Raw genomic sequence first — 51557 nt, forward strand, 5'->3', positions numbered from 1 at the left:
AGGAGAAAACACTGGCAACAAGCAGGAGAAATGTGTGTTGACACAACTTGTATCACACACAAAGGGCACATTTCCCTTCTAATACAGACATATGCACATGTGGACACATATTTCCCACAGATCAATTTGAAGGGAATAATCCCGCTGGGGAAATTCATAGTGAATGTGAATAGCTATTTCTAGAAAGGCAGCAGAGATGTCTGTTAAACAGATGAGAACTTGTAAAGGCTGTCCGGAAGGAACAGAAATGCAGAAGCAAACACTGCTCAGGATGGGCCCGGGAGGCAGCCCAGAGAGCAGAGCCCAGGCCCGCCTGCCGGGGTCCCAGGTCCCAGGACAGCAACCCCCACCCCATCCCACCCCGCAGAGATGTGTGGCCCAGAATTCAAGAGGAAAAAAAAAAGTGCTCAGTATGAGAGCTCTTTATTAGTTTTGTTTTAGAGTCGCACCAAAGAGTGCTCGGGGTTATTCCCAACGCTGCTTTGGAGACTGTGTTTCTGAGGACTGAACCCGAGATCCCAGCAGGCACAGCATGTGCTCCAGCCCTTTGAGCCTCTCTGGCCTCTAGAATTGAATTGTCTTCCTTCCCCTCTCCCTCCCTCTCTCCCTTCCTCCCTCCCTCCCTCCCTCCCTCTCTTCCTTCCTCCCTTCCCCGTTCCCTTCCTCTCCCTCCCTCTCTTCCTTCCTCCCTCCCTCCCTCCCTCCCTCTCTTCCTTCCTCCCTTCCCCGTTCCCTTCCTCTCCCTCCCTCTCTCTCTTCCTCCCTCCCTCCCTCTCTCTCTTCCTCCCTCCCTCCCTCTCTCTCTTCCTCCCTCCCTCCCTCCCTCCCTCCCTCCCTCCCTCCCTCCCTTCCTTCCTTCCTTCCTTCCTTCCTTCCTTCCTTCCTTCCTTCCTTCCTTCCTTCCTTCCTTCCTTCCTTCCTTCCTTCCTACCTTCCTCTTCTTTTCTTCCCCTTCCTTCCTCTTCTTTCCTTCCTCTTCCTTCCTTCCCCTTCCTTCCTACCTTCCTTCCTTCTTTCCCCTTCCTTCCTTCCTTCCTTCCTTCCTTCCTTCCTTCCTTCCTTCCTTCCTTCCTTCCTTCCTTCCTCCCTTCTTCTTTCCCTCCCTCCTTTTCTTCTTCCCTTCCTTTCTTCCTCCTTTCCTTCCTTCCTTTCTTCCTTTCTTCCTGTGTTTTGAATCATACCCAGCAGTGCTCAGGGACTATTTCTAGTTTGGTGCTCAGGACACACTCCCAGTGATCAATATGATGATAAATCACTCTCTAGAGCTCAAGGGGCCACACAGTATGAGGGAACAAAATCAGGCCTCCTGCAAGCAAAGCCTGTACTCAGGCAATCTCTCCAGTCCTCCGATCACATTTTCTTTTGCTTTCTTCTCAGAATTTTCAGAACTCAGAGGGTAAGACTTCCTAAGTTTTTGGTAGGAGAAGGTGACAAATCATCATCTTTATCATCTCATCTTCAAAGATCAAGAATCAGATGGTTGCAGATTTCTCACAAACAATATCCTAAGTATGAAGACAGAGGAGTAACACCTCCAAATTTCTGAAGGAAGGAAGGGACAGACATTACAGGGGCTAAGGCACTTGCCTTACATGCAGCTGACCCTGCTCTGATCCCTGGCACTTCATACAGTCCTCCAAGCACTGTCAGGAGCTATCCCTGAGCACATATTTAGGAGTCAGCCCTGAGCACTGCCAGTTATGGCTCAAACCCAACCTCCGTCAATTGCCGAAGGAAACCACCACCTAGCTCTGGATTTTATAGCCACATTTTATTTTATTTTATTTTATTTTTTTGGTTTTTGGGTCACACCTGGTGATGCACAGGGGTTACTCCTGGCTCTGCACTCAGGAGTTACTCCTGGCAGTGCTCAGGGGACCATATGGGATGCTGGGATTAGAACCCGGGTCGGCCGCATGCAAGGCAAACGCCCTACCCGCTGTGCTATTGCTCCAGCCCCAATATAGTCACATTTTACATCAGAAGGGACAGATAAAGTTGTTTTGGAATAAGCAACGTCTCAAAAATTTACCTCTGGGGTTGGAGAGATAGTACAGCAGGGAAGGCACTTATCTGACACATGCCCAGCCTGTTTCCATCCCCGGCATCCCATAGGGTGCCCCGAGCAATACCAGGAGTAAATCCTGAGTGCAGAGCTAGAAGTAACCACTGCGCATCACCAGGTATGACCCAAAAACTTTAAATGAAATAAAATAAATTCACCTCCCTGGAAAACTTCTTCAAGAAATTTCAGGAGAGGCTGGGGAGACGGCTCGGCAGGAGAGCACTTGCCTTGTGTGGGTGAGGCCCTGGGTTGGTATCACAGAAAAGCAAGCGGAAAGAAAACAAAAACGACAGGATGCGCTCCACCAAAATGAAAACAGGACCAAGGAAGAGGAAGACTTGGGATCTGGGGCACAGGTGAGCCAGCTCAGGAGAGAAGCAAGGGGAAGCCGGGCTGACGTCAGCGGGGCCTCAAGGCTGGAAGTCAACCAGTTCTAACCCGACCCTATGACTCAAGGGCCACGGTGCTGAGGGTGGTGTTATCACCAGTGAGCCCACAGCCAGTGTGACGTTTTGCTTTGGTTGCTCACCGGGAGAGGATGACTGGGCAAATGTGACCACAAACTGGTCTGTACTGACCATGATGAACCCTGCTACTACTGGGGCCAATGAGGAAGCCTATCACACGCATACACACACATACGCACACACACACACAAAGAAATGCCCACTTGACCCACCCAGGAGACAATGGGAGTGGGGAGCGTGGAGCTTACCATCATCCTACTGGCCTGTCAGGAGAGGGTCCGTGTGCCAGGCCTGCCCACGACCGCCACTTTTGCTCAATCCTATGGGCTTCCTTTATGCTTCCCCCTGGAATCTTCCAGAAGGAGGTTGTGTGGACTCACAGAAAGCTGACACCAGATGAGGACCAGAATGTGACACAGAGGGACAGAGGGTTCTTGCTGTCTGAGCAATTTTCAAAAACTCAACAGGTAAAACCCAACTAAGGTCTGCAGATAGTAATTGATAATATATCAACTCATACTGACATATACACATACACTATTTTTTTGTGAAAGTGGAGCCCATACCTTGTGATGCCCAGGAGCCGATCTTGGCTCTGTTTTCAGGAGTGAGGTCTGGTGATGCTCTGGGGACCATACGGGATGCTGGGGATCAAATGGGTCGGCTACATGCATGCCTTACTTCCTATGCTGTCTCTAGCCTAGCAACCCAAATTTCTTATATTTTTGTTTGTTTGGGCACAAACAAACTTGGTGGTGATCAGGGCTTATTCATACTGACTCTGTGCTTAGGGATTACTCCTGGCGGGGCACAGGGAGCCATATGGGATGCTGGGGATTGAACCCAAGTTTGCAGTATGCAAGGCAAGCGTTCTACCTGTGGCACTCTCTCTCTCTGGCTACAGATTTCTTGGGTTTGATCAACTTACCATGATTTTATAAAATGATCTCGTTATATTTATATAATATAAGAAGAATTGGGAGGAAGGTGCATTGAAACTACACCAGCTTTGCAAATTTCCTGTACATCTAAAAGGATCCCAAAACAAAAGTATTTTCTTTTTAAAAAAAGAACAACCAGGCCAGGAAGGTAGAACAGCAGGTAGGGAGTTTGCCTTGCGTGCACCTGTCCCAGGTTTGGTCCCCATCACTACCTATGGTCCTCCAAGTGCCCCCAGGAGCACAAGGACCCTTGAGCATCATCAGAATAACAGCTGGGTCTTGCCCAAAATAAATAAATAAAATTCAAACCCCACAACCATTATGGTGTTGGGGAGATCTGCAGGTGATAAACCGGAGAGAAAAGCAAGAAAATAGGGGGCAGGAGACACAGGTGGGATCCCATTTGGACCCCAGAGCCTGCCAGCAGTGATCCCAGAGTGCAGAGCCAGGAGTAACTCCCGAGCATCACCAGCTGTGACCCCAAAACAAACAAAAACAAGAAAAGAGAGAGTCACACAGGCAGGGTCAATTCATAGAGATGAATCTGATTCTCTTTTGGGGGGTGGGAAAAGAGGGGACATAGTTGGTGGTGCTGGGAGGCCCCTCTAGGCTTGGTCCTTGGGGGACCATGTGGTGGCAGGGATCAAACTCGTACCTTAGCAGGAAGAGCGTGTGCTCCAGCTCTTTTGTTTTGTTTTGTTTTTGTTTTTTGGGTCCCACCTGGCTATTCACAGGGGTTACTCCTGGTTCTGCACTCAGGAATTACTCCTGGCAGTGCTCAGGGGACCATATGGGATGCTGGGAATTGAACCCGGGTCGGCCGCGTGCAAGGCAAACGCCCTACCCGCTGTGCTATTGCATTGTGCTCTGGCTCTTTGAGTCTCCTTTCCCTGCCCGGCTATGGTCGGTTTCCTTCCTAGGTGATGCAAGGTCAATTTTTAAAATCTTGTATGCAACATAATATGGCACATCACTAATGACTTATACAATGCTTAGCTGTGGTCTGCCAAGGACCCATGACACAGGTCAGCATGAACACACATGGGATAGGCATTTCATTCTGTGACCTCAGGGAAAATCCTCCAAACAAAGCCAAATCCCTACAGACCATTTTACTCCAATCCTTGGTTTGTGATTTTATTGTTCCTGAGCATCTCTCTCAAGGCGATTGTGGTCCTAGAATATCATCATCATCATCATCATCATCATCATCATCATCATCATCATCATCATCATCATCATCATCATCCTTTTAATCAGTGATTTTCTTGAGCGGTCTCAGTAATGTCTCCATTTGTCCTAGCCCTGAGATTTTAGCAGCCTCTCTTTACTCGTCCTTCCCAATGGTGCCGCATTGGAGGCTCTTTCAGGGTCAGGGGAATGAGACCCATCATTGTTACTGGTTTTGGCATATGAATATGCCACGGGGAGTATAATAACACACATTTAATTTAATTTTTAAAATTTTATTAAGGCTCTGTGATTTACTTTCAAAAAATTGGGAGCCACACCTACCAAGGCTCAGGGCTGACTCCTAGTTCAGTGCTCAGTGCTGACTCGTCGCAGTGCTTGGGGAAATCATATGCGATGCTGGGGACTGATCCTGAATCAGCTGCATGCAAAGCAAGCGCCCTACTCACTGTACTATCTCTCCAGCCCTGATCTCATCTGTTTTTTTTTCAATGATTCATAAGTGTTTATGAAAATGGATGTAATATAGGGAAAAGGTTGAAACAGATGACAATTTGTCTATATTTACTTAACACAGCAGGTAAGGCGTTTGCTTTGCATGTAGCCAACCCGGGTTCGATTCCTCCGTCCTTCTCAGAGAGCCCGGCAAGCTACTGAGAGTATCCTGCCCACGTGGCAGAACCTGGCAAACCACCCATGGCATATTCGATATGCCAAAAACAATAACAAGCACGTCTTACAATGAAGATGTTACTGGTGCCCACTCGAGCAAATCTATGAATGACAGTGTTACAGTGCTACTAATCTTTTCCATATAGTTTCCTCTCCTTTTTTTCCTCTTTTTTTTTTTAAATTGAATCGCTGTGAGATAGTTACAAGCTTTCATGTTTGCGTTACAATCATATAATGTTCAAACTCCCATCCAGTGCACTTTCTCCACCCCCAGTATCCCCAGTATACCCCCCCTTTCCCACCCTCCCCCTGCTTCCCTGGCAGACGATTTCTCCCATCCTCTCTCTCTACTTTTGGGCATTATGGTTTGCAATACAGATACTTGAAAGGCCATTTGGTCCTTTATCTACTTTCAGCACATATCTCCCATCCCAGCCTATTCTTCCAACCATCATTTTCTTAGTGATCCCTTCTCTATTCTAGCTACCTTCTCCCCCTTCCCCCCCCTCATGAGGCAGGCTTCCAACTATGGAGCAATCTTCCTGGTCCTTGTGTCTACTGTCCTTGGGTGTCAGTCTCATGTTATGCTATTTTATACTCCGCAAATGAGTGCAGTCCTGCTATGGCTGTCCCTCTCTCTCTCTGACTCATTTCGCTTAGCACGATCTCATCTGTTCTTACAGCTGATGCCACTGAAACTGAGGCCTGAGATCACCAATGGGACTGTAGTTGTCTCAGCTGGCCAGTGGAACCCAGGGTGAGGGGCTGAGAGTCAGAGAGCCCTGGAACGAACTTCTTCGGGCCCAGTTCTGCTTCCTCCCAGTGTGAACTCAGGCCCGTGAATCATTTCTGAGCCTTCGCTTCCTCTTCCTGAATATGGGGCTCCGCAGAGTGGATTGGCCTCTGCACACTCCCCTGCATGGTTCCCACCCTTGTGGCCATGACAAGGAGGATGACGCCTCAGCTAGGCGGGAGATGGAGGGAGTTTTTTTGGGGGGGTCCCCTGCTCCGTCACAGCGAAATTCCACATCCAGGAGCATGAGTCACCTTTCCTTCCAGCCATCATTCCAGGCTGGTGGCACCTCACAGGAAGTGAGCTGTGCTCTGGACACACCCCTCCCCTCTGGTGGCTCACATGTCCCCTGATGCGTGACATCATGGTGGGGATGAAGTCACGGTACCGAGTTTGGGAGAAGAAGAAATGGGGTTCTGCTCACTACTTCCTCCCAGCTGCTTCTTCCCAGTCTCACCTTCTGTCACCCAGCACGTAGTGGGGCTTCCAGGGGGCGAGGGGGGCAGGTGGGTAAGGTGAGCCCTGGGGAGGAAGGAGGCTGGGAGTCAAGGAGGGGCTCAGAGGGCCAGAGAGAGAGTACGACGGTCAGTTAAGACACGGCTGACCTCTGGTCATTCTCGACATCACGTATGGTCTCCTGAGCCCCTCCAGGAATGATCCCTGAGCACCGCTGGCCGTGACCCCAAGCCCACCCCCAAAGAAAAGGGTGGTCTCAAAGGCCCCACAGTTGTTAGGATTCATTGACCACATGTTTCCTGTGCCCCCACTATGCGCCAAACACGCAATTCCTGCTCTCCTGAAGTGTCAGACCAAAACCATGTCATCTTCCAGCTGGGAGGTGACAAGTTTGTGACAGAGGGGTATGCTGAAGGGCTTAGTGTGAGGGGGACATCACCCTGGGCACAGTTTCTACAGTTTTCTCATAGTTGGGGGTAAAGGAAATCAAGAGAACTTTTTAAAGCCAAGGAAGATTGATATGACATTCACACTTCCAGGCCCTTCAGACGGGGAAGACAAGCTTTCAACAGCAAGAAGGACATGCCTTGTTGTGGTTGTTGTTAATGTTTTCCTCTGATTTTTAATTAATTAATTAATTTTCTTTTTTGCTTCCTGGGTCACACCCAGCGATGCCTGGGGGTCACTCCTGGCTCTGCTCTCAGGAATTACTCCAGGCGGTGCTAGAGAACCATATGGGATGCTGGGAATCGAACTCGGGTTGGCTGTGTGAAAGGCAAATGCCCTACCTGCTGTGCTGTCGCTCTAGCCCCTCCTCTGATTTTTAATTTTTTAATTCTTTTAATTTTTTTTTGTTTTGGAAGCCACACTCCATAAGGCTCAGGGGGGTTATTCCTGGCGCTGTGCTCAGGGGTCACTCCTGGCACACTTGGGGGACCATATAGGGTACTGGGGATAGAACCCAGGTGAGCCATGCACAGGGCAAAAGCCCTCCCTCTGATTTTTAATTTTCAATTTTTTTAATTTAGTCAATAAATTATACTCTAGTCCATTGATGTACCTAAAGCAGCACACGTGTGTTTGGTTTTAACATACTTGCTTGTATTCTCTGAAATACATTCTCCGTCCCTCTCAGAGAGTCCGGTAAGCTACTGAGAGTATCCTGCCCGCACGGCAGAACCTGGCAAGCTACCCGTGGCATATTTGATATGATAAAAACCGTAACAATAACAGGTGTCATTCCCCTGACCCTGAAAGAGCCTCCAGTACGGCACCGTTGGGAAGGAGAGGCTGCTAAAATCTCAGGGCTGGGACGGATAGAGACGCTACTGGCACCTGCTCGAGCAAACCAATGAACAACGGGATGACAGTAATACAGTGATACAGTGAAAATTTAGTCACCATGAAATTACAAAGCTATTCGAGATTGGGTTTTAGGCACACAATGTTTCTTTTTCTTTTTTTTTTCTTACCCCCGCCCCCACCCCCATGCTCATGGGTTACTCCAGGCTCTGAACTCAGGAATTAACTACTGTTGGTTCTTGGGGGACCATAAGGGATGGCGGGGATTGAACCCTGGTCGACCATTGTGCAAGGCTACAATGTTTCAACCTGGATCCTCTCACCCATGCCCACTTCCTTCCACCAATGCCCTGCCCCTATTTACCTCCCATTTGCCTCCCATCCAAATGGGTCAGCTTCCTGTCACTGTGACTGTCATCCCGTTGCTTCTAGGTTTGTTCGAGCGGGCACCAGTAACGTCTCTCATTGTGAGACTTATTGTTACTGTTTTTGGCATATTGTATACGTCACGGGTAGGGTGGTCATGCCCAACTATGCTCAGGGGTCTCTCCTAGCCCTGCAGTCAGGGATCACTCCCGATGGGACTTGGGGGGCCATAGAGGGTGCTGGAGATCAAACCTGGGTGGGCTGTGTGCACGGCAAGTGCCTTTCTCACTACTATCTCTCTAGCCCCGGATAGTTTATCTTTTTTCAAGGGACCATATGGGATGCCGGGGATTGAACCCAGTTTGGCTGTGTGCAAGGCAAATGCCCTACCCGCTGTGCTATCACTCCAGCCGTCCAGATAGTTTATCTTTTTTTTTTCTTTTTGGGTCACTCCTGGCAACACACAGGGGTCACTCCTGGCTCTGCACTCAGGAATTACTTGGGAGAAGAAGAAATGGGGTGCTCAGGAGACCATATGGGATGCTGGGAATCGAACCCAGGTTGGCCGTGTGCAAGGCAAACACCCTACCTGCTGTGCTATCACTTCAGCCCCCCCCCCCATAGTTTATCTTGATAGATAATATTTCCTTCTTATTTGGTGAGGAAAAGGGCCACACCCTGTGGGGAGCTGAGGGTTGCTCAGGGGTCACTCCTAATGGAGCTCTGTGGACCTTGTGGTGCTGGGGATTGAACCCAGGCCTCTGGCTTGCAAAGCTTGTGCTCCCAAACACTGAATCACCTACCTGCCCCATAGATAATGCCCAACTGGGGGGAAATCTCTCCTAAGGGGGTCTGCATCTCTGACTGACACCCGGCATTACTTGCTTGTTTGTTTTAGGTTTGGGGCCATGCCTGGCAGTGCCGGGGGTCTACTTTCAGCTCCTGGGGTCTCGGATCTAATCCCTACTTGGCTACATCCTGGCTGTGTGCATTTAGGAGAGTTACCCCTTCCCTCCTGCCTCAGTTTCCCCTACTCTGAAGTAGGACGAACTTCAGGTGCAGCATGGAGGGGACTGTGGGCGCCAACCCCCCTGAATAGGACCGGCAGCTTGTGAAAATGAAGATCATTCCCCAGGGGAGACCCCTAGGCCTGTGATCCCCATTTATACTGTCTTGGTGGGTGAAGAGGCCCTCTCAGGGGCTGGGAGGAAGGGCTGTCTCTCTATCCCTCACCTCCTCTGCCACCCAGTGCATCGGGACATGAAGATCACACCACGAGGGGAAGAGCCTTGCTGGGCCTCCACTTTCCGATCTGTGAAATGGGCCTACAGATGGTTGGGCCATTGCAGGAACCAGCCCCTATACACAGTTTCTGAGCCCTGCCAAGTGCCCGGAAATCTGTGACTGTTCTGTGTTCACTGTGACCCTCATCTCTAGCTACATGAACTTCAAGTAATTCCCTCAACACTTTTTAAATTTTGTGTTTTGTTTGGGGGCCACACCTGGCTCTGCACTCAGGGATCATTCTTGGCAGGGCTCAGGGGACTCTATGGGGTGCTGGGGGTTGAACTCAAGTTGGCGGCGTGCAAGGCAAGTGCTCTACCTGCCGAACTATTGCTTCCGTCCCACGTTCCCTCAACATTTAAAAAATGTTTTGGGGCTGGAGCAATAGCATAGCGGGTAGGGCATTTGCCTTGCACGTGGTCGACCCACGTTCAATCCCCGGCGTCCCATATGGTCCCCTGAGCACCACCAGGAGTAATTCCTGAGTGCAGAGCCAGGAGTAACCCCTGGGCATCGCCAGGTGTGACCCCCAAAGAAAAGCATAAAAAATGTTTTATTTATTTTTTGTTATTGTTGGCTTAGGGGCCATACCCAGCTGTGCTTAAGGATCACTCCTGTGGGGGGTCTGGGGACCCTCTGGGGTGCTGGAATCTAAACCGAGTCCAGTGTACCCAAGGAGAGCGCCCCACCCACTGTCCAGTTGCTCTGCACCTCCTCCCAACATTTCACTGTGCACCCACACACCCGAAAATTGAAATAATTTCACAAGGAACACGCAAAACCGCACCACCTGGGGCCTGGAGAGATAGCAAAGGCGGGAAGGCACTTGCCTCGCATGCAGCTGACGTGGGCTCAGCCCCCAGCACCGCCCAGCGTCCCCCAGGCACACCCAGGAGTGACCGCTGAGCACAGAGCTGAGAAAAAGCCCAGAGCACTGCTGAGTGAGGCCCCAAATTTGCACCCGCAAAAAAAAAAAAATACCACCTGATTGGACCACTTTTTTTCCCTCAGGGCTGCCCCAGGTCACTCGATAGAACTCCGTGCAGAGCGGCCAGTGCCCACTCCTGACCGCTTATTTCTTGCTTTATCACACACCTATCAATTCTTTCAACCCTCATCCATCTTATTTGTTCATGTGTGTGTGTGTGTGTGTGTGTGTGTGTTTGCTTCTTTTGGGGACCACAATGACAGTGCACAGGGACCAGGTGGGGCTGAGAATACAACACAGATCTCCTCCCCCTACACCATCCCCCACAAAGCCTGTGCTCCAGCCCTTTGAACCGTCTCCCTCCAGACTTCAATTTTATTGAAAATAAGCCAGGCTTGAAATCTGATATCTTGCCCCCATTTTACAGAATGGAAGATGAAGGGCACCACGAGACGGGGGATCCACAGCCACTAGCTACAGAAATTGGGTTTGAACTAGAATCTCCTTCCCCCCTTCCTCCCCCCCCGCAACTCCTAGCCCTGGCCCTTAACCAATTCATGCCATTTCTCCTCACTTCCAAATGGGTGAAGGGTGTTTGGTAATGGAATACCACAGCTGCCCTAAAGAAATGTTAAATGTTTCAAGGAGCCCAGGAAAAATTAGGGCTGGACAATGGCCTAATGATGATCCCCTCCCCCCCCCCAGATCTAAGACCAAACGCCATGAGGAGGGGCACCCATTCTTTCTAGAGGGTGCTTAGGGGTGAATGGATACTGATTGAGGAAATGAAATCCTATGCTAATAATGGCAGCGGCGCCCCACCCTGAATTACAGGCTCTGCATGCTGTATCTTTCCAAGCTCACGTGAGCTGGGTTGCTCTGCCTGGCGGAGAGATTAAGACGTGGAACCCAGGAGACGGGGAGGAATCGCCCAGGGCTCCCCAGCCAAGAAGTGGCAGAACCAGGACTCCGAGACAGGCTTGTCAGAGCCCTGAACCAGGCTGCTCCAGCTCTTTTCCTTTGGGGGTTTTGGGGCCACACCCAGTGATGCTCAGGGGTTACTCCTGGCGCTACACTCAGGAATTACTCCTGGCGTTGCTCGGGGGGACCATATGGGATGCTGGGAATCGTACCCAGGTCTGCCGTTTGCACGATAAGTGTTCTACCCGCTGTGCGATTGCTCTGGCCTCACTGCTCTCACTTTCTACTTTCTGATTTTTTCAGTAAGAAGCTATTCCTTTTCAGTGCTGGAGAGATGGTATAGTGGGTAAGGCGTTTGCTGTGTTTGCGGCTGACCCGGGTTCAGACCCAGGCATTCATACGGTCACCAGAGCCCCATCAAAAGTGATTCCTGGGTGCAGAGCCAGAAATAACTCTGGAGCATCTCCGGCTGTGACCCCAAAACAAAGAAAACAGAACCAAGAGATGTTATTTTATAATAGAAATTGCTTTTTTTAAAAAAACAAAGTTTCTTTTTCTTTTAAATTTTATTTATTTATTTTGCTATTTTGGGTCACACCCAGCGATGCTCAGGGGTTGCTTCTGGCTCTGCACTCAGGAGATACTCCTGGCCATGCTCGGGGGACGATATGGGATGCTGGGAATTGAACCCAGCTCTGCTTCGTGCAAGGCGAATGCCCTACCCGCTGTATTACCGTACCAGCTCTCAAAAAACAGTTTCTTAAGTAGACTCATTCGCTGTAATAATTTTGTGCATTACTTTGACAAAAAAATTTTAAAAAGGTACCTCATGGGGTCAGAGAGAGAGAGAGAGAGAGAGAGAGAGAGAGAGAGAGAGAGAGAGAGAGTACAGGGGTTAAACCTTCCACACAGACAACTTGAGTTCAATCCTGACACCTCGTATAGTCTTCTGAGCTCTGCCAGGAGGGATCCCTAAGCATAGAGCCAGGAATAAGCCCTGAGCACTGCTGAGTGTGGTCCCAAAACAAAATAGGACAAAAGAAAAGAAAAAGAAAACAAGGAAATAGAGCTAGAGAGAAAGTACCCTGGGTAGGGCACTGCCTTGCATGCAGCAGACCTGGGTTCAATTCCTGACACTACACATGGTCACCTCCACTGGGAGTGATCCCTGAGCACAGAGCCAGGAGTAAGCCCTGAGCACCGCTCACTCAACCTCTCCTCAACCTCCTCCAAAAAACCTTACCTCATACCACACACCCAAATCTGTTCCAGATTGATGGCTAACTTTAATATAACACCAAATGATAAAACTTATTTTTTGGTGGGGAGTGGGATGAAACAAAAGAAGCTAAGAGCATGCATGGAAGGGTGGTGATATCTCTGACACATGCCCTGAAAATCATTCCCTGGGGCTGGGAATCTGGCTTTGCAATAGAACACTTGTCTTGCATGTGTGAGGCCCTGGGTTCGATTCCTGGCCCAGCAAACAATCTGTAAGTGAGAGACTGAGAAATTGAACAGCACTAAAGTTAAGACCTCTTGATGATGATTGACAAGCACATTCAAGGCAAAACTCGGGAGACACGTTAATATGGTTGGCCAGCAAATGGCCTGTCTGCTGCCTAGATGAAAAAGCAAGTCAATTGTATTTACTTTTGTGTGTATTTTGAGGCCACATCTAATGGTTTTCAGTGGTCACACCTCCTGGCAGTGTTTAGGGGAACATATGGTGCCGAGGATGACAAGTGGGCTCCTGCCTGCAAGGCAAGGATGTCATTGGCCTTTTCAAGTCATCTCTTCATCCTTTAACAGATGCATTTTTATTTTATTCCGATTTTTAAAATTTTTAAATTTTTTTTGGATCACAGCTGGCAGGACTCCTGGCTCTGTGTTCAGGGACCACTCCTGGTGTTACTCTGAGAGCCACATGTGGTGCCAGGGATTGAATCTGGGCTAGTCACGGGCAAAACAAGCACCTTCCCTACTATATTACCTCTCTGGCCCAACAAATACATTTTTCTGTGTGTGACTTTTTGGGAGTCACACCCAGCAAAGCTCAGAAGTTACTCCTGGTGATGCTTGGGGGTTTAACTCTAGATTCTGCATTCAGGAATTACTCCCGGCGGTGCTCAGTGTCTATATGGGATGCCGGGAATCGAACCCTGGTCGGCCCTGTGTAAGGCAAACACCCTACCTTACCTGATGTACTATTGCTCTGGCTCCAAAAAATGCATTTTTAAAACTGATAACCCTGGATACATGGGAGATAGCTCAAAGGTTTAATAGTTTACAAGTATAATGCCCCCAAATTTGATCCTGACACTGCAAAATCTCCTGAGCACTGCTGGAGGGATCCCTCCTCCCTCCACTCCACCCCCCAAAAACCCAAATAACCTTATAGGAAACTGCAAGATATTTGTTTGTTTATTAGTTTGTTTATTTATTTATTTATTTATTTATTTATTCTTTTTGGGTCACACCCAGCGATGCTCAGGGGTTACTCCTGGCTTTGCACTCAGGAATTACTTCTGGCAGTGCTCAGGGGACCATATGGGATGCTGGGAATCGAACCCGGGTCAGCCAGTGCAAGGCAAACCCCCTACCCGCTGTGCTATCGCTCTGGCCCCTATTTTTAAATTTTTGTTTTTGTTTTGGGGGTCACACCCAGCAGTGCTCAGGGCTGACTCCTGGCTCTGCTCTGGGGATTAATCCCAGGTGGGCTGCATGCAAGACAAGTCACTGCACTATCTCTTCAGCCCCATTTTCTTCTGTCTTTACCCCTCAATTTTATTTAAAAAAGTTTAAACTGGATCTTGGGACCGGAGAGATAGTACAGCAGATAAGGCGCTTGTTTCAATCCCCAGCATCCCACGTGATCCCCCAAGCACCACAAGGAGTGATTCCTGAGAGCAAAGCCAGGAGTAACCCCTCAGCATTGCCGGATGTGACCCAAAAGGTTTAGACTGGATGCCTTGTATGCAGATGGCCCCGGGTTGAATCCCTGGCACTACCCAGGGGTCATTCATGAGCACAAAGCCAGGAAGAGCCCCTAAACATCACCATAGCCCTCACGCCCAATATTATTATTATTATTATTATTATTATTATTATTATCATTATTATTGTGCTGAATTGTACCCAGGTCCTCACACATGCAAAGCAAGTGTTCTGCTTAGTTACACCCCCAACACTTTTCTCCATTTCTTCCTCAGGGACCACCAGGGAGCAAGGCTATACCCAGCCGTGTGTGTGGGAGGGGTGTAGGGGGGGCTTGGTGCCGGCAATGGAGGCCAGAGCCACACGCTGAGCACGTGCTCTGCCACTCGAGTATCTTCTCTGCTCCAGATGTTCAATCTCCTACGCAAGGAGCTCTGACTGCATCTGCCCACATTGGGTCAACTGAACCCTCCAGTGGCACAATTGTGGGTGAGCACCTTAGAGAGAAGGAGGGGTCCCGTCAGGCAGAGGAAAATGGTCACCTGCACTCTGGACACAAATGTGGTCTCTCCTCAAGAGAAACATATCTATATCCCATGACTCGCCTTATTGCTTTGTTTTATTTTGGGACCACACCCGGGGATGCTCAGGGCTTAGTTTTTTTAGGGGTTAATTTTTTTAGGGGTTAAATTTTTTATAGTCAGAGATGCTTAGGGCATACTCCTCATTCTGTGCTCAGAATTCACTCCTGACAGGGCTTAGGAGACCACCTAAGATGCCAGGGACTGAACCCAAGTTGCCAGCATGCAAGGCAAGTGCCCTACCTGCTGTTCTATTGCTCTGGTGACCCACCTTTTTACTCAAGAGAAATATGTCTGTATATTCACACGAGACTGTGAATGTTCTAGAACAAATTATGGACTAAATGGTCAAAAGCCAAACAGACAAACAAAGCGGCAATTAGAATGTCTATGATCAGGGGCTGGAGAGATAGTCTAGTGACCCAGGCACTTGCCTTGCACGTAGTCCATCCAAGTTCAATCTCTTGCACCCCATGTGGTCCCATGAGCCCCGCCAGGAATCAAACCCGGGTCAGCTGCGTGCAAGGCAAATACCCTACCCGCTGTGCTATAGCTCCAGCCCCAGACCTGTTTCGTAATAAAATAAGCTACAGTACTTTTTAAAAAAAGGTTGCAGGGGTTGGAACGATAGCACAGCGGGTAGGGCGTTTGCCTTGCATGCAGCCAACCTGGGTTCGATTCCCAGAATCCCATATGGTCCCCTGAGCAACGCCAGGAGTATTCCTGAATCCACAGCCAGGAATAACCCTTGTGCATCGCCGGGTGTGACCCAAAAAGAAAAAAAAAGGGTTACAATAAGTTTAAGGTAATTTAGAAAAGTAAGTTTATCTAAGCCTTCACTCCCAAATTGGGTAGACCAGATATCTACCGGATGACACAGGAAGGAACGCATCTGGCACTGAGCACTGTGAGGCTCTTCTTAAGTGGATTTTAATCTTCTACCTTATCTAACTCTCCTTACCACCCCCTGTGACAGTGCCCACAGCAGGGTGAGGCTTACCAAAGCTCCGGTCAGGAAGACTCGCACAAGAATTATCCGGAGGGCCAGGTCAGATTATTTGTTTTGTTTCATTTTTGCCACACCTGGCAGTGCTCAGGGCTTACTCCTGGCACTGTGCTCAGGGATCTCTCTCGGTAAGGCTTGGGGGAACACACAGGGTGCCGAAGATTGAATCTGAGTCAGCCGCGTGCAAGACCGCACCTTATTCACTTTACTATCTCTCTAACACCTTTTCCATGTTTGTTTTTCCTTCTTTGGGCCACGCTCTGCTGCTGTGTTTGGACTTACTCCTGGCTTTATAGTCTGGGATCACTTCCGGCGAGGCTTGGAGGGCGGTGATCAGCAGTGCCGGAGACTGATCCCAGCTCGGCGGTGTGCCTTATCTCTGTGCTCTCTCCTGCCCTCAGAGTGGGGTTTCTTAAGCTTCTCCCACTCACGACTCCTTTTTCACCTGAGGGATTTTTGTGCAACCCTGGGCCTATAGGTATCCAAGACAAATTAGGATGTGGAGTGATAGTACAGCTGGTAGGACACTTGCATTGCACAAGGCTGACCAGGATTCCATCCTTGACATCCCATACAGTCCCCTGAGCCTCTCCAGGAGTAATTCCTGAGTACAGAGCCAGGAGTCAAACCCCTGAGCATCGTGGGGAGTGGGCCCTCCCCCGAATCAAACAGTAACTGATCATAAACCATAAAGAATTTTTTCTTTAAAACAAATCAGGCTCATAAGTCAGTTTGAACATGGATAGTGCAACTTAAACTGCAGCAGAAAGGGCTGGGGTCTGAGCTGCAGGAAATATTTTAGGGGCCAGAGAGGTGGCTCAATGGGCTCTGCACATGCTTTATATGCACAAGGCCCAAGTTCAGTCCCTGGCACTGCAGGGTCCCCCAGCACCACTGTGATTCATCCCTAAGCACTGAGCTGGGAGTAATCCCTGAACACTGCCAGATATGACCCCAAAACCAAATTTTTTTTAATACTTTGTGGCTGTTGTTGGTCTGCTTGTTTTGGGGCTACACCTGATGATGCTCAGAAGTTCCTCCTGGCTCTGCTTCAGGAATAACTTCTGGCGGGGCTCAGGGGACCGTATGGAATGCCGGAGACTCAACTCATGTCAGCTATGTGCAAGGCAAGTGCCCTACTCGCTATACTATTTGTGTTTTTAAATTTAAAAACAATTATAAGGTATTTTGTGACTTCCACAATGGTCCCCATGTGGGTTTACACCCCAGAGGTTAAAAAGTTTGGGGCAGGGGCTGGAGCGATAGCATAGCGGGTAGGGCATTTGTCTTGCATGCGGCCGACCCAGGTTTGATTTCCAACATCCCATACGGTCCCCCAAGCACAGCCAGGAGTAATTCCTGAGTGCAAAGCCAGGAGTAACCCCTGTGCATCGCTGGGTGTGACCCAAAAAGAAAAAAAAATAAGCTTGGGGCAGAGGCTGGAGAAACAGTACAGTGGGTGTGTTGGGGGCAGGAGGGTAGTACTTGCCTTGCATGCAGCTTTGATCTCTAGCACCACATATAGCTCCCAAAGCCTGACTGTGAGTGATCATTGAGCATAAATAGACCAAGGAGTAAGTCCTGAGTCAGGTATGTTCCCTGCCCACCACCCCCAAAACCAAAACCAAATCAAACATAAATAATTTTTAAAAAAAAAACCCAAAACAATGGGGCTGGAGCAATAGCACAGCGGGTAGGGTGTTTGCCCTGCACGCGGCCGACCCGGGTTCAAACCCCAGCATCCCATATGGTCCCCCAAGCACCGCCAGGAGTAATTCCTGAGTGCATGAGCCAGGAGTAACCCCTGTGCATCGCTGGGTGTGATCCAAAAACAAAAACAAACAAACAAACAAACAAAAAACAAAACAAAAACCCAAAACAAGCAATCTGGCAAGCCTACATAACCTGGGTGCACGAAGATCTATGCCTCGATCTATGCCTGTACATTGATGTAATTAGACACCATGAAATTCACACACTGAAGCGCCCAAGGGTGCTTTTTTTCAGATGATCCCTTGTAATAACCTCGCCATGAAGCCTCAACTACTGGGCTATTACTTGTTTCAGTTTGGGCGCCATACCTCACAGTGCTCAGGAGTCCCAGAACTGTATAACTAGCTTCATTCAACAAATGGGGAAAAAATGAGGCACAGTGACATTAAATAACTGGCTGCAGCTAGTCACTTCTTGGTCTAAATACAGACCGTGTGACTCCTGAGAAAGTGCTCTTCACCACAGGGATCTTCTCTCCCAGGAGCAGGGTAAGGAAGTGGGAAGGGCAAAAGCAGATCTGAAAATCCAAAGGGAAGGAAAAGTGAAAATTAGAGCTAGTTCCATGGCCATCTCACGCAGGAGGGGTGCAGGGTTGCAGGGCAGGAACTGAGGGCGGATGGTGAGATCTCAACCCACCCTGAAGGGTCAACAGAGAGATTCCAGGGGACCTTAATCCTGAGGTGGTGGGAGGAATACAAAGATTCCATGAGGGACTGGAGCAATAGCACAACGGGTAGGCGTTTGCCTTGCACGCGGCCGACCCAGGTTGGAATTCCAGCATCCCATATGGTCCCCCAAGCACCGCCAGAGGTAATTTCTGAGTACATGAGCCAGGAGTGACCCCTGTGCATCGCCGGGTATGACCCAAAAAGAAAAAAAAAAAAAAAAAAAAAAAGAACAAAGGCTCCATGAAAGGCTAGGGAGCCAGGACAGGGGAAAAGCCATTTACCTTGCACACAGCCATGCTGGAATCGGTCCCCTGGGGCTCCAATATTGTGCCCCAACCTCACCAGGACTGATCCCTGAGCACCATTAGATATGACCCCCAAACAAACAAAAAAGTTCCTGGGTGGGAAAAACAAGGATTTCTTTGCTTTCACTACCCCAGAACTCAGCAGCCCTCAAGATGAGCTTTGGCACCCCCTAAGTGTGCTCAGAATCGACCTCAGAGGGTTACTGGGGTCAGAGCAGTGATCTTTATTGTCACATTAGGACCATTTGGTCCTTGTCACTCTGATGACGGTCACGTCTATGGCTGATGGAGGGGGTACATGTGACTCCTTCTGCTTTGTTTATTTAAAAAGATGGACCTGGCACTCGACCACTGTATGACTGAAACGCAAGCACGAAAGTTTGTAAGTCTGTAACTGTATCTCACGGTGATTCACTAATAAAAAGTTAAAAAAAAAAAAAAAGATGGGCCTGGTCGGCCACACTTGGATCTGTGCTCATTGGTCACTCCAGGTGGCCCTGGGGCTCAAACTGGAAACTGAGCTGGCAGGCACCTTAACCCTGTACTGTCTCCCGCCTTTCTTCTGCTTTAAAAGCTGCTTTTTCCATCTTTTTTCCTTTTTTGGTGGTACTCAGGCCTTACTCCTGACTCTGTGCTCAGGGAGCCTTCCTATGGTGGCAAAGATGGGACCCGGGTCGGCCATGTGCAAGGGAAGTGCCTTAACTCCTGCCTGGACTCTCCCTGCTATTTGCTTTCAAAACTCAGTTTTCCAGGGCCAGAGAAATAGCAAAGTGGGTAGGTGTTTGCCTTGCATGCAGCTGACCTGGGTTCAATCCCTGACATCCCATCCTATCCCATCCCATATGGTCCCCTGAGCGCTAACAGAAGTGATTTCTGTGTGCAGAGCCAGAAGTAACCCCTAAGCATTGCCAGATGTGGCTCCCAAATCACTTTTTTTTTTTTTACTTTTTCTTTAATTTTTGTTTTTGGGCCACACCTGGCAATGATGATCAGTGCTACTCAAGGGACCGTATGGGATGGTAGGGATTGAAGACGGGTTGGCCACTATAAAGGCAAGCTCCCTACCCTCCATGCTATCATTCCAGCCCCTAAAATCTAAAGGTTTCTTTTCTTTTGTGGCAAATGTAATGAGAGATACCACAAACACAAAAGCTCTTTAGACTTCTCAGGAGGTCTTGAAAGGGTCAATCTTTCGTTATTATTGTTTTTGCGGTCACACCTTTGATGCTCAGGAGTTTCTCCTGGCTCTGCATTCAGGAATCACTCCTGGTGATGCTCAGGGGACCATACTGGATACCAGGGATTGAACCCTGGTTCCTGGTTGGCCCCATGCAAGGCAAGCTTACTCCCCACCGTATTACTGTTCTGCCCAGGGAAGGGTCACTTGTAACAGGTGTGTTGAGGAGGTGGTTCAAAGGGCTGGAGCACTTGCTCTGCATTCGGGTGCCCTAGGTTTGTCCCCTGGGACCTCACAGTCCTCCAAGCACAGCTGGCAACAACCCCTGAGCATTGCTGGGTGTGGCCCCCAAATCAAAACAAAAGAAAACAAGACAAGACAAGAAAGACTGAAGCTGCAGGAACTGAAAAGCAGCGTGTTCTGCCAAAGGGGCTGGGGAGCAGGGCATAGACTATCAGCAGCCTCCGGGCCTGGGCAGGGGGTTGGGGGTGAGTCACGGAGGTTTTTAAGTACCACTGTGACGGGGAAGGATTCTAGGCAGCTAATAAACAGCTCCGAGGCACTGATCAAAACTTCTGAATGCCGGAATTCTTGAACCTGTCAATCTCGAAGCATAATGAGTTCATCAAGAAGAACACAGATTACCGGCACGCACGTTGACTTGAAAAAGATTTGCCTGCCTGTCATTCAGTAGCCTCTGTAAACTGTGTGTTTATTTAGGGAGCTGGCAACGTGTTTCCCCAGCGTGCCCACAGAGGTGGTTCTTGCACAAAGAAAGGTGAAGAAGTGCAGCTTCTAGAAGAGCACCAGGGGGGAAAACAACAACAACAAGGAAAGCTACAGGGAGTTTGCCACGACTGGGGGTGGGATGCGGGGCTGAGCATATTTGCAAAAGGCTGGGACAGTCGTTCTGAAATAAATTTGAAGCTGTATGAGGGGGTGGTGGTTCTGTCAGTGAAGGGGGAGAGAAACTAAATAGAGCAGGAGGCCTGTCTTATGATTGCTATATTATTATTATTAATATTATTATTATTATTTCTGGTTTGGGGACCACACCCAGTGGTGCTCAAAGGTTACTCCTGGCTCTGCACTCAGAAATCACTCAGGTGGGCTCGGGGGACCATATGGGATGCCAGGACTTGAACCTATATTGGCCATGTGTAAGGCAAGCACCCTACACACTGTACTATCACTCCGGACTATTATTATTATTATTATTGTTTTAGGACCACACCTGGCTGTGCTCAGGGCTTACTCCTGGCTTTCTGTTCAGTGGGGTGGCTGGGGTTGGCCACGTACAAGGCCAGCTCCCTTCCTGCTCTACTATCTCTCCAGCCCTTGCTTACTCTATTTTAAAAACTTGTGTGCGAGCCACACAGGACTGATTCCAGTGGTGCTGGGATTGAACCCCAGGATTGCCCACATGCAAGGCATGTGTATGGGTTACCCTTGAACCACAGCCTGGGCATTGGGGCATCGTGAAATCCCCCTTCTTTAAGGGTCAGGTATCAGCCGCAGGGTCTCCCAGCCTGCAGCACCCCCTCTATTCATGGCTAAGTTTCTAGGTGAGGGTGTAAAAGACACGACCCACATCTCACCGGCAGGGCCAGAGCTATATACTATGAGGAGGGCACTTGCCTTGCCAAGCCCTTCAGGGGTGATCCCTGAGTGCAGAGCCAGGGGTAAGCCTGGAGCACTGTTGGGTGTGTCCCCTTGCCCTCCTCCCCAAAAAAGAACAATAATCATGTCTCACCTGCTGTTCCAGGATCCCCACCCCCCCACCCCAATGCCATCTTTGATGGCACATCACAGCTTGCCAAGGCTGCCAGGGCACATTCTCACTAGCTGCCCCTTTCTCTCCCTCCGCAGACCCCAGGGCTGGAATTCATGTTCTTCTTGTTTGTCTTTTATTTTTATTGGCCCCACCCACTCAGATCACTCCTGGTGGTGCTGGCGGGGGGGGGGGGGGTATGTGGTGCGTGGGAACCCAGGTCAGCTGTGTGCAAGGCAAGAGCCTTATCAGGTAAGGAATTAGCTCCTGGAGTTCACGTTTTATTATTATTGTATATTTTATTTCTTTGGTGTTTGGTGATGCTCAGGGCTTACTCCTGACTCTGCACTCAGGAATTGCTCCTGGCAGGGCGCAGGAGGGCGGGTGGGGGAAGCATATGCGATGCCGAGCATCAAATGTGGGTCCTGAGAGTTCAAGCCAGGTGCCCTACCCGCGGTGCTGTCTCCCGGGGCTAGAGTTCATGTTTTAATGACCGGAAAATAAGAGTTGCTCGGGGCCAGGAGGGCGTCAGGTGTCTGGTTAATCCTTACCTCGGCTGGAACGTGGAAAACCTCCTTTTTGCAGGCAGGAACCCAGCAACCCGCCTAGACCCGCAGCACGGAACAGCGCTGGCCTTGGTGGAATTTCATTTTGTTTACTGGGGGGGCGGTGGGGTTCTGGGGAGGAATCTGGGGCTAAGCTTGAAGAGGGAAGCAGGGGAGAGAGGCGGAAGGCTGGAGATGGGAAGCACTGGGGGAAATTCCCGGGTCATTGGCAAGGGCCCAACACACCTGCATTCTGCCGGGCTGGGGGGTGGGGGCCCATGTCCGTGCCCTCAGGGGGCCTCCGCAGCTGTGGGGTGGGTCACCTGAGGGATAAGCCTCGCGATGAGCCTTACCTGACCGGGTGCTCACCTGGTGGCCAGCTTGGAGGTGGTGGCTGCGGCCGGCGACCTACCAAACCTTGCTGGGTGCCCCTTCCCACGCCCCGCCCCCGGGGGGGTGGGCAGGTGGGCGTGGGGCGCTCAGGACCGGCCTGACCTGTGGGACCCGGGGCCCCGGCTGTCTGGGCAGCCCGTCATCTCCAGGCGGCCGGCTCTTCCGGGGCTGGGACGGTTGTGGGCGGCCAGGAGGCTCGGGCGCCTCCAAACTCATAAATACCGCCAAGGCGCACTGTGGCCGCAGACGCGCTTTGCGTGCGAGCAGCTGGCGCCCCCGAGGGTGAGCTGGGGTCCGGGAGGGCGCCCCGCACCTCACTCCAGCTGACAACCCGCCAGTCCCCGCCCCCAACCCCAGCTGGAGCTGCTTTGCAAGGACCGGGAGGCGTGCGGGTGCAGATGGGGAGCTAGAGGGGTACCCCTGGAGCTCCGGGGGGGAGATGGGGTGAGCGACTGCAGCCAGGGTGGGATGCCCAGTCAGGTGGACTGAGCCCCCTGGTTCCTGCATGGAATTCCAGGGGGGCGGGGGCTCGGGTGGGGGCTGGGCTTTGGGGTCACTAGGATCGAAATGGAGTAGGGAGAAGGGGTTCCCTGGGGACAGGGTGGACCCCCCTGGAGTTAGGAAATGAGGTTGAAGAAATTCGGGTCATTGAGATAAGGACAGAAGGCTGGGCATGGGGTTGCCAGGAGCCACTCACCAGGAGCCCCTCCCCACCCCAACCCTTACGGAGTCTCTTGCAGCCAGAGGGAGCAGCCTGACCAGCTCCCTCCACGTCCTGGGGTGCAGCTGAATCACGGGGTGCTCACTGGCACTGCGGGGTGATGCAGCAGCCAGCACGCGCAGGAATGTTGGGAGGCGTCGCTGACTCTATGCAAAGTGCTCAGCAAACTCCGGGCGGCTGGCTGGCCGGCCGGCCGGGGCCACAAGCTCCAGCTCACAGTTCCCTTCTCTCCTCCAGCCTCAGGCCACCTGCCTCCCTGGGGACCCAGCCTGAGCCCCTGCAGCGCCTCTGAGAAAAACCTGCCCTTCCCCTCTCCTCTCCTCTCCTCTCCTCTCCTCTCCTCCCCCTCTCCCCCCCACCATGCCCCACCCTCGCCCCCCCTTGCCCTGCTGCTGTCTGCTACTGCTTTCCACCCTGGGGGCCTGGGCACGGCCGGAGCCTCCCAGCGCCCTCCCAGAACAAGTTCACTTGTCCTACCCAGGTAAGTGTCTGGGACCCCCTCCCTGAGCATTTATAGATGACCTGGTGATGTGCCCTGGAACCCCACATGGTAGGTCACGGTGGGGCCCTGGGCACTTCCCGAGCCTCAGTAGTCCACTTCCGAGCAATGGGGCTATACAGCAGGGGTGAGCTGGTTGTAGGGGAAGGGATTCGGGTGCCCTGCTGAGAGCCCCCACCTCTGTGAAGGGGTCTGATGCTGTCCTGGGCTGTGTCATTGGCTGTCTCCAGGACCTGACTGGCAGCACAGTCAACCTTAAACCTAAAGAAATGGGGCCGGAGGGGCTGGAGCGATAGCACAGCTGGTAGGGCATTTGCCTTGCACGCGGCCGACCCGAGTTCGATTCCCAGCATCCCATATGGTCCCCTGAGCACTGCCAGGGGTAATTCCTGAGTGCAGAGCCAGGAGTAACCCCTGAGCATCGCCTGGTGTGAGCCCCCCCCAAAAAAAAAAGAAATGGGGCCGGAGCGATCAAACAGCTGCTTGCCTTGCACGTGGCCAAGCCAGCTTTGATCCCTGAGCACAGAGCCAGGAATAAGCCCTGAGCACTAGCGGGTATGGGCCGAAAGAAAAAAGATGTGCCCCCCTCATCAGACCAAAGAAGGTCTGATGGTGCGGTGCCTCTACCACCAACCTGTCCCCAGACCTTCAGTAAGACTCTGGACTCAGGACCTCTGCCCCAGAGTGCCCTGGCCAAGCCACAGCGGTGCTGCTTGCCTCCGTGTGACCGTGACATGCAACTAATCCCATAGGCCTCAGTTTTCTCATCTGGAAAGTGGGGTGATTCTCCTGAGGCCACAAGTGGCAAGATTTTGCCTGGGAAGGGCCGGATGGAGATTGGCTCATGGTGGTGGTGTTTTAGTTCACTCTCTGTGGTGCTCAAAGTCACAGAGAATGCCAAGCAGCTTTAGTTTCGGGGTGTATAGTCATCTGTTTTTGTCATCTTAAAATTAAATGAGGGCATTTATAAGCATCTATCAAATCATTTCACATAAACCAGTCTGTGTTAAGGAAAATGGCATGTGTGTGTATGTTCTGAGGGGTCACACCTGGTGGTGCTCACAGGATCCTACTAGCTCAGTTTTGGGTGTGAAGGGGTCACTCTTGGTGGTGCTCAGGGGATTGTGAGGTATCAGGAATCCAAACAAAGTTTCCACCCAAAATGACATTTTTCATGGGAAAAAACCCTATCTTGTACAAAAGAAAGTTTAAGGAGAAGTGTGAATTAATGTACATCTCTGAAAGTCTCTCTCTTTTTTTTTTTTTTTGCTTTTTTTTGGGTCACACCCGGTGATGCTCAGGAGTTACTCCTGGCTCTGCACTCAGAAATTACTCCTGGCAGTGCTCGGGGGACCAAATAGGATGCTGGGAATCGAATCTGGGTTGTCCGCATGCAAGGCAAATGCCCTACCCACTGTGCTATTGCTCCAGCCCCTGAAAGTCTTTTTTTTTTTTTTTAATTGTTTTGTCTTGGGCTGGAGCGATAACACAGTGGGTAGGGCATTTGCCTCGCACGTGGCCGACCTAGGTTCGATTCCCAGCATCCCATATGGTCCCCTGAGCACCGCCAGGGGTAACTCCTGAGTGCAGAGCCAGGAGTGACCCCTGTGCCTCGCTGGGTGTGATCCAAAAAGCAAAAATAAATACATAAATAAATAAATTGTTTTGTCTTGGGGACCAGCAGTGGTCAGGGCTTCCTCCTGGCTCTGCATTCAGGAATCACTCCTGGCAGGGCTTGGAGGACCATTTGGGGGTGCTGGGAAATTAAACCTGGGCCAGCCTCTTGCAAGGCCCTACGTGTACTATCGCTCTGATCCTGAGGAGGATTTTAGTTTTTGTGGTTGCGTTTGTGTGTGTGTGTGTGTGTGTGTGTGTTACTGTTTTGCCACACTCAGCAGTGCTCAGGCCTTATTCCTGGCTTTGTGCTCAGGGATTTCCCCTGGCAGAACTTGGGCATCCCTCTGGGGTACTAGGGATCAGATCTGGGTCAGCTGCATGCACGGCAAGCGCCGGCCCTGCTGTACTCTTTCTCCGCCCCAGTACCTAGAGAAAAACCTTCCTTAGAGGTTTGTGGCTCTGCAGACTCCAAAGCCCAGGAAAGAGCTTTGGCATTTGCTGGCCAGTAACGTTGGAGCCAGTCCTTTGCCTGCAGGCCTCTGTGGAGTCAAGGACAATGAACCTTCTCAGGGAGCTGCCAGGTGACAGCCCCCAGGAGCTCACAGCATCCCTTTGTCTGGCCTCCACAGTAATTAGAACAAAGATTTTTCTCATGCAGCGGTGCTCTGACTGGGTACCTCTGCTGACCTCACATTGGCCTGAAGCAGGAGCAATTACTGTGGTTCCCATTGTACCCGTATAAACTGAGGCTCAGGGGCCCAGGGAGATGAGGGGGCTGACCCCACTCTCTGAGTCTGGAATGTAACCCGAGGCAGGTTGCCCTGGCAGTCTTGGCTCGGTTTGGGGGCCACACGCAGTAGTGCTCAGGACTTTCTCCTGGCTCTGCACTCAGGGTTCAGTCCTGTGGATGCTCAGGGGACCATAGGAGATTCCGGGGACCCAACGCGGATCAGATGTGCCGTCCCCACTGTATTCATGCTCCAGCCTTCCAGCCCTGGGCTTGGCTTTCGAAACTTTAAATGCTGTACTAACTTGAGATTTGACTGAAATTTTGCAAAAATACCCTCCCAACTCCCTTGGCCTCTTCCTAGCTTCTCCTGGGATCTCACAGCTCTGGTGGGCCATGAGTAAAACCTGGTCGTAAACAGGCCTTGTTCCAATTCTACAGTTTTCTCACTAACACCCTTTTTTTTTTCCCCCCAAGATCCAGGACAGGATTCCACGTGTGTGTGTGTGTGTGCGTGTGTGTGTGTGTGTGTGTGTGTGTGGTATGTTGTGTGTGTTAGCTTTGTTTTGGATTTTCTTCCCACACCTAGCCGTGTTCAGGAGTGGTCCTGGTTCATTGCTGGGTAGTTGTACTTGGTGGTGTTCCAGGTACCATGTGGTGTCAGGGATCAAACCCAGGGCTCCTGCCTGCAAAGCCTGCCCCCAGCCCGTTGAGCCAGCTCTCCAGTCCCTCCTATTTTTGTTATTGTTGCTTCCTGTTTAGTGAAGCAAGATTGTTTTAGTGAGGGACAGTACTAATTCATTGTTTAATATTTGGATCACAATACATGGACTTACTCCTGACTTTGTGCTCAGGGATCACTCCTGGCAGTGTTTCGGAAGCCTAATGGGGTGCTAGGGATCGAACCCAGGTCAGCCACATGCAAGGAAAATGCTCTACCTGATGTACTATTGCTCTAGCCCTAGTGATATTAGCACTGTAGCACTGTCACTGTAGCACTGTCCTCCCATTGTTCATCGATTTGCTCGAGCGGGCACCGGTAATGTCTCCACTGTGAGACTTGTTGTTACTGTTTTTGGCATATCGAATACGCCACAGGGAGCTTGCCAGGCTCTGCCGTGTGGGCGGGATACTCTTGGTAGCTTGCCGAGTGATATTAATTCTAACAAATATGTGGAATTCTCCGAAGAGAAAGACAGAGAAATCAATGGTAAAGAGTAAAGGCAGGGGCCAGAGTGATAGTACAGTGAGCTGGGCATTTGCCTTGCATGTGGCTTGACCCAGGTTCAATCCCTGGCATCCCATATGATCCCTCAAGCAGAGCCAGGAGTAATTCCTGAGTGCAGATGAAAAATCCCATAAGTCAGAGGGCCACAGCGCAAGACGAGGGTCCAACTGGGAGGACCGGGGGGCAGGGGCACAGGATGGAAACGAGGTTGGAGGGGCCCTGCTGATAGAGACGAGGGAGACGAACACCAGATCAGGGTGGGATGCTGCAAAGGAGATCCTGTGCCCTGAATGGGGGTACAGGAACCCCCAGAGTGGGGTGCCTGGGACTCCACATTGGATCCAGTTGTTGTGTCTTCCTGATCTCCCCAATTATCCCAGTTCTCAGTTGCTCCTGGTCCCACACAGGGTTTGCCTGCTGAGTGGGTCTGCAAGAAACCCTGTTTCAGGCTGATTTTGCTCGTGGTTGGAATCAAGGAGTTTGGGGAGAAGGTCACAGATATGACATCCTTCTAGCCTTCTTGCTGGTATGATGGAGGGTGGCCTTCACTGCCCCCACCCTGTGATCCCTGCTGGTCCCTTGTGCTGGATTCCTCCACTGCAGAGATTTGATTCTTCTGTTTGTTTTGGGTTGGGGCCACAGCTGCTGTGCTCAGGGCTTACTCCTGGCTCTGTGCACAGGTATCACTCAGGGCAGGGTTTGGGCAGGGGTCCATACATGAGTGGATCTCGGGTCAGATACATGCAAGACAAATACCTTAATCCCTGAGCTCTCTCTGCAGCCCCTGGAAAGCTGTTCTTTTATTTTTGGCCACACCCAGTTGTACTCAGGGATCACAGGTGGAGGGGCTCAGGGGACCATATGGGATGCCTGGGATTGAACCTGGTTGGCAAAGCAAGTGCCCTCCCCACGATATTATCTCCCCAGCCCAGTGCTGGAGCAATAGCACAGCGGGTAGGGCATTTGCCTTGCACACAGCCGACCTGGGTTCGATTCCCAGTATCCCATATGGTCCTCCGAGCACCATCAGGAGTGATTCCTGAGTGCAGAGCTAGGAGTAACCCCTGAGCATCACCGGGTATGACCCAGAAAGCAAAAACAAAACTATCTCCCTAGCCCAAGAACTTTTCTTGTTTCCTCTGTAGTTAATAAATATGTTGGGATGTAGAGGGATTGAGGGATATAGAGGGATTTGAGATTATGCAAGTCATGTTTCTCCTCCTGAAACCTTCACCCAGCATTTGTCTGTAGATTGTGTCTGCCACAGTTTTTAGCATGATGCTTGCCTAATTGTGATTCTTTTGTGCTGGTGGGGGAAGGGGGGGAATGAAGGTGGCTGTGCTGAGGATGGAGCCCAGGGCCTCAAACACGCACGCTAAGGGCTCTACCACCAAGTCACATCCCTACCTATTTGCAAGGTTTTAACTTTCCAATTCCCTTTCTCCACTTGGAATTTCACTCTAAGGAAATGATGTTTCTTTTAATACTTTGTTCCTTTCTAATTTTTTGTGGGGGTCACTCCTGGAAATGCTTTGGGAAGTGCTTTGGGGGGTTATTCCTGGAGATGCTCAGGGAACCATACGGTATTGGGGCTCAAACCCGGAACTCTTACATGCAAAGCATGAACTCCAGCCCTTTGGGCCATCCACCCATTCCCTTCTTGTTGATCTAGTGAACAGTCTATATATGTGGACATGGACTCGGGGATATTTAATTTATTCTGTGGGCTAAAAGCCAATGTAGGGTCAGAAGACGGCACAGGGGTTAAGGAGATTGCCTTGCATGAAAGTACCTGGCGGGGCTGGATCACAGCACAGCAGGTAGTGCGTTTGCCTTGCACACGGTCGACCCAGGTTCGATTCCCAGCATCCCATATGGTCCCCCGAGCACCGCCAGGAGTAATTACTGAGTGCAGAGCCAGGAATAACCCCTGTGCATCGCCCGGTGTGACCCAAAAAACAAAAAAAAAGAAAGTGACCTGGGATAGAACCCCAGCCCCCCATATGGGTCCCCCAAGCACCTTCAAGAGAATCCCTGAGCACAGAGCCAGGAATTAAACCCTGAGCACTTCCATGTGTAGTTCAACACCCCTTCCCCCCCAAAGATACACACACACACACACACACACACACACACACACACACACGCCTGGTTCTATCCCAGGTCACCATATGGGATGCTGGGAATCGAACCCGGGTCGGCGGCATGTAAGGGAAACACCCTACCCTCTGTGCTATCACTCCAGCCCCTCGCACATGTGATTTCTTGCCTTCCTTGGGCTCCGCAAGCGCCACAGCTTTCATATAACTTTATAACTGCTTTCCTTCGTTCTCAGGGCCATGTCTGGTGGTGCCCAGGGACCACTCCCAGCTCTGTGCTGGAGGGTTCCCCAGATGGTGCTTAGGGGACCACCTGCTATCCAGTGTCCCACCCAGGCCCCTGCGCGCAGAGCCTGTGCCCAGCCTATCCCACTGTCTCCCTGGCCCTGACATTCTGATTTTCGCCTAGCCTCAGGGTGTATTCTGGCCTCCCTCAGCCTGACTCATAACTTTTGTTTTGTTTGGGGGGCCACACCCGGAGGTGTTCAGGCCTTCCTCCTGGCTCTGTGCTCAGGGATCCCTCCGGTGTCACCGAGGGATACCGGCGATTGAACCCCATGGGCTGCGTGCCAGGCAAACACCCTGCCTGTATGCTATCTCTCTGGCCCATTCTGGTCAGTGTTTTCATCTAACTCTCTATTTTATAGTTGGAAGGGCCATGCCACCAAGTACTCAAGTCTACTAGTGCTCAGGCCACGCCTCAGGGCACGTGATCCCCACCCTATGATAGAAGCAGGGGAACATACCGTGTCAGGGATGGAACTCAGGCCTCATGCATGGCAGTTGCTCGTTCTGCCATTCAAGCTACATTCCCAGCCCCAAAAGTGTTGGGAACATTATTAACTGAGGAGCTATCCCTACACGGCTGGATTCGCAGGAAGTTCCCTCTGCTCCCTGAAAGTTAAGCACCCCGGAGTCTAAGAGGTACCAGATGTGGTAGCAGGGGAACTGCTTCCTGGGGGGCTCTCCTTTGAGACATCGGGTGGGCCTCCAGCACCCTATACTTGTCACATCTCCTGCTGCTTCATTCCTGACAGCAGCCCTCGTCCCTGTGCCTCAATCTCCTAAGTCCAGACAATGTGTGAGAAAGCTGGACCCATATCCGTTCACAGGATATAGTGGACGTGAAAGAATCCACCCTGCCTGGGAAAAGGAGAGGGAGTGGGGGAGGGAGAGGGAGAGGGGGGGAAGTGATGGGGGGGTAGAAACTGGGGAGGGAAACAGAACATTGGTGCTGGGAAATGTACACTGGTGGAGGGATGGGTGTTAGAACACCGTATGTTGAAACCCAATCACGAACAGCTTTGTAATGGGCTATCTCACGGTGATTCAATAAAAAAATTGAAAAAAAAAACCCACCCTCCCAGGGGCTGAAGAGGAGATAGCACCAGGATTAAGGCACTTGCCCTGCATATGACCAACCCTAGTTAGATCTCCCATTATGCAGAATTTCCCTGAGCACTGCCATTAGTGATTCTTGAGCACAGAGCCAGGAGGAAGCCCTGAGCACCATAAGATGTGATTCCACCCGTTGTCAGCCTCCACCCAAGATGGAGTCTACCCACTGTCATCCCCTCTGCAGTCCTGGCCTGCTCATTAGGAGTCACGAGCGAGAAAGGGGCTTTCATTAGGGGCTTTCATTCTTGTGTGAAGGTCATCAAGTGGCACAGCCCAAAGGGAGGGTCGTGTCTCTTCCACACCCCCAGCCACGCGGTCCTGCCCTCAAGGGACATCCTCCTTCGTCCGTGTCTATGGTGGACCTCAACATTACTAAACCACACCTCTCCGTGGAGCCTGTGCCATGGGCTCCTCCACCAGGTCCCAGACATCTTGAGGGTTCCAGTTCCAAGATCAGGAAACCGAGGTGGGGTCTGAGAGTTAGTATAGCAGGCAGGGCGCTTGCCTTGCATGCGGATGACCCAGGTTTAATCCCTGCCAGCCCATAGGGTCCCCCAAGCCCTCCGGAAGTGATCCCTGAGCACAGATCCAGGAGGAAGCCGTGAGCACAGCTTGACTTCCTCCCAGAGAAGCAGCGTGCCCGGCACTGGGCTCTATAAAACCTGGCAGCTGCGGAACCCTAATCACTGATGACTGGTTAAGAGCGCCCCACTCACCCGTTAGGACCCCCGCCTTGCTCATCAGACCCACACCTGCCCTGCCCAGGTACCTCAACGTCTCTGTCCCTTCCTCCCCAGGGGAGCCAGGCTCCATGACTGTCACCTGGACCACCTGGGTCCCCACCCGCTCCGAGGTACAGTTCGGCACGCAGCTCTCGGGGCCGCTGTTCCTGCGGGCACAGGGCACCGCCAGCCCCTTTGTGGACGGGGGGATTCTTCGGCGGAAGCTCTACATCCACCGGGTCACGCTGCGGGGGCTGCTGCCTGGAGCCCAGTATGGTGAGAGGTTCGAGGTGGGGCTGTGGGGGATGGGGCGGGGGGCAGGGTGAGGACTGGGAGGTGGCTGAGAAGGGGCACAGGGAAGGCAGCTCGGGCTGGGCTACTCTGGCCATTGCAGGGGTGAGGATGGGTGGAGGTAGGGGTCCATGGGGGGAGACCCCCTGGGCACCCCTCATGGTGACCGTCCCTTTGTTTGTCCCTCAGTGTACCGCTGTGGCAGCCCTCAAGGTTGGAGCCGCCGGTTCCGCTTCAGGGCCCTGAAGCGAGGGACCCAGTGGAGCCCCCGGCTGGCTGTGTTCGGGGACCTGGGGGCTGACAACCCCAAGGCCCTCCCGAGGCTGCGCCGGGACACCCAGCAGGGCCTGTATGATGCCGTTCTCCACGTGGGTGAGGCTTGGACACGGATACGGCTGGAGGTGGGGGAGAGTTGAGGGGCATCGGGGTGGCAGTGCCAGGACTGTGGAGGGGATAGGACTGGCCCTGGGGGGTCGCAGGTGACACTGGCTTCATCATATCATAGTTGCAAGTTTAGACCAGGTTTTTTTTTTTCTATTTTTCTTTTTGGGTCACACCTGGCAATGCACAGGGGTTACTCCTGGCTCTGCACTCAGGAATCATCCTGGAAGTGCTCAGAGGACCATATGGGATGCTGGGAATCGAACCCCGGTCAGCTGCTGCGTGCAAGGCAAACGCCCTACCCGCTGAGCTATTGCTCCAGACCCTAGACCAGTTTTTATTTATTTATTTATTTAACGAAAAAGTGGGGAGTGGTCATTATGTGAACCCTTTCTGGGGGGATGGCTATGTGATGTCAGGAAACAAAGGGGATCCTATCCTGGTGGTTCTCAGCCAACCAGGCCACAGTTCAACGTGAGGGTCCAGTAATGTGGGCCTGGAGGTCACCTGGGCCTCCCCAGGGGGAATCTGGGGCTGCTTTCAGTGGTGCTGGGAAACCATGTGTTGTTGGGAAGCAAACCAGGTCAACCCACGCCAGGCATCGGCCTTAGCTATTCCATCATCCAGCACACCTTCTATTTTTTTTATTTTCCCCAATTGTGCTGGTGTTACTTAAGAACAAGTGTGATGATTATTCAGTAGTGGCTCAGGAGTGCCAGGCATGTGGGCATCCTGGATTCACTTTCCAGTACCTCAGGATCCCCAAACATCATCAGGAACACCAAGCAGGATTAGTCCCTGACTGCCAGGTGTGACCCCCAAATCACTGCTCCACCCTCCAAAACAGTTGGCTGCATTGCTGGCGTCTGGTTGACCAGATACCCGGCGAACGTCCCAAGCTGACAGCAGCGGGCACTGGTTCTCCCTCTGTTGTTGCTTCCAGGGCTTTGATGCGTTCAGCACTCAACAGGCTGCTGGACCCTTTGACTGTCCACCCTGCCTCAGTGGTTTGGGGGAATGATCCCTGAGTCTTCATTCCCCAGCTCTGAGACTTTGGGCAAACTTGGAAGCCTCCCAGGCCACAGGCCCCGCCGCTGCAGCGAGGAGGGCAGTAGCACCCCACTCCTGCCGGGCTTTGAGGATTCAGGGTGTGGAGCGTGGAGCTGTGCCTGGTCCAAAACAGGACCAAGAGACGTCAGTCTCATGCGACGGGAGGGGACAGGGCCGGGGGAGACGGGGTCTGGCTAGACGGTAAAGGAAACCAGCAGCGTCCTGAGGGGTCCAAAGGCAGCAGAAGTGCAGGGAAGGGTTCCAGGTGCCCAGGCTGGTAGGCAAGAGGCATTGGAGACCCCCCCACCATGGGTTCATACAGCCACACCCCCCTACCCAAGCAGCCAGCTCTGTCCTTTCAGGGTCCTCACTTTCTCTCGGCACCCCACCCCCCAGGAGACTTTGCCTACAACATGGATCAGGACAATGGCCGCGTCGGGGACAGGTTCATGCGGCTCATCGAACCCGTGGCAGCCAGTCTGCCCTACATGACGTGCCCTGGCAACCACGAGGAACGCTAGTAAGGGCCGGGGGCTGTGGGGGTAGGAGGTCCCTAAAAGTCAATACATCGTTCTTGGTGTCTCACCTTAGCCCCTTCAGACTCAACTGAGGGAGGGAAGAAGAGAGTAGGGGAGAGGAGAGGAGAGGAGAGGAGAGGAGAGGAGAGGAGAGGAGAGGAGAGGAGAGGAGAGGAGAGGAGAGGAGAGGAGAGGAGAGGAGAGGAGAGGAGAGGAGAGGAGAGGAGAGGAGAGGAGAGGAGAGGAGAGGAGAGGAGAGGAGAGGAGAGGAGAGGAGAGGAGAGGAGAGGAGAGGAGAGGAGGAGTTGAGAGGGGAGAGGAGGGGAGGGGAAGGGAGAGGAGGGGAGGGGAAGGGAGAGGAGGGGAGGGGAAGGGAGAGGAGGGGAGGGGAGAGAAGAGGCGTGGAGAGGAGAGGAGGGAAGGGGAGGGAAAAGAAGGGAAGGGAGGGACTCACATGCTGGGTCTAAGCGAAGGAAGATGGGGTTCCCGATTCTTTCGTTCTCTTTGTTCTAGCAACTTCTCCAACTACAAGGCTCGCTTCAGTATGCCAGGGGACACTGAAGGCCTGTGGTACAGGTAACCCGGGGCCAGGGTGGGGGTGTTGGGGCCCCGCCTTCATCCCCAAAGCGGAGACCCTCACTCTGGACCCCCGCCCTTGGACCTCTCGCAGCTGGGACGTGGGTCCTGCACACATCATCTCCTTCTCCACCGAGGTCTACTTCTTCCTCCACTACGGCCGCCACTTGGTAGAGAAGCAGTTTCAGTGGCTGGAGAGAGATCTCCAGGTAACCGGGAAGCGGGGGTTCCTCCCCTGGCCTCGCCCCACCTACTCCCCCCACCCACCCTGGGGGCTCCTCCTCACCCTGGGCCCCCTCTCTAGAAAGCCAACAAGAACCGGGCTGCCCGCCCGTGGCTCATCACCATGGGCCACCGACCCATGTACTGCTCCAATCTGGATCTGGACGACTGCACGCGCCACGAGAGCAAGGTGAGGGCCCTCCCCGCGCGGGGCCCGGGGCCAGAGGGGCAGCCTGGCTCACCCCAGCCGCTCCTCCCTGCCCGTCTGCCCAGGTACGCAAAGGCCTTCGGGGAAAGCTGTATGGGCTGGAGGATCTTTTCTACAAATACGGTGAGTGATTCCCCCTGCCACGCCCCACGCTCCCCCCCCACCCCCCGCCCTCCAGCTCTCCCACCCCAGGGCCTCACCCCTACTCCGCTCTGTCTCAGGGGTCGACCTACAGCTGTGGGCCCACGAACACTCTTATGAACGGCTATGGCCGATTTACAACTACCAGGTGAGGCTTTGGGCCGGTGGGAGCGAGTGCAGATCAGACCCAGATGTGACCTATGTGACACGGCCCCACCCTGTCCCCTCCGCAGGTATTCAATGGCAGTCGGGAGATGCCATATACCAACCCCCGAGGCCCCGTGCACATCATCACAGGATCTGCCGTGAGTGGGGCACGGAGTGGGGTCTCGCTCGCTGCCTCCCTTGGGGGCCTTTGTTCTCCCTGCTTCCAGCCATGCCTGAAGCAGGCCCATTGCACAGATGCAAACACAGAGGCTCTGCTAGTCGCACACCTAGTTTGAGGTCACTGGGCCACTAAGTGGCAGGGGTGGAGCTGGCCCAGGTCTAATGAACGGATCCAAGGTCTGAGGCTTTGTTTGATTTATTTATTTTATTTCTTTATTGACTTTTTGGGTCACCTCTGGCGATGCTCAGGCGTTAATCCTGGCTCTGCACTCAGAAATTACTCCTGGTATTCTTGGGGGACCCTATGGGATGCCAGGGATTGAACCTAGGTCAGCCATGCCCTCCCTGCTGTGTCATCACTCTGGCCCCATTGTTGTTTTATTTTTTGAAAGATGTTATTAATACTCTCTTGTTTGCTTTAGAGCCACACCTGGTGGTGTTCAGGGTTTACTCCTGACTCTTGGCAGGGCTCAGTGGACCATATAGGATACTGGTGATCGAATCTGGGTCGCCCGCACGCAAGGCAAGCGTCCTGCCCGCTGTGCTATCCCTCCAGCGCTTGCAGGGAGAGAGAGAGAGAGAGACGTACCACACACATCGCACATGTCCCATCTCTCCCCAAACACTCACTGGCTCATTTCCCCACCTCCCTGCAGCCTCCATCCCTGCTGCGTTCTGATGGGAACTTGGTTTCCTTCCTGCCTCCTTGATTGATTCATTAGACCCCACCCCTCAAAGGGAGCACTATCTCTCTGGCCCCATTTATTCGGTCAGTGAGTTATTGATTCATACTGGTGCGCGCTCCTGGGTCATTGACTGGATTCTGCGGGTCCTAATCTGGTGCTGCTGTGATTCAGACTGTTGCTTGGTCTGTTCCAGTTTGGGCTGTTGGAAGGCTCGTTGAGGCAGCTCATGCGTCCTGCCAACATGCCTGGGTGGTTTTGCCAGCCCTGCCTTCATTTGGGGGCCCTTCTGCCAGGTGTGAGGTTGATGGGGATGGAGGGAGGGTTTTTTTCTTCGTCGTCATGGGGGCCCACCAGGGTTCCATTTGATGGTGCTTGGGAGACTAAGGTGCCAGGCTGAAACCCAGGGCCTTGAGCATGTCATGCATGTGCTCCTGCCCTTTGAACTCTCTCCCTGGCCCCAAGGCTGGCGTTTAAAGATGAGGCTCACACATTAGTAAGAACCACTCATGATTGGAAGTCAAACGGTACAGTGGCAGGAGGTGGACACCGGCCCTCCACACCACTTCCTAGCCCTGCACTCAGTTGTCACATTTCTTGGGTGGTCTTTTAAAAATTATGTTTAGGGCCGGAAACGCCCCCACCCGCACCCCCCAAAATGGAGATAGATAGATAAGACTCACAGTTCGAGTTCCCTGGAGCAAATAATGGTTTTTCTTTTTCTTCTCTCTTTTTTTTTTTTTAGTTTTGGGGTCACTCCCAGCAATGCTCAGGAGTCAGTCCTGGTTATTCTGCATGCAGGAATTACTCCTGGCAGTGCTCGGGGAAACGTATGGGTTACCAGGGATTGAACCCAGATTGGCGCCAGCAAAGCAAGCACCTTACCCTCTGTACTGCGGCTCCAATCTCAACAAATAATGAATGAGAGCTCCTTTTACCCAGAGGCAGTTGGTCCTTTTTCTCATCCTTTACAGCATACCTTTGTTTGTTTGTTTTTTGTAATTGAAGTACAGTGAGAGAAAGTTGTTGATGATTGAGTCTCAGTCATACATACAGTGTTCCAACACCCACGTCTTCTGCCAGCGTACATTTCCCACCACAAATGTCCCGTTCCCTTCCACCTTTATTTTTAATGTCTCCATCTCTTCCCTCTGTTGCTGTTTTGATTCAACTCCCCCATCCCCGCCCTCCCCACTCCTTGCTTGTGGCCCTCCTTGAGGTTGGTCCTTATTCTTGTGGTGTTTGCACATGTCTGGCTTCAGGACACCCCAAAATGGCACTCAGCTTGGAGGGAGGTACCAAAGCTGGATCTCAGGCCTCCAGCGCACAAGGTGCCTTTTCATTGAAATACTGAGATCTAAAGAACAGTAAATCACCAACAGATGCCCCTGTAATCTTTTGAGGGACATTCTTACTTTCTCACTGTAAAATAATGGCAGTTGAGGAGTTAACATTGATAATATACTATCATCTAGTCTACCAGCTCTTTCCAATTTAACCAATTGTCATGTTGTTTACATCAAAGATTGATTGATCGATTGATTTTTGCCAGCCCCGGAGCTAGTTCCCATTTTTTCTTTTTTTTTTTCTTTGCTTCCTTTAGTCAGAAACCCATCCCTGCTCTTTCTTCATTCTATGACTTTGAAAATCTCCAAGTTCATAGCATATTGATTTTGTAGAATATCCCTCAATAATTTCAGGGAGTCAATCTGAAGCATGCGCCTAATTAGGTTGAAGTTACTACGCTTTTTTTTTTTTTGGTGAAAACACACAAAAGCACTACCCTGTGCTTCTAAGTGCCTCCTGCTGGGTGACCCCTGAACCCCTGTGAGCCTTAGTTTCCCACGGGGGCACAGCTCATTGCTCCTGATGTGCTTTGGGGTCACTTGCTTCCCTGTCCTGTGCTGGCCCCTGCAAACCAGCTGCTCTCCTGTCACCTCTGAAATTAACAGATGCTTGTTAGTTTCCTGTTGGTAATTAACTAGCCTCTCCCCAGAGATGCTTAGGGACCGTGCAAATTTCCTTTCTTTCTGCCACCCATGGCTGAAAACTGACTCTCTAGCTCCTCCTCCTCGGCTCCTGTGGCCCGGCTTCCTATTGCAGGGATAGGCCCTTGCCCCAGCCCCCAAGCCAGGCCAGGGAGGTGGTGGGGTGGGTAGCAGGGGGTGGTGTCATTTTAAAAGACTCCTAGGAAGGTCTACTGCTAGCCAGACTGGTGACCAACTGATTTCTTTGATTTGGTTTCTGAGAAATCGCATCTTCCCCTTCTCAATACTTCTGAGCCCTCTTTCTGGATAAAGGCGCATTGTGGTGGCCACACCATCATTTATTTAACTCATCCTACCGCCACGGTGGTTTTTTTTTTTTTTTTGAGGGGGGAGGCTTCCACCTCAGGCCTTCTATAGACACTTCTGCCGTCAGAGTCTTGTACAGGCAGCCATGTGGTTTTCCAAACGTCAATGTCAAGGGTCGGGGAAAGGCTTGGTGGGTCCGACGAGCCTCTCATGAGCGCTAAGGAGGTCAAGCCGTAGCAGCTTGGCCGTCCCTGGGGACAGTGGGGTTCTGCTGCCCTGAAGAAGCTTCCACTATCCATCAGGGTGGCCCCCACGGTGAGCCTCTTTGTCCGGCAGGGCTGCGAGGAGCGGCTGACCCCCTTTGTCATCTTCCCCCGGCCCTGGAGTGCAGTGCGTGTGAAGGAATACGGGTACACGCGGCTACACATCCTCAACGGGACCCATGTCCACATCCAGCAGGTGTCTGATGACCAGGTCAGGAGGGGCGGCCGAGGAGGTTAAACATGCAGCCCAGCGCCTGGGTTCCAGCTCTTACCTGCACTCACCTTAATTATTATGTATGTGTGTTTTGGGGTGGAGGGAGGTTAGGTCACAGGCAGCAGTGCTCAGGGGCTATACCTGACCCTGTGCTCAGGAGTGACCCTTGACAGCTTAGGGCATCCTGTGCAGTGCTGGGGATCAAACGGGTCAGCCGAGTCAGAGTAACAGCACAGCGGGTAGGGCGTTTGCCTTGCACGCGGCCAACCCAAGTTCGATCCCCAGCATCCCATAGGGTCCCCCGAGCATCACCAGGAGTAATTCCTGAGCGCAGAGCCAGGAGTGACCCCTGAGCATCCCCAGGCGTGGCCCCCAAACAAACACAAAAGCCAACGACTGGGGTCAGCCACATGCAAGGCAAGTGCCTTAACTATCTGGACTAATCTTTGGTCAATGCTGCTGTTTGTGTTTTTGCCCCCACCTGAGAGTGCTCAGGGGTGCCTTCGAGCTTGGGGATGCTCCCAGAGGGGCTCGGGGGACCTTGCAGGGCTGAAGCCTGGGGTGATGCAAAGCCAGTGCTCCAGCCCTAAGCCATCGCCCAGCTCCAGACACGCTCTGTATTTCAAATAATTGGCTTTGATGGCCCGAAGATCTGGTGCTCCAGGGCCCGGCTTTGGCACGCCTGATGTCATTGGGTGCCCCTGGGTTTTGGAACACAGAAGATAGCTCCCAAGTCAGCCCCGTGCCAAGGCTGATGGACGGTGGCCACCCAGTCATGTCCCCACAATATCAAAAGAGGTAGGGACTGTGACTGTCATTGCCACTCTTCAGATGGAGAAAAGTAAGGCTCAGAGAGGTCAGTGCACTCTCCCAAGGCACACAGCACTTAAACTGCTCTCTGTGTGGACTTTCATATCTGTGTGTATGTGTGTGTATGTGTGAGTGAGAGAGACAGAGAAAGACTGTGTGTGTGCGTGAATGTGTGTGTGTGTGTGTTGTTTTGTTGGTTTGGGAGCCGCACCAGGCTGTGGTCAGGACATATTTCAGGGCCTCTGGGGACCATATGAATGCCGGGACTTGAACCTGGGTGGGCAGAGAGCAAGGGCAGTGTCCTGCCTGCTGGACTATGGCTCTGACCCGAGTCTGGGCTCTCGCCCCTCACGGCCTTCTCTTTTCCCCTTTGCAGGATGGGAAGATTGTGGACGACATCTGGGTGGTGAGACCACTGCAGGGCCGGATGTTGTACCTCTAGAGACGAGGGGTCCCCTGTGTGACGGACCCAGCCTTGCTGCCCGGGCGGGTGTGAGAAGCACCGCCAGGCCCAGCTGGGAGCTAGGGCGGGGCCCTGACTCCCCTGGAGGCCCTGTGCGTGCGTGCGTGCGGGGTGCAAGCTGGAGCAGCTGTCCCCCACCAGAGAAGTGGGGGTCCCCGCTGACTGTTGGGACCATCCAGAGTGACCGAGTGACACGGGGCAGGTCCCGGGTGGCACCCACTGGGTGCGGTGCCCTGGGCCTCGGGAATAAAGACACATTCCGCTGTGGTTCCTGGACTCTGCCATTTCCTGCCGAGGCCCGTGGGGCCGTCTCCTCCTGCTCCACCCTTGGGACCCAGGACCTAGTGAGGGTGTGACACAGTGATACAGCACTCCAACAGGGGACAAGACAGGGCCCCATATCCCACCCGCACAGCCTGCGGCCTGGCTGACAAGCAGCTCCTAGCCACGTGCTCCCTCATTCTTCTCCCTCCTCCCTCCCCCTCATCCTTCATTATTTAGCCCAGATTTATTTTCCTTTCTTTTGCATTTTTTTTGTTTGTTTTTAGTCTGGCAGTGCTCAGGGGTTACTCCTGGCTCAGCACTCAGGAATCACTCCTGGTGGTACTCCAGGGACCGTTTGGATGCCACGGATCCAATTCAGGTTGACCATATGCAAGGCAAACACCCTACCCACGGCTATCTCTCTGGGCCCTCAGCCTGGATATCTCAGGTGTCCACCTTGTGTCCGCTGGGCCCCACCCCACCCAATACTACAGGCAGCACCCCAGATCTCTGCCCTCACAGGGCTCATGCTCCCTTCGGCATATTAAAAGCCCACACCACTCAGGGTCAAGGGTGATCAGTGCTTTGAAAAATGGGGGATGCCTTACTCGTGGTCACCCCAGCATCTCATAGGGTCCCCCAAGTACCGCCAGAAGTGATTCCTGAGTGCAGAGCCAGGAGTAACCCCCGAGCACCACCAGGTGTGACCCAAAGAGCCAAAAAAGAAAGAAAAACAAAAAGAAAATGACAAAGTGAGGAGTGGGAAGCCACGTACGTGATGGAGGTGCCAGGATTAGAGAGATCTCACAGGGAGGTGATATCTGGGCTCAGGGAGGTGCCCTCGGCTGGCAGAGGATAGCAATGCCAGGATCGCAGGGACACGGCTGGACCCCTGGCATCAAGGGGCCACAGCATAGTCAGAGAATAGATGGAGGCCTGTGGGGGTGGGTTGGTTGGCTTTTTGTTTGGGGACCACAGCCAGCGGTGCTCAGGGAACCCTATAGAGTGCTGGGGACTGAACTTGGGTCAGCCACAATGCCAGGCAAGTGCCCTGTCTGCTTGTACTATCTCTTTGGCCCCTTGTTTCTCTTTTGGTTTTGGTTTGTTTGTTTCTGGAGGGTTTGGTCCTCACCCGGCCATACTCAGGGCTTACCCCTGGCTCTGCACTCAGGAATCACTCCTGACAGTGCTCAGGGACCATATGGGGCACCGGGGATCAAACCCAGGTCGTCTTGGTGCAGCTCAAGTGCCCCACTGTACTCTCTCTCTCTCTCTCTCTCTCTCTCTCTCTCTCTCTCTCTCTCTCTCTCTCTCTCTCTCTCTCTCTGTGGCCCTGGGGGTAGGGGATACTTTTTACTCTGAAAGGAACAAAGAGAGGACCGGGTGACAGGTGATATGGGGCCCTGACCCCAGGCTGGCCTCCTCCTTCAGTGACTGGCTAAGCACACCTGCTTCTAGCAATTTCTAGAAGGTTCCCTGTTCTTCCTTCCAGTAGGCCTGACTGAAGGATCTTTGACACCTTTGAGGCATCTCTCAACTCCTCCATACCACCCCTTCTCCTTCCGTCTGGCGCCCAACCCCTCTGTGCCCACTGCCCCTCTAAGTTCTGTGTCCTCCTAGATGTATTTCCTGCCTTGTCCACTGGCAGCTGATCCACTGGGCTGTGGGGAGTGGGGTTCTCAGGGGAAGACAAAGGCCACCTGGCTTCTTCACTCCCTCCCTGACCCCTTTTCAGGCTGGGCAGCAGAACAGGGGGGAGGCCTGAGCTCCCCCATCCTAGTCTTACCCACACTGGGGTCGGGGTTGACCCCCCACTGTCCTGCCAGCCTCCCGGCATGTCTCAGCCCCACCCAAGACAGGTGCTGATGCCAGTGACACAATACACGGGTGACAATGAGTGACTATGAGTGACGCAGATGACTCTGTGGCCAGGGGAATGTGGCTGAGGGACACGCCTGGGGTGTCACCCAGTGCACGCATGGCGGCTGGGAAGAGGTGGGGACCACGGACAGTGACGGGTGGACTGACCTGGACTCAACAGCTGCTGGGTTCGAAGCTCGGGCCTGTGACTGCTGAAGGCTCCAGTCCCCTAAGAGCCTCGGTCTCTTCCTCCAGCAAAAGCTGAGATCCCAGAGGGTCACTTTGGGATGCCTTGGCGATGTCCTCAGTTCCTTTGTGTTTCTCACACACCACATTCAATTGACTTGTCTAGGTCAGTGGCTCAACACTAAAGCACTTGCCTGGCACGCGAGACCCGGGGTTCAATCCGCGACATTGCAAGACAAACCAAAAATAAAGACATTTGTCAATTGGCTCTGGGTTCTCTTTGCCTGTAAAATCTGCCCAGGATGGTGGGGTCAAGCAGCTGACCTGCTGCTGGTCAGATCTGACTCCAGTGCCCACCCCATCCCACAGCTGGACTCTAGCAACAAATCTTGTAGCCTGGGGCCCCCCAACTCAGTCTCTCCCTGCTAAGTCCTCCTGTGCCTCTGTGTACCCCGGGATGAAGGTCAGAGCCATTCCAGCCCACACCTTCCCCACATCTCCCACCTTTGACTCCATCCACGGCTCCAGCCTCACCTGCCCCTAGTAGCTCAGGTCACCCTCTTGTCTGTTCTGGAGCGCCCCCTGCTGGACACGCCTCCATCCACTGGCTTCATCCCCCTTGAGGATTTTGCTCACGTTTCATTCACTTTCTCAAGGAGGCCTTACTTGCCCATCAGATTCAGAAGTGCAAACTCCCTCATACCCAGAGGAACAGCACAGGGGCGTATGGTACCTGTCTTGTAAGGGTGTGGTCACGAGTTCAAATCCCTGTGGCCCCACATGTGCGATCCTGTCTGATTTTCGGCTGCACCCCAGCCAGGTTTGTACGAGCACTGCAGGTTTGTGCAGGAGCTCTGCAGTCACCTCCTGGCGAGTGTCACCGTTAAGAACGTTCAAGCTCCAGCCGCTGGAGCAATAGCACAGTGGGTAGGATGCTTGCGTTGCACACAGCCAACCCAGGTTCAATCCCAGGCATCATTCCATATGGTCCCCGGAGCCCTACTTTTTCATTTTATTTTGTTTGGTTTGGCTTTTTTTTTTAGTGGGGGGCAGAGCAGGTAACACCTGACAGTGCTCAGGGATTACTCCTGGCTCTGCACTCCAGAATAAATCCTGATGGGGCTTAGGGGACCATGTGGGATGTGGGGATCGAACCTGAGTCAGCCACATGGAAGGCAAGCACCCCACCCGCTGTACTGTCTTTCCAGTTCTGGGGAACAATTTTATCTTTTTTTTTTTAATTTTATTTCATTAAATCACTGTGTGGAAGATTACAATGCTTTCAGGCTTAGGTCTCAGTTATACAATGTTGAAACAACCATCCCTTCATCAGTGCCCATATACCACCACCAAAAAAAAAAAAAAACCCCACACAGTACACCTCCCATCCCGCCCCCCCCATCCCCTACCTTGTAACTGATAAGTTTCATTTTACATTCTGTTTACTTTGGTTACATTCAATATTTCTTTTTTTTTTTTTTCTTTTTTTTTTTTTTCTTTTTGGGTCACACCCAGCAATGCTCAGGGGCTACTCCTGGCTTTGCACTCAGGAATTACCCCTGGCGGTGCTTGGGGGACCATATGGGATGCCGGGGATCAAACCCGGGTCGGCCGCGTGCAAGGCAAACGCCCTACCCGCTGTGCTATCACTCCGGCCCTTACATTCAATATTTCAACACAAACCTCACTATTGTTGTTAGGAGTACCCCACTAGATTCAGACCTACTGTGAAGACAAATAAGGTCGCGCGGCCGCAGTAGCGGCCACGCAGTTTTGAATTTCTGTACTTTAACAAGAAGTCCAGGGAGATTTCTTCCAGATATTAGATAATTGCAGGCTTGAAAACCCAATCTGTGGTCGTCTTAATATGGCGGCCACCGCGCCCTTCATCCCCGTAGAGAAAGAGGCGAGAGAGAGAAATACCTTTCCCCTCCTGGGCGGGCACGGGGCCGAGGCTTAGTTCTCAAGCTGGAGACATTCTGCGAGGAGTTGCCCATGCCGAAAGAGGTTTTGCTGGGTCTGGATTCACGCTTGTGCAGCTGCGGAGAGGCTGCACATGCGTGCGGCCTGGTGAACAATTTTAGATCACAGAAAAATTGCTAAGATAGTTCAGTTTCTTTCTTTTCTTTTCTTTTCTTTTCTTTTCTTTTCTTTTCTTTTCTTTTCTTTTCTTTTCTTTGTGATGTACAGGGGTTGGGCTGGAGCGATAGCGTAGCGGGTAGGGCGCTTGCCTTGCACGCGGCTGACCTGGGTTTGATTTGTCCACCCCTCTCGGAGAGCCCGGCAAGCTACCGAGAGTATCCCACCTGCACGGCAGAGCCTAGCAAGCTCCCCGTGGTGTATTCGATATGCCAAAAACAGTAACAACAAGTCTCACAATGGAGACGTTACTGGTGCCTGCTGAAGCAAATCGATGAGCAATGGGATAACAGTGACAGTGACAGTGATGCACAGGGGTTACTCCTGGCTCTGCACCCAGGAACTTGTCCTGGCGGTGCTTGGGGGACCATATGGGATGCTGGGAATCAAACCCGGATTGGCCGTGTGCAAGGCAAACGCCCAACCCACTGTACTATCACTCCAGCCCCAACAGCTCAGTTTCCATAGACTTCACGCTCACAGCTATAAAGATCCTACTTTAAACAGGGAACTTGTTACACCCAATGAACCAAGAGTAATGTGTTATTAATAAAGTTCTTACTTAGTTCCACCGCACTTAAAGAACTTTGGGAAGCATTTTGGGCTCTGCACTCAAGTATCACACAGGGCTCAGGGAACAATATAGGGTGCTGGGGATTGAGCCTGGATCAGCCACTTGCAAGGCAAGACCCCACACACTCTACCATCTCTCTGGCCCAGGTTAGGGTTGTCCTTGACCTTGTGTGGCCACAAACAGGGCTTGTGTTCCTGTGGGTCCAGGCCTGGGCATGAGATTGTGGCTCTATACTTTTTATTTTATTTTTATAAATTAGTGCACAATATTTGATTATATTTAATAGTTGAACACCAACCCCACTACCACAACACCTTCCCATCATCATATTTTGGATGTTTCCATCCCGATCCCCAACCCCTGCCCCAAAGCAGAACTGAAATAATTTATTTTGTATTGTTTGTTATGAATAAACTGCTGGAAATGCTCCAAAAACGTTTCCTTCAAGGAGAGTATGTGAAGACTGTTGTATTTTACCCAGGGGCCATTAAGCCCTTCTATAAGAGATTACTAATATGTTGTTAAGGGTTGAGTCTTATGTGCTGTAAAAACATATTTCCTTCTAAAATTGGTTGCCTTCTACTTTAAACCTCATCAAAATGTGGTGCGCTACTCTTAGAATGTGAGGTATGAGATGTCCAGGAATAGGTTTACTCGTGGGTGAGGCTCGGCCGAGCGTGTAGAGAGTGGCCATGAGCATGGCGGAGGTAGAGTTCTGCACATTTAGGGCTGCCAGGCTGGGTCCCTTGGGGCTTGCGGCTCCATACTTTCCTGCCTTCTCTTTTGTACAGCTCCATATGTCCCAAGGCCGATGTTTGTTTGTTTTTATTTTGGGGCCACACCCAGCAATGCTCAAGGGGTTATTCCTGCTCTGTATTCAGGAATTACTCCTGGCTGTGCTATGGGCGACCATATGGGATGCTGGAACTGAACCCAGGGTGGCTATGTGCAAGGGAATGCCCTACCCACTCTACGATCGCTCTGGCCCTGAACAATCTTTAGAAACACCAGCTTTTGTCTTTTGGGGCAGTGCATAAGGGGTCCAAGGTTCACTCTTAGTGAACCGCTGTTAACCGGGCAGAGGATTAAAAGTGCAGGTCCAGCAGTGCGTGGGGGACCTCGCAGGCCACTGCCAGGGGTGCTCAAGTACATGCCGTTATGGGCAGGACTGAACCTGCTTCTTGTGCCTGCTCTCCTGACCCTTCCCCATGCCTTGAAATCAGACTTCCTATGGAAATTCCAACAAAACTTGTGCTAAACAGAAACTTTCATCAGAGAGCAACCTCCATCCCATACTTCATCCCATGCCTCAGTTTCCCTGTATGCAAATAGGGCTAAGAATTCCATTCCAGTCAGAGCATTGGGTAAGGCCGTGGGAGGTAGAGGCTTAGAGAGAGGCTGACAGGACTCAGAGGTCTGGTTGTCCATCTGAGGAAATCTTTGGAGCAGATTATGACAAACTCCTTCCAGGACTACTTTCGAGCTGTCCAGTGAAACAACCAGGGGTCTTTTTTTTTCTTTTTTTTTTACTTTTTGGGTCACACCTGGTGATGCTCAGTGATTGCTCCTGGCTCTGCACTCAAGAATTACTTCTGGCATTGTTTGAGGTACCATATGGGATAATGGGGATCAACTCGGATCGGCTGCATACAAAGCAAAAGCCTATCCACTGTACTATCACTCCATCCCCAACAGGGATCCTAATGCCCTACAAAACTGTTAGGGCACCTAAGAGCCAAGATTGGCCTGACCTCCTTTGAGCACTGTGACTTGATAAGTGAGAAGCCTTGCTTTTTGTGTCTACTTGTTTTATTTTTGTTTTGGGAACACATCCAGTGATGCTCAGGGCTTACTTCTGGCTCTGTGCTCAGGAATCACTCCTGGCGATGCTCAGGGTACCATATGGGATGCCCAGGATCAAACCAAAGTCGGCCGCATGCATGCAAGGCAAGATCCTCTCCACTATGCTATCTATCGGGTCCCGACAAGTCTTGTTTCTTTAAAATCCAGGTTTTCCATAAAGTCTATAGGTTTCCAAATAGCATAGAATGACGCTAGGCTGGCAGGATACTGGATGCTGGATGCCGGAGAGAAAATTGGAAACCCACGTTCCCTCTGAACGTCAGTGGCCTGGAGAAGAGTAATCTGGCAATGTCCAGCCCCGACCGCGGGGAGGCAGCAGAGGGCCGGGAGTCAGCGCTTCAAGTGAGGGCTGGGGGAGCCGGTGTGACTTCCTACTTGGTCGCTGGTGTGACTGAGTAATTTCAGCTCCTTCTTGAAGCCTCAGCTTCCTCTGGGAAACAGGTATAATCACAGGCCTTGTCAAAATTACGCGGCTCAGTTCTGTGTGTGGTGCATCCGGGGAACTGTTACTAGGGTTAAATCTTGAAGATGTACATCTCCTTTGACCTAGCACTTCCATTTCTGGCAAACTATTCAAAGGAGATGATTAGCGATGCGTGCCGCTACTTAGCAGCTTGGAAATTTTCTGGAGGGGGGAGGTAATATTTATAATGGCATAATATTTATCAAAGTTTTGATGTTCAACCAGAAAGAGTGGTTAAACAAATTAGAGTTCATTGGTAGGATGGCATCTTACACAGCTATTAAATGAGTGTTTTTGAAGAATATTAAATGATATGGAAAGATGCCAATGATATTTATAATCTGTAGCTCTCTTTTTTTGTTTGTTTGTTTTAGGGGGGTCACACCTGGCAGTGCTCAGGGCTTACACCTGGCTCTGCATTCAGGGACCACAGCTGGTGGACTCAGGGTATATTATATGTGGTACTAGGGATCAAACCAGGTTTGGCTGTATGCAAGGCAAGTGCCTTACCTGCACTACTGTCTCTCAAACCCTTGAAACTGTCTTTTTATCTTTTCTTTTTTTAGTGTAAGGGGTGTACCACATTTGTCAGTGCTCAGGGCTTACTCCTTGCTTTGCACTCACTCCTGGTGGGGCTCAGGGGACCATATGTGATGCCAGGGATCCAATCCAGCTAAGTACAAGGCAAAAGTGCCTTTCCTGCTATTCTACTGCTCTGCCTCTGGTAACTGCCTTTTTCAAAAGATGGCACCAGAGATAATACAGTGGGTTGGGCACTTGCCTGGCCAACCCTGGTTTGATCCCAAGCACTGCATATGGTACCCAAAGCCCTGCCAAGAGTGATGCCTGAGAGCAAGGCAAGAGTAAACCCTAACTAAGTTGGGGGCTGGAGCAATAGCACAGCGGGCAGGGCGTTTGCCTTGCATGCGGCCGACCCTAGTTCGATTCCCAGCATCCCATATGGTCCCCTGAGCATGGCCAGGAGTAATTCCTGAGCGCAGAGCCAGGAATAACCCCTGTGCATTGCCGAGTGTGACCCAAAAAAAGCAAAAAAAAAAAAAAGAGTAAACCCTAAGTACTGTCCAATATGACATAACCCTCCTCTATGCCCTTCAAAAACTACTGGGCTGGGAAAATGGCTCAAAGGACATCATTGCACGCAAGAGGCCGGGTTCAATCCCAGCATTACATTCATCTGAGCACCACCAAAAAATGAACTCCTCTGCCCCACCACAAGTATCTACTGAGCACCTCCGAACACGATGGAGTAATTCTCCGAAACAAAATAAAACCAAAACTGGGGGTGCGGGTGGGGCTGGGCGGCTGGGGAGATAGTTCAAGTGATAAAGCAATGCTTAGCATAAGCAAGATCCTGGATTTGAACTCTGATCCCAGGTCTGGCATCAGTGCAACCCGCGCCCGCCCCCCCCCCCCCGGCATTTCTGACCTGCACCCGTGTGTAAGTATTGCTGGCTGTGGTCCCTACATCTGAAAAACAAGCAAAATTTCCCTCCATGCTAGGGATCGAAGCCAGGTGCTTGCACACGCAGGGTAAAGGGCTCTGTGAGTAAGCTGCATCCCTGGCCTAGAGAAACAGAATTCTTCTTTTTGTTTTGGAACCACACCTGGTGGTGCTCAGGGCTAACTCCTGGCTCTGTGCTCAGGAATTGCTCCTGAAAGTGCTCAGGGAACCATATGGGTTCCAGGGATTAAACCCAGGTTGGCTGCGTGAAAGACAAGAGCTTTACCCTTTTTTTTTTTTTTTTTTTTTTTTGCTTTTTGGGTCACACCCGGCGATGCACAGGGGTCACTCCTGGCTCATGCACTCAGGAATCACCCCTGGCGGTGCTCAGGGGACCATATGGGATGCTGGGATTCGAACCCGGGTTGGCCGCGTGCAAGGCAAACGCCCTACCCGCTGTGCTCACTCCAGCCCCATCTTTACCCTTTTATACTATCTATCTGGACAGAAATAGGTAATTTTATTTTATTTTGGTGAGGAGCCACACCCAGCAGTGCTCATGGATCACTCCTGGCAAACTCAGGGAACTATACGGGGTGCCAGGGATTGTATCGGGTTGGCTGAGTGCAAGGCAAGTGCCTTACCCACTGTCCTATTCCTTTGGCCCCAGGCCATTTAAAAATAAATATATTTTCCATTCTCTTAAAAAGGTCAGGAGATGTACAGAGAAAGAAATGACTCACCATGCAACCATGCATTCATTTGCTGCTGCAGACATTAATTAAATGCCTACTGTGTGGTAGATACTGTGCCCAGACAGAGGGAACTCCTAAACATTTAATAGTATTTCGGAGGAGGTAGAATGCCACTGCATCCGACTCTTTGTTTAACAGATGTTTACTGAGCATCAACATGCTAATAATGCCAGGGGCTGGGCACCGCCAGGCAAATACACTGAAATTCAAGTTCTCATGGAGCTGACATTTAGCAGGAGAGACAGCCCCAAACCCTAAGCCCCGTGAGTTCTGATTACAAATCTGGGACAAGGAGCAGAGACAGATAAGAGAAGCCAAAAGGGAAGTGGCTTTATAGCATGTGTGAAGGAGATTTGTAGCTGGGAGGGTGGGTACAGTTTCACTAGTAAGGAGACATTTGGCGGAGGGGACCTCCCTGCGGAGGAATATTCCAGACTGAAGGAACAACAAAGTACAAAGATCTTCAAGTGGGAAGAGTCATATTTTTATAGGGTTGTTGTGCTACTTCCTTTTCAAAAACAGGGGCTGCCGCAAAGACAGTACAGCAGGTAGGGTGGTTGCCTTACATGTGGTCAAATTAGGTTCAATTCCGTTTCAATCCTAGTTCCTGAAAGCTCCGCCCGGAATAATTCTTTAGTGCAGAGTCAAAAACAAAAAAAGAAATATAAACAAGCCAAACAAAAGCAAACAAAACCCATAACAGTGGCCAGGAATAAGGCACTTTCCTGGTAAGTGGCCAATCTGGGTTTGACCCCCCGCACACACACTATTATAACACTATTATCAAGTCTTTGGAGCACTGGCAGAAACGATCCCTGAGCTCAGAGTCAGGAGTAAACCCTGAGCACTGCCAGGTATGGTCCAACACCCCCTTCAAACTAAGAACAATTAGTTACCTATAAAAAGCCCATTAAAGGCAGATGAATGGATAAAGAAGTTGTGGTATATATATACAATGAAATCTTAACTCTAAGAAAAGATGAAATCTTGCATTTTAGTGCCATTTAGAAGGGCATGTTGAGCAAAATAAGAGGAGGAGGGCAAATACCGGATGATCTCACTCATCTGTGGTTGACGGGAAACAAAACAAGGGAAAGACATTATTAAATGACAAACCCTTGACCTTGAATTACCAGACTGAGATTACCAACAGTGGGGATGGGGTGGAGGGGAAGGAAGAGGCAGACTAGAAGTGACATAAGAACTGGGATAGAGGGGCTGGAGCAATAGTGCAGCGGGTAGGGCCTTGCACCCGGCTGACCCGGGCCATATGGTCCCCCGAGCACTGCCAGGGGTAATTTCTGAGTACATGAGCCAGGAGTAACTCCTGTGCATCGTTGGGTGTGACCCAAAAAGAAAAAAAAAAAGGAGGGGCTGGAGCGATAACAGCAGGTAGGGCATTTGCCTTGCACGCAGCCGACCCAGGTTCGATTCCCAGCATCCCATATGGTCCCCTGAGCACCGCCAGGGGTAATTCCTGAGTGCAGAGCCAGGAGTGACCCAAAAAGCAAAAAAAAAAAAAAAAGGAACTGGGATGGAGGGTGGGAGCACTTTGGTGATAGTGAGGGTGCAGCGTCTTTGTATATCAAAATCACAAACGTGCTGCCAGAGCAGTACTAACAGCAGTTTCCGCATGTGCACCCGCTGACCTAGGTTCCATCCCCGGCATCCCTTATGGTCCTCTGAACATCACCAGGAGTGATTCCTAAGCTCAGAGCCAGGAGTAAGCCCAGAGCATTGCCTGGTGTCCCCTCTCCTCCCCCCACTCCGCCCCCAAAAAAAGGTTAAAATAAAACCATTAAAAATAATTCGTTGAAATGGTGTCTTGGTTCTAGATCAACTTTCCTGACTCAAACCATCCTTCAAAACTCATCATATACTTTCTGGGGCCAGAGTGACAGTACAGCGGGTAGGTGGGTAGGTCATTTGCCTCGATGACCGGGGTTTGATCCCAGCTATCCCATCTGGACCCCTTCCCCCCCCCCCCCACCCCCGCA

At 51.7% G+C, this 51557-nt stretch overlaps 1 protein-coding gene across 1 annotated transcript; it reads left to right on the forward strand.

The window, feature by feature from the left end:
- The first annotated feature begins 23623 nt into the window (after positions 1 to 23623).
- ACP7 (acid phosphatase 7, tartrate resistant (putative)) lies at positions 23624 to 40191 on the forward strand. The gene is made up of 12 exons (XM_004617290.2): positions 23624 to 23744; positions 31629 to 31829; positions 32034 to 32216; positions 33672 to 33795; positions 34307 to 34369; positions 34464 to 34578; positions 34674 to 34781; positions 34865 to 34922; positions 35021 to 35088; positions 35174 to 35245; positions 38581 to 38718; positions 39908 to 40191. Exons 1-12 carry the CDS (start codon positions 23624 to 23626, stop codon positions 39971 to 39973), a joined length of 1317 nt encoding a protein of 438 aa, XP_004617347.1. The 3' UTR covers positions 39974 to 40191.
- Positions 40192 to 51557: the final 11366 nt, after the last annotated feature.

This window comes from Sorex araneus, chromosome 8 (genome assembly GCF_027595985.1).
Source record: "Sorex araneus isolate mSorAra2 chromosome 8, mSorAra2.pri, whole genome shotgun sequence".
Lineage (NCBI taxonomy): Eukaryota > Metazoa > Chordata > Mammalia > Eulipotyphla > Soricidae > Sorex > Sorex araneus.

Coding starts and splice junctions, on each gene's coding strand:
- ACP7 (XM_004617290.2), top strand. CDS start 23,624: ATGCCCCACCCTCGCCCCCCCTTGCCCTGCTGCTGTCTGCTACTGCTT. Junction 34,782..34,864: donor GCACGCGCCACGAGAGCAAG/GTGAGGGCCCTC, acceptor CCGTCTGCCCAG/GTACGCAAAGGCCTTCGGGG. Junction 38,719..39,907: donor AGCAGGTGTCTGATGACCAG/GTCAGGAGGGGC, acceptor TCCCCTTTGCAG/GATGGGAAGATTGTGGACGA.